General features: G+C 35.2%; 6 protein-coding genes and 1 non-coding gene across 10 annotated transcripts in view; 3 read left to right on the top strand and 4 right to left on the bottom strand.

Annotated features, from left to right (window-relative positions):
• The window catches only part of LOC120091430 (F-box protein SKIP22-like), a 2,209-nt gene extending 167 nt beyond the window's left edge, over nucleotides 1-2,042 (top strand). Inside the window, exon 1 of the mRNA XM_039049451.1 lies at nucleotides 1-2,042. This exon is cut by the window's left edge and continues 167 nt beyond it. Within this exon, the coding sequence (XP_038905379.1) occupies nucleotides 28-1,545 (1,518 nt within the window). The 5' untranslated portion in view covers nucleotides 1-27 and the 3' untranslated portion in view covers nucleotides 1,546-2,042.
• Nucleotides 2,043-5,825: 3,783 nt separating this feature from the next.
• On the top strand, nucleotides 5,826-8,438 carry LOC120090475 (tubulin alpha chain). Its single transcript, XM_039048170.1, has 4 exons — nucleotides 5,826-6,064; nucleotides 6,777-7,011; nucleotides 7,105-7,475; nucleotides 7,561-8,438. The coding sequence occupies exons 1-4, from the start codon at nucleotides 5,972-5,974 to the stop codon at nucleotides 8,212-8,214; spliced, it is 1,353 nt and encodes a 450-aa protein (XP_038904098.1). The 5' UTR covers nucleotides 5,826-5,971; the 3' UTR covers nucleotides 8,215-8,438.
• An 8,957-nt stretch (nucleotides 8,439-17,395) lies between these two features.
• Nucleotides 17,396-23,357, bottom strand: LOC120091218. Of its 2 annotated transcripts, XM_039049139.1 has the most exons (4): nucleotides 23,033-23,356; nucleotides 20,086-20,309; nucleotides 17,804-17,911; nucleotides 17,396-17,685 (listed from the first exon to the last, which is right to left on the bottom strand). In XM_039049139.1, the coding sequence occupies exons 1-4, from the start codon at nucleotides 23,244-23,246 to the stop codon at nucleotides 17,563-17,565; spliced, it is 669 nt and encodes a 222-aa protein (XP_038905067.1). In that variant the 5' UTR covers nucleotides 23,247-23,356; the 3' UTR covers nucleotides 17,396-17,562. The 2 variants fall into 2 exon arrangements, with proteins under 2 accessions (XP_038905067.1, XP_038905068.1); XM_039049140.1 differs by lacking the exon at nucleotides 17,804-17,911 and having other exon boundaries at nucleotides 23,033-23,357.
• Nucleotides 23,358-29,531: 6,174 nt separating this feature from the next.
• Nucleotides 29,532-29,637, bottom strand: LOC120092231. The gene has a single exon (XR_005485943.1). It is a non-coding gene; the product is annotated as a small nucleolar RNA R71 (small nucleolar RNA).
• Nucleotides 29,638-41,771: 12,134 nt separating this feature from the next.
• Nucleotides 41,772-46,181, bottom strand: LOC120091829 (plastidial pyruvate kinase 1, chloroplastic-like). Its single transcript, XM_039049971.1, has 7 exons — nucleotides 45,405-46,181; nucleotides 45,172-45,259; nucleotides 44,891-45,081; nucleotides 43,848-43,966; nucleotides 43,342-43,585; nucleotides 42,936-43,170; nucleotides 41,772-42,266 (listed from the first exon to the last, which is right to left on the bottom strand). Exons 1-7 carry the CDS (start codon nucleotides 45,942-45,944, stop codon nucleotides 41,938-41,940), a joined length of 1,746 nt encoding a protein of 581 aa, XP_038905899.1. The 5' UTR covers nucleotides 45,945-46,181; the 3' UTR covers nucleotides 41,772-41,937.
• A 4,644-nt stretch (nucleotides 46,182-50,825) lies between these two features.
• LOC120090026 lies at nucleotides 50,826-57,507 on the bottom strand. Of its 3 annotated transcripts, none has more exons than XR_005485369.1 (4): nucleotides 57,096-57,507; nucleotides 54,235-56,744; nucleotides 52,062-53,756; nucleotides 50,827-51,969 (listed from the first exon to the last, which is right to left on the bottom strand). XR_005485369.1 is itself a non-coding variant. In XM_039047512.1 (3 exons), the coding sequence occupies exons 1-3, from the start codon at nucleotides 57,280-57,282 to the stop codon at nucleotides 53,682-53,684; spliced, it is 2,772 nt and encodes a 923-aa protein (XP_038903440.1). In that variant the 5' UTR covers nucleotides 57,283-57,507; the 3' UTR covers nucleotides 50,826-53,681. The 3 variants fall into 3 exon arrangements, 1 of the variants encoding a protein (XP_038903440.1); XR_005485370.1 differs by having other exon boundaries at nucleotides 50,833-52,483; nucleotides 53,151-53,756; XM_039047512.1 differs by having other exon boundaries at nucleotides 50,826-53,756.
• Nucleotides 57,508-71,434: 13,927 nt separating this feature from the next.
• Nucleotides 71,435-71,737, top strand: LOC120090670. The gene has a single exon (XM_039048388.1). The coding sequence runs from the start codon at nucleotides 71,435-71,437 to the stop codon at nucleotides 71,735-71,737; it is 303 nt and encodes a 100-aa protein (XP_038904316.1).
• Nucleotides 71,738-71,908: the final 171 nt, after the last annotated feature.

The raw sequence follows: 71,908 nt of genomic DNA, 5'->3' as shown, positions 1-71,908 counted from the left end.
AAATTCCGGCTAAAGCCAAATTCAACCATGAAATTGAGGCTCAGATCCCTGGAATCCAAACAAACCCTCAGAATCGAAGTCCCCGATCCATGTACCCTCGACCACCTCAAACAGACGCTTCTCCAAACTCTCTCTTCTTCCTTTTCCGCCGATTCTCTTCACCTCTCTCTCAATCGGAAGGACGAGCTCCAAGGGTCTTCGCCGGAGGATTCGTTGCACTCCTTGGGTATTACTTCAGGTGACCTTGTTTTCTTCACTTTCAAGCCTTCCGAGTTTTCCTCTCTGGGAGGTACGTCAATTCAATCCTTTCAAGGTCTTCTTCCTTGTTCTTCTTCGCAAGTTTCGTCTTCGTCGCTACGGCTGGTTAAAGGAAAGCAAATCCAGGGTATCGATTGTGATTTGAAAAAACCTAGGTTGGAGGAGTCGGAGGCTAAATCCATGGGGCTCGAGTCCTTGGGTGTAGAAATGACTACATCTAGCATGATCGAGGAAGGGGAGAAGCCCGTGGAGTCGGATTGTGAAGAAATGGAGGTTGAAGAAGAGCCAACCGTAGTTGTGGAAAAGAAATTTTCGAGACCGATCTTTTTGAGGAGAGTTTTGAAGGAGGAGTTAGGCTATGATCGTAATGCGCACAAACTTTTGGTAACTGCCGTTCACGCAGTACTTTTGGAGTCTGGATTTGTGCTAATTAATCCTAATTTAGATTCTGAGGATAATCCTTTTCGTATGCCGGAAGATTGGCCTTCCCCATCGTTTTCGATGTCACTTTGGTACACTTTACCCGAACTTTTGACCAAGGGGGGAAAGAATTCTACCATGACTGAAGTAGTTTTATTGAAGTTTCAGAGTTTGGGGTACTTTGTTAATGTTTATGGGTCTCTTAACTGCAGTAGAGGATCTAGTGTGTATCGTGTATCTTTGGATGAGAGAAAATTTGCACCAAATCTTGATCTGATTTGGGTGGATTCAGTATCCAGTTACATAATGGATGAAAAAGAAGGGAACCCAGAGAAACAAGTTTTTGAATTGTGGAAGGTAGTGAAGGATGCTCTTGCATTGCCACTCTTGATTGATATCTGTGAAAAAACTGGTTTACCACCTCCTGCAAGCTTTATGCTACTTCCAGCTGATGTGAAGCTGAAGATTTTAGAGTCTCTTCCTGGTGTGGACATTGCAAGAGTTGAATGTGTGTGTACGGAATTGCGTTACTTGGCTTCCAGCAATGAGCTGTGGAAGATGAAGTTCAATCAAGCGTTTGGTTTAGAGGATGGTGTTTCAGGAAACAGACTTTGGAAGCCAAAATTTGTTGATTATTATGAGAAAGAAAAGCTGAGAAACAGGAGAAGTAGCAACATGAGGGATCTTGTTAGTTTTGGGCGGCGGCGTCGACCCCCTTACCCTTTCCCAGTTCCTCATATAATTGGCGGAGATTATGACATTGTGCCTGGTATCAGGCTCCCTCCATATGGAGTTCCTGCACAGTCGTTACCTCGGATTCCACGGCGACACGTTTTCATGCCACATTATGATTTGAGAGGACGATGAGTACTGAATCCGAATTCAATCTAGGCAGTTTTTGGTGTAGTTTTGGGTGTTTAACTGTGTTTTATGCCAGGGATAAGGTGTTAGGAATCTTGCCAGAATGGAGATATCAGGTTAGGCCACGAATCCTTTGTAAATAGAACTTGCCTGATTGCCTCAAAGCTCTTGTCTTTGCATAAATGGAGATACTGCTCTCTGAAGGTTTTTTCTTTTTTTTTGTTAGTCCTTCACTGTTGAAGGATATTAATAAGTTGAGCTCAACTGCGAACTGGAATATCATCAGTTTTCTGTTTGAGCTGAGAAGTTGATTATATGATTATGCTTGAATTAAATATGACCTTCGCTTTCTGAAAGTTTTATAATTGTCGATTGTCTTTCTATCCAATGATTTTAATAAGTTGGGTTCAATTGTAAAGTGGAATATTATGTAATTTTTGTTTGTAACTGAGAAGATGCTGCTGTGATTATGTTAAAATAATATGGCCTTGGAAGTTCCAAAACGGCTAGATGGATATGTGTACTGATCTGAATTGTAATTCCATTAAATGGGCTTGGAGGAGGGAATGTGTTTCATATTCATTCCTGCTATTAAATGGCTAGATTTTTTCCCCTCTTTTTTTCAGTATCTTGAAATTGAAATGGGAAATGATTTTCATCAATTTATTCCTCTTTCGTTTTGGTGGGTCTCGCTGTTTTCTTTAAGTCTCTTTTGATACATGTTTTGCAGGGCCCTCACGTTTAAAACTGTTTTCATTTTGAACATTCGATCAATAAATAGGGTAAAGTAAAGTGCAAAACTTTCCTACTATTATGTTATTTAGGCCAATTTGGTAACTATTTCGTTTTTCGTTTTTGGTTTTTGAAAATTAAGCCTATTTTTTCTTCATTTCTTTCAATGATTTGCATCTTGATTTGAGAACAATGATTGAATTCTTAGCTAAATTTAAATTCTCAAAGCTTTTCCTAATTTGTAAGAGAGTCCCTTAATGTATTGATATTCTAGTTTTTCAATTTAGGTGTTGGATTTTTATTTTTTATTTCCTTTTTTTCTGTTTGAGAATCTTGTAATAAAAGAAATTCAGTTTCATATCAATTTAAAAAGTCTCAATAGGTCTACAAATTGATTATGTAAGATACCTATATCCAAATTTTTTTAGATTTGATTAGTCTATTAGACATGAAGTTAATTATTGTGTCTAATATCTAATTTAAGATTGAAAGGTTAAAAGAGGAAATTTAATCTCAGATATTGAAGATCCCTCCCACTAAAAGTAAGGGAAGAAAACAGGGATGATAACATGGTGGGGTCCATAGCAAAGAAAATGAATTATTTCTCATATGTATCTCGAATAACTTCCCACATGGGAATGAGATATTTCTGAAATCTGATATATGGGATATTTCTATATACATATGGGATGTGAAGATACAATTTTTTCCATAATTTTGGAAGCAAAAGAGGTAGGTGACACTCCCAAATCATTGCCATTTGGCATTCATCGATATAACCTAAAAGGAGGAAGAAATGTCAAATATCTTCTAACCATCCGTTCATTTTTTTTTTTAAAGTTCAAGAATAGGAAGGAGTGGGAGATTTGAATCTTAACCAATTTCATGAAAAGTGGTCTTTTGTTTACGTCAGCACTCCATCTGTGCATTGTGCTTCATAGGTTTTCTTGATAATGCTTGATGCTTGACGCTCGACGCTCTATGTTATATGTTTTATGCTATATACTTACTACTCAATCCTTGATACTCGATGTTTAGTCTACGCTCTATGTTGTATGTTGTATGCTGATGTTTTACTTAAGAGTGTACATGGGTTGGGTTGAGTTGGGTTGCAAGCGTTTTTTGGACCAACCCAAGTCGGGTTGACAACTCAAATGACCTTAAATAAAAGTCTCAAACCCACCCCTGTTATTGGGTTATAAATTATTTTTTCTTTTTAATTAAAAATATATAAATGTATATACAACACGTAACTAATAACTAAAATCTTATAAAATTCAAATACTAAATACTAAATATCTATGATATTATTGTAAACTTTAAACAAATAAAAATATCATAACAATTTTAAAATAAAAATATTAACAATTCACAAATTATATATATATCGGGTTGGGCTTGGTCAACCCATTTTTTTTTTATCAACCCATGATCCGACCCAACCCAACAAAAATATAAAAAGTTTAACCTGACCCAACCTAATAACAAAATTAACCCAATCCAACTCTTACATTTTGGGTTAGGTAGTTCGAATTGTTGAGTTATTTGAACACCCTTTGTTTTAATGCTCTAACACAGGAAAAAAAAAAAAGAAAAGAAGAAGAAGAAGAAACACAGGGAAAATAAGAAGAAATGCAGAGAACGAAAGTAAAAAGAAAGGAAAAAAAACAAAAAAAGAAGAAATGTAGAAAAAAAAAGGAAAAATGAAGAGGAAGAAATCTGAAATTCATGAGAAAAAACAAAAGAAAAAAACTGCAAGACGAAGAAAACAGAAAAATGTATTTAGGGTTAAAGAAGTAATTTCACACCGCCATGACATAAGCAGAAGACTAAAATTCATTCAATTAAAAAAAAAAACTTTTCTATTTTTTCATTTGATCCGTATTGTAGGCAATGCCATTTTTCAAATCATTGTCACATCAGTTAATCAAAACTTAAAAAAAAAAAAACATAAAAATGAGAAAGAAAACATTAAATTTTAGTTCATATAAATTTAAATGATCAATTTTAGCATTTGTACGTTTAACAAAACTTAAATTCAAGCATGGTAAAAGGGAAAAAAATCTATGTTGACACTACTTTTACACACATATAGAGGATGCAAGAATAAGAACTACAAATATCTCATTGCTAACCTATATGTCAATTGAATTATGTTCATTTTCACTTCAAAAATAGATTCAAATTTATCTTTTGTAGCCGTGGATCCATTTTATTGAGTTAATGAAATACCTTTATAGAGAAAAAAGTGAACTTTCATTTATTTACACTACATTAAACTAATATTATATACTTAATCCATTGTATTATACTTTAGGGTTGAGTTACAAATTTAAAGCTGGTAAAATTATAGAGGCTAGACTGAAAATAACTCATCAAATTGGACTATTTAACCAAAAAGAAAAATACATGAGAAAATATCAAACTATATTAAAAAATTTAGAGTTTATATCAATTAACACTTTGAACTAGCCATTACAGTAGTATCAATTTAAAACATTAATTTTTGTAAGTATATCAATGGATACTCTCCGTTATCTTTTATTTGGAAAAACATCACGTGAGACTAGTTATATCAATTAAACTCGAGACTTATAGTTATATCAATTAAACTATTATACTTCCATAAACGAATGAGATTGAATTCTATATTTACTTGAGAATCGTCTATGCGTCAATCCCAATCATCCATTTTGTAAAATCAACACGAAAGATATCTACAACATGTGAGAGAGTTGATACGTAAATGCTTTTGAAGGGTCTAAATTATTTCGCTTACGAAAATTTGTCAAACAAAATATGGAGAAAGGTATGAGTTGATAAGACAAAAGTTTAGTATTTAAATGAATAAAATTATTAGTTTATTGTTTTAATTAACATAAGTTGTAAAGTTTAAGCATATAGTTGATATTTTTCAACCGAAAGAAAAATTAGAAATTAAATTATATAAAAAAAAATACCTTTGAACATTGCCCTTTCTTTAAAAAAATATTTATGTACTTTTAAAAGTTGCAATATTATATTTGAACTCTCATAAATGTTTCAAATATATCATTGGAGTAGTACTTATTTAGAATTTGGACAAAAATTGAGATATAAAATGTAGTAGGTGACATATAACAAAAATTTTAATCACTAGATTCTTGGCCATCACTATACATTTTTAGGTTCCGATTTTTGTTTGAAAATTTAAAAGATTTATACTCAAAAGGTTGTTTTGTAACGTTTCGAGTGATAATATTAGAAAAGTATTGTTATAATATAGAAAAAAAAAAAAAAAGTAAAAAGTGCCAACCGGGTCCAGCTGTAAGAACCGGATCCAAGCCCAAAGCCCAGCCCATTACCCGCCAATATCTCGAATTCAAAATTTGAAAAAAAAGAAACGGATGAGAAAAAAGCGAAACCCTAACCACGGTTAACTCTCAACCAACAATGGTAAACCAACTCAGGCTTAGCTGCCGTCCAATTCCCCCCAACGGTTAAAAAAAAAAACCATTCCTTAAATCCTTCTTACGCTCTCTCCGGCTCCCACTATAAATACGCCCTTCACTCTCGTCCCCTCCGTCTATCCCGTATCCATTACAAAAAAAGGGTTTCAAAGGGGAAGGCGTCTTCACAAACGTCTTTCTTCCTCTCGCGAGATTTTCTTCTTCCTCTCTCCATCCATTTCATTCTCAGATCTCTTCTTCTTTAGCCCAAAATGAGAGAGTGCATTTCAATCCACATCGGTCAGGCCGGTATCCAGGTCGGCAATGCCTGCTGGGAGCTCTACTGCCTCGAGCATGGTATTCAGGTATTCTATTCTCCTTTTTCTGCCTTTCATTTCCTCGATCTGTTCGCAGTTGTTGGAATTTTTGGATCTGGCGTTGTTTTGGCTTCAGATTTGTTGTTTTCGTTTTATATTCGCTCGATCTGTATGGATTTATTGTTTTGGCTTCATTTTTGTTTGATTCTTGTCTCTTGCATTTCTTTTACTAGATCTGTAAGGAATTATCGGCATTTCTGCATCTAGAGTTGTTTTGGACTGCGTTTTGTTGTTTAAAAGTTAGATTTATGCGTTTTTTCGCCCGCATCGAGTGGTTTGTGGATTTTTACGATTTGTTTGATTTACTTTGTGTTTTTATCCCCATTGTGTTATGTGTTCTTGAGATTATACGTCTTGTCTGCAGATCTTCGTTAATCTGTCTTTAATATTCGTAAATCTGATAAATCTGTGCCTTTTACAATCGTAACTCCATTTTGTCTTGGAGAAATGTAATATTTGTTGATCTGTACTTCGAGATCTTGGAATAGATAATGTTTCTTGCCGTAATTTGTTGTTGTGTACTTTCATGTTCTTGAATCCGTGACATGTGAAGTCACTGATAGACTGGTTTCGGATCTTTGAATTTTGTTGTTTATTTTGGATATATAACTATGGATGTCTGTTATACCGATTGAAGATTAGGAAGCTCTTCTTATGTTTTATCAATCGAATTCTCTAATTGGTTTGTTAATTGGTGCAGCCCGATGGCCAAATGCCAGGCGACACTACTCTCGGTGGAGGTGATGATGCTTTCAACACCTTTTTTAGTGAAACAGGTGCTGGAAAGCATGTTCCTCGTGCTGTTTTTGTTGATCTTGAGCCTACTGTCATCGATGAGGTGAGGACTGGAACTTACCGCCAGCTCTTCCACCCTGAACAGCTAATCAGTGGCAAGGAAGATGCTGCCAATAATTTTGCCCGTGGTCACTACACCGGTAATTTTCCCGATCTTGATTTAAAATCTTTGATGGAAGTTAATAGATAAAATTATCTCCGCATTCACTAATGCCTTCCATTTCTTGTTTCAGTTGGTAAGGAAATTGTTGATCTCTGCTTGGACCGAATCCGTAAGCTGGCTGATAACTGCACTGGTCTTCAAGGATTCCTTGTTTTCAACGCTGTTGGTGGTGGTACTGGTTCCGGTCTTGGCTCCCTCCTTTTGGAGCGTTTGTCTGTTGACTATGGAAAGAAATCCAAGCTTGGGTTCACTGTCTACCCCTCTCCACAAGTCTCAACTTCTGTTGTTGAGCCTTACAACAGTGTCCTCTCAACCCATTCTCTCTTGGAACACACTGATGTTGCTGTGCTCCTTGACAATGAGGCCATTTATGATATCTGCAGGCGCTCCCTTGACATTGAGCGACCCAACTACTCTAACCTCAACCGTCTTGTATCCCAGGTAAAGATTTTTCTAAATAACTTCTAATGTGGTACTATAAACAATAATTAGTTTTTGTCGACTTACATGTTCTATATCATTTCAGGTCATTTCATCTTTAACTGCCAGTTTGAGGTTCGATGGTGCATTGAACGTGGATGTGAACGAATTCCAGACTAACTTGGTCCCTTATCCCAGAATCCACTTCATGCTTTCCTCCTATGCACCAGTGATCTCAGCCGAGAAGGCTTACCATGAGCAACTCTCAGTGGCTGAAATCACCAACAGTGCCTTCGAGCCCTCATCCATGATGGTCAAGTGCGATCCCCGACATGGCAAGTACATGGCATGCTGCCTGATGTATCGTGGTGATGTTGTGCCCAAGGATGTGAATGCTGCTGTTGCCACCATCAAGACCAAGCGTACCATTCAGTTTGTTGATTGGTGCCCCACTGGATTCAAGTGTGGTATCAACTACCAACCACCTACTGTTGTCCCTGGAGGTGATCTTGCCCGGGTGCAGAGAGCTGTCTGCAAGATCTCAAACTCTACCAGTGTTGCCGAGGTCTTCTCTCGTATTGACCACAAGTTTGATCTCATGTATGCTAAGCGTGCTTTCGTGCACTGGTATGTTGGTGAGGGTATGGAGGAAGGAGAGTTCTCTGAAGCCCGAGAGGATCTTGCCGCCCTCGAGAAGGACTATGAGGAGGTCGGTGCTGAGTCGGCTGAGGGTGAGGACGATGAAGGAGAGGACTACTAAACATGTTGCCCGATCTCGGCTCATTGTTAGGAGTGTTGGTGTCTCTCTGTTGTTATGTCTTTGTTCTTTTCCTTCTTTACATGAAATGTTATGCTGTGATACTTCTTGTTTCCAAGGCTTTTGCGAACCATCTATGTTTTTAAATCAAATTGCCATTCTATAAAATGGCCTTTGTGTTATATTCTTTGGCATGGAATTTCAATGTTATTTTGTACTGCGCGTCACTGCCGTTGGTTCACGGGGTTGTGGTGGAGAAGATATTAAATATGGTTTCTTTATTTAGTATCAATAAAAAGCGAACAAAAATCTGATAATAAAATTGCCAATTAATTAAAAATATCAATTACTCTTATATGGCTGATGTATTATTTAGACCCATGAACAAGTGCAATACTATTATTATCAATTTTATTTATTTATTTTTTAAAATTACCTTTGCAAGTCTACATTTTTTAAAAACCTAAATAATGAATCAATTAATTTAGACTCTTGGTCGAATTTACAATACTCGTTGAAGGTGTGCAATTATTTAGGGTTTTATGCATCCCCTCTCATTAGTTATATAAAAAAATTAAACTATTTCTTTGGGCAGTTATCAATTTTTAGTTGATATAAAAATCGAAAAATTGAAAAATCAAACAACCACTGAAATTTTGATTGAAAAAATAAATTAAAATTGAAGCCAACCCAGGGAATATACTTAAAAATAAACTTTAACGTTAGGTTTCTTTTAGTCTATGTATATGGTGCATATATTTTTTGTTTAGAAAAAACACCAATTATTATCAATTAAGAAATGAACCTAATTTTAATTCTAAATTAGCCAAAAGGACCCATTCAAAATAAAGTTGGAAATAAAAAATTAAAATTTGAAAAAAAAGAGTCAAAAATTGAGAACCAAACCGATCATAAACCGAACCAAATAAAAGCCAATCCATTGTTTTTTTTTTGTTGGACATCAGTTTGAATCTCTTATTTATAAAACCGATTGGTTTGGATTGGTTCTTGGTTGATCCTCAAAACCAACAAAACCGAACCAACTATCACCCATGACAAATATAGCAGATCCAAGGTATTTACAAATTTAGATCTAGTCCTCGAAGTCTATCAATGATGTAAACTTAATCTACAACGGATAGATTTTGCTATGCTTATAATTTTTTAAAATGTTGCTATACACTTAATTATTACTCTTAAAAGTATTAACCGTTGTAAGTGTTGCCAAAGTATTCGCCCAAATTTCAAATTCAGCTGGAGGAAGTTATTTTTAAAATTCTTATTAGTATTATAATTTTTTTATTATACCATTTAGTTCAATTTAGTTTTGATATTTTAAATAAATTTTAAATTTAGTCCATAATGCTAGTTCCATTTTTATTTCCTCCAAAAACTTGTTAATGCTATTATAAATATTATGATAATAGATGTCCATTAAATGCTCATGCTTAGTGTCAATTAACCATGTGTCATACCCCAATTTTCCAAAATGTTGTCTGTGTCTCAACATTACACATTATTAGTGTCCATATAATCCATGATCTTTATCTTATTTACTTTTGTTATTTATTTATTTCATATATTTATAAATTAGATTTTATTTATTTATGTTCTCGTTGTGCTCCTCAAGTTTACAACACGTTATCAACACGAGCTTCCATTGTTTTTCTCGCTAAAGGTAAGTCTTAAAGGTATGTTGGGTTTTCTCTCTTCGTTATAATTAATAAATTAAATGTTGTTTTACATATTTGATATATATTAAATTTCTAATATAAGTATAATATTTTTGTAACAGTGTTACTATGAAAATATTATAAAATTAAAATTTGCATGTGATATTAATGGTAATAATTATTTGTCATTAGTGCTTGATGTCAAAATACACCTAGATGCCATAAAAATGTAAAATCATCAGAAAACAATTTTTCTTCATAAAATTCGTAGTAAATTGATGCACTTGAGACTTCAAAATTTTAAATCAATATATTAGAGAATACATTTTTCTATACTTCGGATATGATCACGCAGTAGCAATATCGAGATAAATGTTTTAAACAATGTTTTGAACCAATTTCATGTCTTTTTGTGGCTGAACAAAATAACGAGTTTTTGATAAAAAAATCATGAATCTTGACCAATGGAAAGAACACCATTCCTTGAAGTGAATGCTGTGAATGTTAATAATCGTAGTTGAGGTTGTGGTCACGGTTGAGATTGTGACCGTGGCAAAGGAATAACAAATTATTATTTTCATGGTGGTCATTCTAATAATTCAAATTTCAAAAGAACCACACAAGGAAAAACTCCACAAGATAAGAGTTCAAATAGTGTTGAAAATAAACGCTTCCGATGGGAAATGACTGGGTAGTGGTCACTTACATGTCGTACGTCAAAACACTTAGTTGATCTCTATCAAGCCTCCCTAAAGAAAAAAGGGAAAAATGTGGAAGCAAATTTTGTATACCAGATAATGAGATATTTTACCCATCTAATATAATAGATTTGGATATGACACATCTTTTCAAATCTTCTGAAGAGAAAATTGGCACAATTGATGGTATAACAAATGTTTCTTTTGATTTTGAGAATATTTAGTATTAATGTTGTCCATTTTTTTATTTTCATGTTTTTTTCCTTAGTTAATATTAAATTTTGTATATTCTAGTGTTGTTTTTCTTATTATAATTATTTTCTTTTAGTGAAAAAACCTGAATAATTTTCCTATGTTGGATGACTAAAAAATGAGTGAAAAAAATCTATGTCTGGTGTCACAATCGCTCTTTCGGAAGCTTCTCTTAGCGATTGTGCGGCACTTGTTCCCGCTCACGAACAAGCCAGCCAACTCGAATACGAACTGCCGATGGCACACCGAGTGCCTCTTGCAACCTCCACCCCCGTTTTAGGGAAAACGGTTTTAGAAAACGGGTTTAGAGAAAAGGTTTTCGTAAGAAGATTTGTGAGTGTGAATAAAGAAAGAAAGATTGTAGTAGACTAGAAACCAATAAGCAACAACAACGGCTTTATAGAGTACTACTCCGGGTATGAGGAAGTGATGGTTACTCTTATCCCCATATAGTGCATTCTGAACAAAAAGCCAACTGGCGCCCTTGCATATGCAAAAGGGCGAGTGGTCACTTACAATTAAAATGTAAAGAAAGCAAGCTAACTAAACTAATACAATACAGGATATGAAAGTATGCTAGAAGGGGGTTGGATTGGGCATGCGGCCATGGGCAACAGGCCCTGGACAAGCATGACCGTTACATCTGGCACACAGTGTAACTACACATACAATACTTACAAATAGAAAATATTTTTCCAAACTGACAATGCTGGAAGCAAAAGTCAATACGCTATCAGGTTCTGCAAACATGATTGAAGGTTTTGGAAAAGAAAATATTATTTTGCCTAGAGGAACAAAATTTACAATTGACAATATATTGTTTTCTAGTCAATCAAAGAGAAACCTACTTAGTTTTAAAGATATATGTTACAATGGTCATCATATTGAGATTGATAGAAAAAATAATATGGAGTATCTTTATATCATATGCACCGTCTCATATGAAAAATGTATATTGGAAGAGTTTTTTCTGTTTTATCTTCTAGATTATATGATACTTATATACGAGTAATTGAAACATATGCAACAATGAACCTGAAGTTCATAAATTCAGACATATTTACAATCTGGCATGACAGATTAGATCATCCAGGGTCTATAATGATGAGAAAAATTATTGAGAATTCAAATGGACACCCATTGAAGAGCTAGAAGATTCTTCAATCTAATGCATTATCATGTGATGCTTGCTCCAAAAGAAAATTGATAATTAGACCATCACCAACTAAAGTGGGAATTGAATCTCCTACATTTTTAGAACAAATTTATGGTGATATATGTGGACCTATTAACCCATATGAACCATTTAGATAATTTATGGTATTAATAGACGTATGTAGCTGATGGTCACACATGTGCTTATTATCAAGTCGAAATCTTACATTTGCAAGATTACTTGCTCAAATAATTAAGTTAAGAGCACACTTTCCTGATTATACAAACATCATTCGTTTTGATAATGTTGGTGAATTTACATTACAAACTTTTGATAATTATTGTATGTCAATTGGGATAAATATTGAACATCCTATAGCTCATGTTCATACACAAAATGATTTAATAGAATTATTCATAAAACATTTATTGTTAATTGCTAGACCATTGCTTATAAAAGTTAAGTTTCATACATCTGCATGACATGCTATTTTGCATGCGACATCACTTGTACGCATTAGGCCAATAGCTTATCATAAGTACTCACCATTATAATTAGCTTATGGCCATGAGCCAAATATTAGAAATATATGTTGGATATGATTACCCATAAAGTATTAAATATCTTGAATTCCTAACGGGTGATGTCTTTACTGCACAATTTGCTGATTGTCATTTTACTGAGACAAATTTTCTAATACTAGGGGGGGCGGAATTAAAAAGTTGGAAAAGAAATTACATGAAATGTATCGTTATTGTTCCATTTATATCTCCATACAGATCAATATGAACTTAAAGTTCAGAAGGTAATTCATTTGCAAAATATAGCAAATCTGTAATTAAGTCACATATACCAGCTATAAATGTTCCATCGAAAATTGATATCCCAAACACAGCAAGTTATCAATAATGAGTTTAGAACACGCCACAAATGTGGTAGACCAGTGGGTTCCAAAAATAAAAATTCTCGAAAAAAAAAAAAATAATAGTCAAGAAGATTTGGTTGAGGATATAAATACCCATGAGGAAATCCTTAACATGACTAGTGATGAAGGTGAAATACCTAAAGATAATAATAAGATTTCAATAAATTATGTCATGACAGAAAAAAGATGGAACCAAACTAATGTAGTTATTGACAACATTTTTTTGCGTATAATGTTGCTCTTGATATTATAAAAGTGAGGATCTTGAACCAAACTTTGTTGAAAAACGTCGACATAGAAAAAATTGGCTTCAGCGGAAAGAAGCAATCAAGGTAGAATTAAACTCACTTTCAAAAAGTTAGGTTTTTGGATCAGAAGTCTCAACACCAGAAGGTGTCAAACCTGTGGAATAGAAATGGATATTTATGAGAAAAGAGATGAAAATAACATGGTCACAAGATATAAAGCAAGACTAATTGCACAAAGTTTATCACAAAGAACTGGTATTGATTATGAGGAGACGTATTCTCCGGTGGTGGATTCAATTACATTAAGATATTTACTTGGTCTGATTGTGTATGAAAATCTGGACATGTATCTTATGGATATAGTCACAACATATTTATATGAATTTCTTGATAATGATATTTATATGAGAATCCCAGAAGAATTTAAGGTACTTGAAACATATAAATCAAATTCTTGAGAACCGTATTCAATAAAGTTACGGAGATAGCTATATGGATTGGAACAATAAAGAAGAATGTAGTACAGTCGTCTGAGTGGATATTTGTTGAAAGAAGGATATCAAAACAATCTAATATGAAGAACTTTCAAAGGCAATAGAATATCTCAAGAAAGAATTTGAGATGAAAGATCTCGGAAGAACAAAATTTTACCTTGGCTTGGAAATTGAGCATTTAGCAAATGAGATATTTGTTCACCAGTCAACAAAAGTTTTGAAAAGATTCTATATGGACAAAACACATCCATTGAATATTCCAATGGAAGTACGTTCACTAGATGTGAAGTAAGATATATTTCGACCTCGAGATGATAATGAAGAACTTCTTGGGCCTTAATACCATATCTTAGAGAAATTGGTGCACTAATATATCTTGCTAATAATACAAGACAAGATATTTCATTTCAGTAAATTTATTAGCAAGATATAGTTCTTCTCCAATAAAAAGACATGGGAATGAAATTAAGAATATAATTAATTATCTCCAAGGAATGATTGATATGAGTTTGTTTTATTCAAATAAATTGAATTTTGATCTAGTTGGTTATGCATATTTTGGATATTTATCTAATCTACACAAAACTAGATCTCAAACAAGTTATCTATTCACATGTGGAGGAACTGCTGTATCGTGGCGGTCAGTGAAACAAACCATAATGGCTACTTCCTCAAATCATGCTAAAATTCTTGGAATTCACGAGGCTAGTCGAGAATGTGTATGGTTAAGATCAATGACTCAGCACATTCCTGAAACATGAGTTTGTCTTCTAATAAAAATCTTCCAACAATATTATACGAAGACAACACAACATGCATATCCCAAATCAAATGAGGATATATTAAAGAAGATAGAACAAAACATATTTCACCAAAACTTTTCTACACTTATGATCTTGAAGAAAATGACGATATCACTGTACAACAAAGTTGTTCGAAAGATAACCTGACATACTCATTTACAAAGACATTACCTACCACAAACCTTAAAAACTAGTGCATAACATTGGAATGTGGCGATTTAGAAATCTCAAATGATGTTTTCATGATGGGGAGTGAATACATTTTTTTGGGAGTATAAATAATATTAAATATGTACTTTTTTCCATTCACTAGGATTTTTTCCTATTGGGATTTTTCTTAGTAAGGTTTTAACGAAATATATTTCATATATATAATGACCATCTAAGGGGAATATTATAAATATTATGATAATAGATGCCCATTATATGCTCATGATTAGTGTCCACTGACCATGTGTCATGTCCCCATTTACCAAAGTGTTGTCCATGTGTCTCAACATTACACATTATTAGTGTCCATGTATTTCACTTTCTACTTGCCAAATTGTCTATAAATAGTGGCATTTTGTGGGTTTTAGCAAATACACATACATTAGGCAAAAGCCAAAAAGATGGGAGAAAGTGGAGCAATCCATCTTTTTTATTTTATTTACTTTTATTATTTATTTATTTCAATATTTTATATATTATGTTCAATTTATTTTAATCTTTATTTATTTATTTTATTATATTTACTTTAATATTATATTTTATTGATATTCGTGTTTCCTACTCCTCAAGTTTACAACAAATGCTATTTTCTAAATTCAATATTTATTCGTGGCGTTTGGACTAAATTTGCTGAATAAATTCAAAGTGTAGGGGTATCAAAATGATTTTAACCTTATTATTATTTTTTTCAATGATAACTTGAGAAAAAAAAAAGAAAAAAAAGAAAAAAAAACAATTGGCGCACAACCCCACGATATAAAAGGATTCCTAAAAAGACGGCCCACAAGCATGCCTATAAAAAAGTATTATGTGATATATATCCATGTTTTTTTAGTATTATTTATTTTAATTTCATATATTTTATTGTTTATTTGGTTTACATACAAGTTATTTATGTATACACTTAGATAATCACTTATGACAATAATATATTCCCATGATGTTCTAATATATATGTCAATATAACTTGAAACATTGTCAATTTACCTTGGAGCATATACAAAATTAAGAGTAGATATTACAATATACAAGATTAGAAGTAGATATTACGATATATAACATTAAAAGTATATATTATTTAATCGAATTTTTTTAATCAATAATCTCACAGTATATAAATCACAATATTGACTTAATATTCAACATAAATCACATTATATATCAAATAAATAGAGGCATATACCACAGTATATAGTTCACATATATCAAATAAAGAAATGTATATTGACTTGGGGGTTTATAATATATATATTTAGAGTTTAAAAGAAAAAGAAAAGTTCTTCTTGATCTTGGTGCAACGGATCTATACAGGCGGTATGAACAAAGTCCATCTTCATCTCTTCATCTTCATATGGGGGTTTATAACGTATAACCCTCCATCTTCATCTCTTTTTCTTCTTCAGTCATAGTTGCCACTAATCTCTCTTCACATGTCGCCGACTAGATCTACTCGCCCGTTCGTCGTCGATAGGATTTTCTCGCCCCACCATGTTGTCGACCCAATTTGCTTGCCCCACGCCATCGATTCATCCCACTGTTCTTGCCGTCCTGTTGCGTCGTCAATTTGCCCCATGTCGGTCGTCTCTCGTCATCAGATCTGCTCGCATCATGCCGTCGTCTCCCTCTTATAACTCACACTGTCGAAATGAGAAAAGAGAGGGAGGGGAAAGGAGAAAAGAGAGAAGGGGAATGAGAAAAAAGAGGAAGGAGGAAGAAATGAGCGTAAATCATGGGAGAGAATATATGAAAATGTATAATTGGAGAGAGAGGATATATGCATGGAGAAAAGAAAATATATATGGAAAAGAGAGAATAGTATATATACATATATATTTGTGTGGAAGCCAAGACCTAAATTATAAATAGTTATTGACATTAGTAGAAAAATAAAATTCAATAGATTTTTATTATAAAAATCTTAAATGTTCCCAACATTAATGTAATATAACCATTATTTTACCTTTTGCGTAGAAACCATGAAAAGAAAAAGTTAGAGCGTAATTGTGAGGATTCAAGATTTGTCGACGTCCACAGTCCACACCTAAAATGTCTAGAACGTAACTTCAAAGTCGAGGAGTCTCCTTTTATTTATTTGTCTTGAAAGAAAATTATTCTTTATTCAGATACTTACAAATTGCATAAACCTATATTCTATAAACTAAATTTTACCAAATTCATACGAACTCAAATTTTTAAAATTCTATTATCCAGGGCCTTGTGATGGATAACTATTCAATTTTAAATTTTCTTGAAAACTAAGCTTATGAACACTATCCTATATATTTTTGTTCATAAAATAAATTTTAAAAATTTAGTTTTGTTTTTTTAAATCTGACTATGAATGCAAATATTTTTTTTGAAGTAAAGCTGCATATTTGAGAAAACAAACACAATTTGAATAACAATTTTGTTTTTAATCTTATGTTTTTGACTTTCATTGAAAGTATGGTTTATTATTTTTTTAAAAAGAAATTTAACTTAATTTTTGAAAGTATTGGTAGAAAATGTATAAAAAAAAGAAAATATAGGTGAAAATAGTATAAATAAGTTTAGCTTTAAAAAACGAAAAACTAAAAATCAAATGAAATAGATACCCAAATGAGTATCAAATGGAGCCTTTAGTCTTTGCAAAATAATTCAAATTTTAAAGCCTCCATTTGTTTAAAAATAAACTGAAGCTACAACTGCAAACTAAAAAGAATAAACTAAAGGCTTAAAGAAATAATTTAGGGCGGAAGACCAGGAGTCTGAAAAACGTAAACTAAAGAAGAAAATTCTAGCTAATAATCATTTACATATCATATCATATGAATCAATATTGGGAAAGGGAAAAGAAAGTAGCAGAAAAGCAAGCAATTTGGATTGTTTTTTTTTTTTTTTAAATGGGGCAAGTCAATTTACAGGAGGAGCTCTTTGTGAAATTCTCTCTTCTTCCAAAAGAGCATATGGATCAACGTACGATGGAGGAGATATTGCCGTTCTGCTGCCATCATGAACAAAAGATGCTCCAAAAAACTGCATTAAAATATTACACAACCAATTAGGGTTTTGTTTTGTAAGTCCACCTCCACCTCCACCTCCACCTCCACCTCCTCTCTAATATTAGTAGTAACTGAAAGGAAAGGAAACTTACAAAGTATAAAGCAAAAAAGAAGGAAACAGTAATGATGATCAACGGCCAGAATCCTAAGAAGAATGTTCCTCCTATTGTTAGCAACAGTTTAGCACGAGGGATCAACCCCTGAAAACCAAATATAATTAATTTAAACTACATCTACAATATATAAACTGAAATATGTAGTTGTTGTAATGATAGAGATGAAAGAGACCGAGATATAATTGTCGAGACTGTTAGAGCATTGATATAATTCTGTTTAAGTTTTTACAGAGGTAGAATTGCTTCTTCTTGGTGCTCACTCCAAAACTATTTTGCAAACTTTTCCATCCTAGATATTTGTCTAAATTGCGTTTTTTTTCACACCAGCTTAATTTTTAGCTTGGTTTTGTTTAGTTTCAGGTGTATTTAGCAAGCTTTATTTGTTTCTATATTTGTACTTTGAGCATTTATTGTTTTCATTTCAAGGAAAAACAATCTGTTTAAATTTTTGGGTTGATTGATGATCTAACATGGTATTAGAGAAAGGAGTCCTATCTTCGCACCTTTGTAATGTTATTTTCTTCTAAGTTAATATTGATTTCCAGGGCATTCTACAAATTTTTAAGCATACAAATGAGGGGGAGAGTGTTAGAGCATTCATATAATTAAGTTTACCATATCCCATCAACTAAAGCTTTTAAGTTGATGGGTGATTTTATATAGATCGAGACTAATTTCTCTTTTAAATGTGTAACCAACCATCGTTCTTTCCTATGCAATCTTATGACAATACCATAGATAATAATATTAAGAGCCAATTAATGGGTCGCTCATAAGACATAAATATGCGAATGTGCGATGAAGTTTATTGCGTTCGTTCCAGCACAAAATTAGAAATGAACTTTCCAGTTCTCCTTGGTTTTGTTTGGAAAATAGAATACAGTTCCAGTTTATGTAGGATGACTCAAATACTGCAAACTTCTACGTCAAACCTCACAATTCGATTTTCCTATTAAAAAAACCTAACTAGGATTTGTCGGTGTTTTCCACTGATTGGATACTGGATAACCGACTTTTGCTTGCTAAGATTTAACAGTTTTATTGGTTCCAATTATGAGGCTTTGGCGTGTCAAAGTTACACTTACACCTTTCAAAAAATTAATAGTGATTTTGTCTTTATTGGGAGAAAGGAATCTAGCACTTTCTTCTTTGATTATCTCCGCCTTCATGTTTGGTGGTGTTTTCCAATAGAAAGCAAGTCGTTCTAATTGAGCTTTATGGATGGAGGGAAGTTTGAGGTCGAGAAAGGCAACTTTGGTTCTGCTGAGTTACTCTGGGAGTTAGGAATTGTTGCTTAGTTGATAGATTGCTTTCCATCTTTGGCATTGGTTCGTAAAGGGTGCCTTTTTAAGAAGAGAATTCTTCTTCCCTTATTTTGACACTATATAGATAGTTTAACAGAAGAGGTTGGTTCAGCATGCCCTCTGTTGAGCCTTAGATGAATTCAGTTAATATCTCTACCCCAATTGACGGTATACTGCCTAAAATTTGGGACTAGAAGAGGTACTAAAAGAGGAAAACCACCTCTTGTTATGAAAGAAGCTCTCTCCGGAGGTGGCAGACTTAATCCAATCTAGTTGATTTTGAGCTTTATTAAAATCTTCAAAGCTCGAACCATTGTTCATTTAACTTATGAGATTTCGTTTTTTGGGACCTCATCTTAATGCTATGATCTAGGCACATCCAAAGAGCTTCAAAGCATGTTTGCTGGGAAGATTTGGAAGAAAAATTTCAGGCGCTTAGAGTATGCTTTGCATTTCTGATCATACACATAGTGATGGGTGGAGGAGATTAGTTTTCATCCTCCCTTTTGTAACAACAGGAAGGTTCTTTGACTGGAAAATTATTCTTTTGTTATTTGGAAAGAAATATGAAGACTTTTAAGTGGACAGAGTCACAGAGAGGTCATGGAAGGATGTGTGAAACTTGGCTCACTACAATGCTTCCGTTTAGGCTCTTGCTTCAGAGAGTTTTTGGCTTCCATTTGTTTTGGATGGTTTTCAACGTTTGGAACCAATCTTTGTAAATCTTTTCCATAGATCCCTTATTTGGGATCTTGGTTTTGCATGTCCGGCCAGTCTTTCAATATTCTTGGTGGAATAGTAATAATATTTTCATCAACTAATCACCAAATTCTGGTTATTTCGGTCAGAACTCGTTAAACAAGGGAACAGTAAAAACTAAAGATCAGATGAAATGAATTTATAAATTTGAATAGCATATTCACTAGTCTCCAATAAAAGCACAAGGAAATTAACCTCAAGGCCTTCACTGTTCAATTGCATGGAACGCTCCCTTTGATTGGATAGGCTCTTGTTAACTTCAGTTGAAACAGCACTTCTACGGGAGAAATCTCTGTTTTCTCCAGTCATCTCGCCACCAAGTCCAAAGTCACTGTTGTTAGTATCCTCAAGCAAGGAAGTGGGAGTTATACCTCTCTTCTTCAGCTCCTTCATGAATAATGATTCTGGAGGTTCTTCTCCTGAAGAAAGTAATGTAAAGCAACTTAAATTGACATAATTGGTCTCAAGCAAAAAACATTCTTCACTACATTCAACTCCAAGCCAGGTGCCCCGTGTATAGAGGAGCACATCGGAGCACATCTCCAACTCCCAGTTGTAATATACTACATGCGCACACATGGTTGTGATGGTTTCTGAAGGTGCTCCGTACCCATCACTACTCACAAACTAAATGAGAAAACTAATTACAATGGTTAGATTGACTACGAAGGATGTAAGCAGCAAATAATACAGTCATAGTATGGTTAGTCAACTTGATGACAAATAAGATCAACAGAAGATTTCAATCATACCAGGCATCTATAGAGATCATAGGTGTAGCCAAAGCAACCTTCTCTAACCTTGGAGAACACAGAGAGTCCTTCAAAATAATCATTCTCCATAGCCTTGTTTCTTGTTACGGAAAATGATTTAAGTTGCTTCACATTACTTTCTTCAACCTTGGAAAACACAAAAGAGATTTGAAGATGCTTATCTCGTGGATTCATTTGCTAATGCTTTTGAGACATTATTTAAGGAAGATGTCCAAGATAATTTGACTGTGGCTTCTCAACAACCTTAGTCGCCAGTTATAATTCCTTCCTCAGTTCCTTCAAAGTTAACATATTTAACTAAGGCTTGTGGTTAAATCAAAGAAATTCACTCTCTTTCCCCTCTCGTAAAGTTCTAAGGAGATAAGGCAGCTTATTTATCAATAAGAGTTGGATTTTTGCTTCAAATACTAGAGAGATCGTGGGTGTACTTTCTGTTGGGTTGCTTTATAAAGGGTGGCTGGTTTCTTGTACGCTTTATTTAAGTTTTTGTGGTGGTGGTTTAATATTACTTGTTGGGTTCTGTTTTGTTTTCCCGTTGGAACTTTTTAGAGCGTTAGGAACTTAGGAGAAGATTTCTTTTCAAGATTCTTGGTGCTAGTTCATCACAAACTTCTTTCATCGGATTTTTAGTTCATGCATCATTCAAGAGTTTCCAATTTGCTATTTGTTGGTTTTTGTTGATTGTTGGTCATTTTCTAGGTTTCTTTGGTAGTCTCGTAATTTGTATTAGTTTTTATTTTCTCAGCTGATGAAAGAGGCTTCAAAGTTGCTTCAAAAGTTTATCTTTTTTTGGTTGTATTTGCTGATCGTATCTTTTCTTTTTCTCTCCTTGTGAGAGTTTTAATCATTTTCATTACATCAATGAGAAGTTGTTTCTTGTTTTAGAAAAAAATCATTCTCCATGACCTACAAGAGGGTGATTAACTGGTCCCTAACTAGACAGTACAATCTTCTTGTGCACTACCTGTGGCATGGCAGACTCGATATATATGAAATACCTGAATGGAAACATATGACTTAGATCAAAAGGTATAGGAAAATAATCAATGAAAGAGAACCTTCAGGTTCCTAATGAGGAATGTGAAAATTTCTACCACTAAGATCTACTATTAGAGACATCACTACTGAGGCAGATACAAACTTGGTTGGAACATCTAATCAGGTGAACGCTAAAAGCTCTGCTCTAATATGTAAAAGTTCTTCTACAATGGACCAAGAAAGGAAAGGCCAGATGTGGACGTGCTAGGAAGATGGTATAAAGGGACTGGCTAGGTAAATTCATCGGAAATAGGCTTGAAAGCCTTCTGAGGCTCCATACAGAAGGGCCAAGCAAACCATGCCACTGTTACACAAGCTCAGAAAACTCAAACGTCCGAAATGGAAACACTTCTTAAAGGAGCAACTGGACCCATGGAAAGCTGTTCAAGCAATCTAAACAAGCATCGCCAGCTACCACTCCTAATACAAGTACGGGTACTACAACTATTGGCTTGGCACAGACTTATAGCTTCCTAAAAGCTTTGACTATAAAAATTGGACCAATGGAGACTTCAGATAATAGATTCAAGTGATGGTTAATACAGACATTGATAGGAATGAAGGTTTTATTTGTGTACCAAGTTTTCTCCGTCTTAGCTTTGCCCTCTCTAAAAGTTTTTTAATACATGTTGAGCGTAAAAAATTCTTAGCTTAAATTTTCATATTCCGGTTTAATTCATTTATGCAGTCGTGCCTATATTGATTCAAGAATAAACTTCTAAAGAGAATTGGAGTGCCAACCAAGCAATCATTATTCATAGCCCCCAAGCATCTTCCATTCCTCATTTACTCAAATAGCTTGATGGATACTTGCACGATTTTGCTACATGATTGTGCTACTGTCAACAGAACAAGATAATTCAAAAGCGACGGACTATCTGAACAGCAAACTACACCATGCAACTTCTAACTCATTGAATGTTAAGCTACTTACTGCCTCTCTGTCTCGCTCAAGTCAGTCATAATGAACGTGAATTCATGAAGAAGTCCGAGCGAGGCAAATGCATTGAAAGAGATAAGCCAGGAATAACAGATAAATATCCGGATGGATGCTCGCACGATTGTCTACAACGCAAGATAGTTCAGGACTGAGAATGACATGACATCCGAACAAAACCACATCAGTAACCATTGCCTCATCTAAGCTAGTTAATTAGATGCCTCTTAATCTCTCACTTTCAATATAAGCAAGACGACGTCTACGACAACGAACATTCAATCACCAAGAAAATACAAGTAAAAAGCAAATGCACTGAACAAGAAAAACACATAACAAAAAGAAGACCGCTAGAAGCAGAAGCAAAAGAAGAAGAAAAGCAGTTAAAACTTGCCATTGCTATCCTTATCAGCATCCTGAGCAGCGCAGCGGAAACTCAACCTTCTACAAACGCAGCCATATCGCAAACTCCTCCGACGTCCATGAAGCAGTACAAACCTCCTGGTGGAATCCAAGTCCGAGAAGAACCGGCTTGATTGAACGCCAAAATTCGGCTGAGAGATCGAAGGAGGAGAGACAGTTGATTTGAGAATTTGCAGAGCAGCCATAGGTTAGGAAGCTGGAGCTTTCTTCATCCCAGGGAATTCAATGCGAGAAACTACTAGTTTTTCATCTAATTTTTTCCAAAAAAGAAAAAAAGAAAAATGGAAAAAAAAAAGAAGGAAGCAAAAATGAAATACAAGCGGAGGAAACGATTAAAGCGTACACGCATCACCGGTGCGCATTTTAGCTAAATATTAGCTCAAATGCTAATTTGCTCATGTGGGCCCAAAATGAGAACTTGCTTTGTGGCTTGGATTTATTTTATTTTATTTATTATTGAAAAAGAGGTTGAAAGAGGAGTAAGAGAATAGAGGTGTGTGTGTGGGGATAACAATGATTGAATACACTTGGTGTAGAAAGTTCCACAAGGGGCATTTCATTTAACAGGATGTTTTGTTTTTTTAGAGGATGTATATATTTGTAGATGAACTTCATTTCCAAAAAGAAATAAACACATATTTGCATGTGCATCTTCATGTATGAGTGCATATGTAACACCTAGATCTTGACAATAATTCTTGAATTGTCAGGCAAATGTATACTTAGAGCCTAAAGGGGTAAATGTAACACCCGAGCTCTCACAAGATCTCCTCGAAGGAGAGAAGAGCTCGAAGTTCAAGTTTTGGAAGGGAAGAGTTTAACTAAGTACCTAGACTATGCCTTGGAGGAAGGAAAATTTCTAAGTGTTAGAGGCATAGTAGTTTGGAGTTAAAATTTTGGCTAAGTGTTCAACTATGCTATGAGAATAGAGTTGGATTCATAGCATAGGAGAGAATGGAGAATCTTGGATGAGGTTAACGCATGATGTAGTAGAAGAAGCATGTTGAACGCATCCCAAGGGGAGATTTTGAAAAACTATGGATGTCTAGGGATGTGGGAAACTATGCTATGAGATTATGTTGAGTCTAGAGGAAACCATGCATTGAACACTGGGATGGACGCATAGAGAACCATGATGGACGCATAAGGAAAGAATGATGAGTGCATAGGGTATTATGGGAGAGAAATTGGCTAAGTGTTGGACAACAAAAGACACCACAAGTGGAGGAAACTCTAAAAAGGGAAGGGTTGAATGCATAGATAAGGTGTTGGATGCATAAGTGGCCATGTGGGTGCATGCTTGAGAGAAAAGAGATACAAAGAGGAGACATGACTATGCCTTGAGTTGAAGGAGTAAACTATGCTTTAAGAAGAAGATAAAAATCAAGGGTGAAGGAAGTGGAAGAATGGTGCATAAGGTTGGAGTTGGGCGCATAGGAGGTCTAGTGAATTCCATTTTGGATCTATGAGGAGTAAGATGGATGCATAAGACAAACCCTTGAGAGAGAGTTATACCAAGGAAGCCTAAGAACCCTAGTTGGACGCATGATTCGGAGGGAGAATGTGAAATGGACGCATATCTTGCCATAGACCAAAGAGGAAACTATGTGGTGAATAGGAGACAAGTTGGTAACATAGTTAAGAAACCATGCATCCAAACCTAAGGGATCATGCATTGGAATCACTTCATGGGTGCATAAAGGATGGTTGGTGAAGTAACCATACGCCCAACATAAATTACCATGCGTTAGTTTGGAAACTTGGAGAACAAGGTTGGATTGACGGTAAAAAAAGGGTACGTGGCTCAACCAAATGAAGCCCTGATTGAGCCTAGTTTAAGTGTTGGTCTTTACAAAACCAACACTTAATCAACTGAGAAGATGAAAACGGTAAGTAGGATGAAATGAAAAGAGTCAAGCCACAGAGTACAATCTCTTATCCTCTTTGGCTCAATTCTAGTTCGTGTACAACCACTTGTAGAAGAATTGGAAGAAATGTCAGAAATGTCTCTCTTGAACTCAGCTTCCTCCACTCTTTGATCGGCGATGGTGGTGGTTCTCTTGCCTCTTGTTCTTCTCGTCACCATAGCACAGCTCTACGGTCTCAAAATTTCAGAATTATGCAATGAGCTAAAAGGTCCGTTCATCTGGTGGGATTTCTTCTATTTATAGGCGTTGGTCTTCTCCAACTTGATGATGGGCAGCATTAAATTCCATACCCTGGTCAGCTGCATGACACTCAGATGCTTTTTAGACACCGTCCGCTGCAGATGCCCATGCTTATAAGTAGTGATTTGACACAAACAGCCTCAATCAAGTTGGAGAAGATCGACGTCTATAAATAGAAGAAATCCCACCAGATGAACGGACCTTTTAGCTCATTGCATAATTCTGAAATTTTGAGACCGTAGAGCTGTGCTGTGGTGACGAGAAGAACAAGAAGGAAGAGAACCACCACCATCGCCGATCAAGGAGCGGAGGAAGATGAGCTCGAGAGAGACATTTCTTCCAATTCTTCCACAAGTGGTTGTACATGAATTAGAATTGAGCCAAAGAGAACAAGAGATTATACTCTGCGGCTTGACTCTTTTCATTTCATCCTACTTATTGTTTTCATCTTCTCAGTTGATTAAGTGTTGGTTTTGTAAAGACAATCAGTTTCTTTATAAATTCACATATTTGATTTATCATACTTCGCCACTGTTTATTTCTTATTTTATGTTGGATGTATCTATAACTTCATGCAAAATTCCATTTCGAAACGCTTAAACCAACTAAATCAATTGGTAAAAGCAGCTTTAGCTTAAATTATTCGAGAGAATAAGTAAGCCAGCATCAAGTGCTTAGTATATCTAGAGATAGACGCACTGGTGTTTTATTGCATCCTGTGATTGACGCATACATCCTAGAGATAGGTATTGTATGATATTCGCATTGAGAAGTGCCAAATAGAGTCTAACGCATAAACAGAGATAAACAAGTCATCTCATTCACATCATATGCTTGTTCGTGTACACGTAACTTAGATCGATGCATATCACTTGCATCAAACTCCATTTTTTCGCACGACCCCTTATCCTCTACTTGACCCTTTTGTATCTTCTTGCACACACACAACAGCTTAGTGTAAATAACTCATTTCTATATTCACTTAGGATACTTCTACAACAGTTACAACGCAAACCCCACACCAGATTACCCTCCTAACCTGGACGGAATGGTGACTGCAGCAGTTACCAACCCTTTTGCAGACACTTACTGCCTAACTTACCTTAAAATAATATTCAAACCCTGAATACATACATAATAACACCGAGCTTAACACATTTATATTACAGGGTTTCGCAGCATTGCTTTTACATAGATAATACAATCTAGTAAGCTCTATCAAGAATACTAGTCACTAGACAGACACATGTGTACTAATTAATACAGGTCTTCGAGTACGCTTCCTTCAACCTGTTTCTTTGAGTGGTAGAACAGCAGTAGAAAAGTCTTTTGGGAACTGACCGCTACCTGAAAGAAAACATTCGAAAACGTGAGCTAGAAGTCCAGTGAGTGACTTAATAAAATATAAATCTCATGCTCAAAATTGAAAGCTTGGAATCATAATACTGAAACTAAAGAATACCAAGGAAACGTGTACATAAAACCTTTAAAACTATTGCATTTGAAATCTGAATCTTAGTTGAGAAGGAACATTCATTGCTCTAATTCCCAATACCAAACCATGGCCGTATGAGACCTCTACTTCGACCTGTTCACATTAAACTATGGCTAAGAGATATCCCTACGTCGATTTCTTTTAATATATCGATGGGCATCTCAAGCAATGTCCTTAAAACACTAGCATTGATAACCACTCTTAAACACCATTAAAGATCATTATTCTCTAGTTGAGAACGAGCATACATCGCTCTAGCTCCCAACGTCTTTTATCGGCCAAGAGACCCATATTTCAGCCTCATTTTGCTGGTGTATGGCCTAGAAGATCCATACTTGGCCTCTCCTTCAAAACTACCCACGTGTACGTGGAGGTTTCTATGTACCATCAACCTTAGATACATTTATTCATATACCTTTCTTACCTTTAATACTCATCTTCATTGTGTTTAGGAATATCAACGCATGTAATTTAGTAATCTTAGGTATATAAACATAGCACACCAAGCTTAGTTTTAACCCTAACGCATGCTTCATACTCTATAAAATAAGTTGGCTTAAATCGTGTTGAATTATCCTGTAAAACTATTAATATGTGTTAGATATGGAAAACATACTTGGAAAACTCATATAGCATGTGTTAGATATGGAAAACATACTTGGAAAACTCATATATTAGTAACATCATGCGTTGATAAACATTCATAAGCATTAGCAATTCCAAACTATCATTCTAGTCTATGAGAAGATACGAGTGCCTTTATCCTTAGTTGAGAGTGAACTACTAAATCTAACCCTCAACGTCAACCTTAGTCGGGGAGAACTCTTTTGCTCAATCGCTCGACGTCGTATTACCCACGTGCATGTGGTTATAATGAAGTACTGTCGTACCTCATGTACCTGACTAGGATACTTTTTCATTGTCCTTCAATATCCTTAGGTTCTTGACTAGGATACCTTCTCATTGTCCTTCAGTATCCTTAGGTATTTCTGCTTAGATACCTTCTCAAACGTCCTTCAGTATCGAGCTGCTAAGATACCTTCTCAAATGTCCTTTGGTATCAAGTTGGTTCGGTACCTTCTCTATTGTCCTTCGGTACCAAGTTGGCCAGATACCTTCTCAAATGTCCTTCGGTATCTGGTTGGGTGGATACCTTCTCAAATGTCCTTTGGTATCGCGTTTTAAGTAAAACTAGTCATAAACATTTAGTTGAACATTAAGGCTTGGTGCTCAAATCATCATACTAGTTTATCATAAAAATGGAGTTACTTAAACATGCTGTAAGTATTTGGAAAAGATAACATATTTAAATCATATCAATTCCATGGAAGACATGCTTTACTTAGCATGAGAGACAGTTTCACAAATACGTTGATTGACACTTCATTTAAACACTTAGCATGAGAATAACTTCAAAGAAATCTTAGTTTCCAACACTTAGCATGAGAAATAACTTCAAAGAAATCATAGTTTCTAAATCATTAAAACATTAATTCATCATATAGTCACTCACAGTTCGTTGGCATCTTAACGGGTTATACGCCTCTCCTAGCTCTTCTTGGCCTGAAAGGATATAATTCTCGGTTAATTACTTAGAATTCTTAGCAAAATACCTCAAATAGTTCATTTACTAATGGAACTTTCATCATCAAAGACTGCCTTACTAGCGAGATCCCCATGAGCGACACTAGCGAGATCTCCATGAGAAACACCAGTGAGATCCCTTAGAGCGACACCAACGATACTCATTACCAGCGATGCCAGCGATACCAACCCAAATTCTAGCGAGATTTCCTTCATTAGCGAGATCCCCTTCACAAAATTAGTGAGATCTCCTTCATTAGCGAGATCCTCTTCACAAAATTAGCGAGATCTCATTCATTAACAAGATCCTCTTCACAAAATCTCGCTATAATCTCCACGGTGAGTTGTTTGTTTATTCTTCCCAAGCAGCTGTCTGCTTATGCACAGGTTCTCTGTTACAATTTTAAAAATTCATAACTCAAAATCCAGACCTCTTTAAAGAAACTTCCTTCTAAAAACATGTTTAGAATTGAGTTAACTTTCTTACCTCAAAATTTTAGCCACAAATTTTTTATAGTTTGGCCCAGAGCTCCCAATCTTCACCTCGGGCTCTTATTAACCCGAGATTTTGTCTCTTCTGTAATTTCATCACTTTCATTCTTCTTCTCCTGCCATCTTTCTCTGGCAAGACAACTTTGAAAACTAGATTCTCCTAACTTTCAAATGGCACTAAATTTGCTCATGTAGATTGCCAAAACCAAACTTTCGAAGTTCCTTTTCCCTTTTAATCTTCCTGCCGCCCCCCAAATTTAAGGATTAATCGCCACGTGTTAAACCAATAAGTGAGCTTCCTTATTTTGTGTTTTCCTTTTCCTTTCTCTGCAACTTCTTTAAATAATATGGATTTTCACTTACATGATATTTAATATATATTCCTTTAGCCAAACATGCTTATTTAGGACACTTTGAATTTGGGGTTTACACTTAGCTACACAAGAGCTTATTTCTCCTTGCTTCCAGCCTCTAACCCTCCTAAAATATGGCTTCATTTAACTCATTAGGAGACATCTCATTATTTACTCTTACTTAAAGTAATTAGGGTTCAGGCTTTACAGTGATTCTTGGAATCACTCTAAAAGTTATCAGGCTATCTTTATTCCCATATTCTCTGCGTGACGACGCAAAGCAATGGGTAAGTTCTTTGGAGCCTGGAGAGATCACGACCTGAGAAAAGTTGGTGGAGAAATTCATGCAGAAATACTTCCCACCCACCACGAACGCAAGGAGGCAGAGAGAGATCATGAACTTCGAGCAGGAAGAATCTGAAACATTGAATGCCGCATGGGAGCGCTTTAAAGGATTAGTCAAGAATTGCCCCAATCATGGATTACTCTTAACCATCCAGATGAAGACCTTCTATGGCGAATTAAACAGAGCGTCTCAAATGGCAGCTGACGCAGCTGCAACTGGCGATATCATGGACAAATCTTATACTGAAGCTAAGGAAATACTGGACCGCATAGCCAAGCATAATATGGAATGGGTGGATGACACTTACAACAAAAGAGCAGAAAGGAAGAGGCGATCTTAGAATGTGAATTCTATTGACTTTAACGCAATAGCCACGCTCTTTGCACAAGTGGCTACTATGACAAACCTTTTGCAGAATATGTCATTGGGGAATGCATCAAACTCGCAAAAGGTAAATCTGGTAGAAACATTCGTACAACCTATGGTTAGTTGTGTGGGCTGTGGAGATCCCCATTCCTACTCTGATTGCCCACAAAATCCGCAATCGGTATGTTTGATTAAAAATAACCCATTCTCAAACACCTATAATCTCAGATGAAGGAACCATCCAAATTTCTCTTGGGCAAGTAATCAACATAAGCCACACCACCCAAGGGTAAACCAGCAGCAAAGGCAAGGACCGCCGCCTGGATTCCACCCAACGCAGCAGCCGCGCCAACAATCCTTTAATAGAGGAGGTCATGCGTCGAGTTCAACACCTCTGCTTGAAAACCTCTTAAAGGAATATATCGCCTAGAACGACACATTGCTAAAAAGTCAGGTGTCTTCCATCAGAACTCTGGAGATACAGGTGGGGCAGATTGCGAGTGAGTTGAAGAGTTGGCAGGCAAGAGTCTTGCCCAGCAACACGGAAACCCCAGAGAATACCAACAGTGCAGTAGAGTTGACCCAAGAGGATGACACAAACACGTTCAAGGTAAATGGGCAAAGTGTGAAGGCCGACTTTGAAGATGGTGTAAAATGACAGAAGTCATCCCTCGTATTACGCAAAGCCAACTAAAGCTTGACATATATTCTAGGGACGCTTCTTTTACCTTCAATTATTTTGCATTATATATTTTATGACTGCGTTTGTGTTTACTCTGATTGTTTGCTTGTCTTTACGTTTCATTTTAAGTTGACTGATGATTGTTATTGCTTTCTTATTTAAGAGATTTATTTAATTTAAATAAAAAAAATTGTGTACAACCGAAAGAAGCTTAGGATGGGAATAAAACTGACGCGTTGGACTTAAGCCAATGCATGGCCCAAACCGAAAGGATGCATCTCGAAAACACAAAACACTCGATTTCCTAGAAACCTTAGGCACGTCCTTTCGTTTGTGTAAGAAATGAGGATGTCAGGCGCCGTCTGATGTCACCACATCCTCTCCCATAGACCTATAAAACACAAACCTTCAACAGTCTCTTCTTCTTCCACCTCCTTTAATCCTACTTCGCGAAAACCCTAGCTCCCGAAACTTTACTGCCCTTCGATCAAGTCTGCTACTCCAGTCAACCTTTAGCAATAATGTCTTCAGCATCCGACAACCAAAACCAGTCATTGAGCTACGGAGGTGGGTCGCCAGTAAGTTCCTTTTCATCTTCTTCCGCTTCAATGTTACCTCCTTCAAACCCTCACCGAGCCTCAAAAGCTCTCTTTCCGACCAAGCCTTCGCATGACCGACCTTCCTCTATATCCCAGTGATCATCTCGGTCGAAACCCATCGAAACCATAACAAATCCGAAATCCTCTAAAACCCACCAAAAACCCAAACCGCCGCCAAACCTAAACCCAAAACTCCTACCAAACCAAGGCGACAACGCCCTTCTTCCTCTGCAGCTGCCGAGAAACCTTACACACAGCCCACCCCACCACCGTTTATTCCAAATATTACACCGGTGGGTGCGACACATGACCCTATTCCCGCTCATCTCTACACCGCACCATCGCCTGCCGTGCGTTCACTTCCCTCATTATCCATTTAACCCTTAGCCACCATTTACCCTATTAAAGTAGAAGAAGCTAGCCAACCCCTTGAGGCGGGCAAACTCTTTTTGGAGCTGGCACGGGAAGCCAAAGCACATGAGGCGGGCAAACGCAAGGTAACTGACGCGTTACCTAAAAAAACCAAAGGGAGAAAGCGTCGGTTTAGTGACATCCTTGCCGAAAAGGGCTTCTTCCCCGAACGCAACCTATTGCCGCCATATATAACCGAAACTGTGGACGCAATGGGCTGGGGTCAACTATGCGTTAGGCACATGAGGATTTGGCCCAACCTTGTCCGCCAATTTTATAGCAGTGAGTTTGATATAGAGAAAAATATGGCATTCGTTGATGGAGTTTTGGTGTGCTTCTCAGTCGAAAAAATTAATGAAGTGTTCAATATTGCAAGTAACCTGGATGTAGAGGGAAATCGCATCTTGGAACATCCAACTCTAAGCCAGATAGAAGATGCATTAAGAGTAGTGGCCAAACCTGGAAGCACTTGGCAAACATCAAGAAATGGAGTAAAGATCTTAGCTTCCAGGAATCTAAAACCAAACGCAAACTTATGGTATTATTTGATTAAGAAAAGAATCATGCCTATAATGCATGATGAAACATTATCAAGAGAACGCATCTTGGCCACTTACTGCATCATGCAGCGCATTCCTCTAGACGTAGGGAGGATAATAAGGGACCAGATCAAAGCCATTAAAGCAAAACCACGAGGACAACTTTATTTCCCTTGGTTGATCTGTGCGTTGTGTGAACGTGGGGGCATCCATCTGAGGGATGATTATGAGGAAATCGATGGTCTGATGGATATCAAGTTAATAAGGTGTCTGCTTCGCGGTTCGCCGCACTAGCCTGCCCTACCTCACAAGGACACGACAGCTAGACCTCGACCCTCCCAACGCGCCCCCAAAAGAAGACGCGTCCAGGTGATTGAACACAACGATAGAGATTCGGAAAATGAAGATTACAAAATGGATCATGCATCGACTGATGAAGAAGCGCGACCAGACTTAAACATCCCTCTCCCAAACTCACCTTTGGCCCCGCAAGAAGGGATTCTTGATCCAATGCAGCACGAGACTACAAATTTAGATCAAGAAATCCCTAGTCCCATTCCTTCGCCCTTACCAGTTCCAATTCTAACTTTTGTACCTTCTCCAATTATTTTTGAACCAACTGGGTTAGGGTCAAGCAACGTAGGAAATCTTGAAGACCCAGTTGAAAGAGCCGAAGAGCCAACACCACCACAACCATGCATTGATCTTGACGAGTTGAAAATTTTCATTCGTAATCAATTCAGACCACTAGTTGCGTCCATTGAAACTTTTCAATAGCAAAATAGGGTTCTAAGGGATTACATGCAACAACAAACAAGAAGAATGCATGACTAGTTCGTCTATACAACGCAATATATTAATCAGGTCTTGGTTGGAATGTTTGCCTTGCCACCGCTACCTGCTCACCTAAGGAACCCTCTGCGCTTTATGGATGAAGACCCTGCAGAAGAACGCAGGAATGACGCGCCAACACAATAAATTTGGGGGTGTTGGCTACTTTGTTTTATTTATTAATCTTTTTTATTTGTTTGTTATGTTTGTTTATTCCATTACTGAGTTATCCAATGAAATGAATGAAATTTCTATCATTTTTCATCCTTGCGTTTGTCCTTAGCATACCTTTTTTGTTCTTTAGCTATTTTTTTTCTCGTCTTGTGTGTTGTTTTACCTCAATGATATTAGTAATACGAAATTTATAAGTACAGAGTAGGTTAGGAAAATCAACAAAGCCTGGACTTTTCTAAAAAATCTACATGTTTTCTTTCTAATGCATGCGAGCTTTAAATCAAAACTCCTTTCGAAACTCTCAAAGCCTTTTCAAAATTTTGTTTCTCTTTTAGCAATGAGGATTTAGTTGATCTCCAAAATTTGGGAGTGAGGGAAATCCAAGTTAAGACGCATTAATCGGGTACATAAAAAAGAAAGGAAACAAAATAGAAAGATGTTAAACGCAAACTCTTCTGTCATTACTCTAAAGAAAACCTCAAATTGGCATGAGTTAAAAAATTGGAACAGGTACTTAGCCGTAGTTGGATGCTCGCATGACACCCGTGGAGACAAGCCAAAACAAAGTTAAGTCTCCTAGACCAATGCGTCCCAAAACTCCGCTATCTAGTTTAAAGAAGCTGTATCTTGAAACGCATGTATGCTAGATATGAGTTTAGTTGTGAAGGGCTCTCACTCGTAGTTGGATGCTCGCATGACACTCGTGGGGGCAAGCCAAAGAGAAAGTAGGATACTTGGAACAATGCATGGGTAACCCAAAATTTATACTTTTTCTTTTAACCGGCATCTATTTTAAAAGCATCTAACACATTGCTGGTTTAGAAAAAACGAGAATGTTTTAAGAAACGAAAGGAGTTGTTGACAAAAAGCTTGCTGCACCTGAAATAAAACATTCTTCCTTTTAGAAAAGAATCAACCTGCGTTACATTTTCCAAACTCTAGTCTCAAGCTTATAAGTGAATATGATGAGAGGTGAACCCTGCACACTAAAGACAATGGAGATAACAAAGAATTATTTATAGAATGCTCGAGGACAAGCATTGTTCAAATTTGGGGGTGTGATAACTTGTAGAAATACAAGTTATTGTGGCTTAAAAGTTGGAACAATTAGGGCCTTTAATGATAAAATCTCATTATTTTTAGAGAAAACGCATGGAATTACTCGAACACTCTCAAACTCATGCAAAAGAATGTTTATTGCTAAAATACTGCGGCACTAACGCATGATATTGTAGGATCTCAACAAATATTCTAAGTGTTGTAGGTAAAGTCTAACGCATGGGGCATGCATCGGAGGAATTCAACGCGGGGAAGATTTATTGATTGAGGCTGTTTGTGTCAAATCACCACTTGCAAGCATGGGCATCTGCAGCGGGCGGCGTCTTAAAAGCATTTGAGTGTTAGGCAGCTGATCAGGGTATGGAATTTAATGTTGCCCATCATCAAGTTGGAGAAGACCGACGCCTATAAATAGAAGAAATCCCACCAGATGAACGGACCTTTTAGCTCATTGCATAATTTTGAAATTTTAAGACCGTAGAGCTGTGCTGTGGTGACGAGAAGAACAAGAGGGAAGAGAACCACCACCATCGCCGATCAAGGAGCGGAGGAAGCTGAGCTCGAGAGAGATATTTCTTCTAATTCTTCCATAAGTGGTTGAACACGAACTAGAATTGAGCCAAAGAGGACAAGAGATTGTACTCTGCGGCTTGACTCTTTTCATTTCGTTCTACTTACCGTTTTCATCTTCTCAGTTGATGAAGTGTTGGTTTTGTAAATATAATCAATTTCCTTATAAATTGACATATTTAGTCTATCATACTTTGCCATTCTTTATTTCTTATTTTATGTTGGATGCATCTATAACTTCATACAAAATTTCATTTTGAAACGCTTAAACCGACTAAATCAATTGGTAAAAGCAGCTTTAGCTTAAATTATTCGAGAGAATAAGTAAGCCAGCATCAAACGCTTAGTATATCTAGAGATAGATGCACTGGTGTTTTATTGCATCCTGTGATTGACACATACATCCTAGAGATAGGTATTGTATGATATTTGCATTGAGAAGTGTTGAATAGAGTCTAACGCATAAACAGAGTTAAACAAGTCATCTCATTCACATCATATTCTTGTTCATGTACACCTAACTTAGATCGACGCATATCACTTGCATCAAACTCCATTTTTTCGCACGACCCCTTATCCTTTACTTGACCCTTTTGTATCTTCTTGCACACACACCGTAGCTTAGTATAAATAACTCATTTCTACATTCACTTAGGATACTTCTACAATAGTTACAATGTAAGGTCTGCGTTAGCTTTAATCTGAATCCCTGAGTTCGACCCTGGACTTACTAGGAACCTGAGTTGGATTTATACTTGGATCTGATTCAGAAAAACTTGAACATCTATAGAGGAGTGTCATGCGTCCTGTTGCACATCACTAATGCATCAACGTGTCAGTAACGCATCATAAATGCATCAACGCATCATTTACATTTACACATTTTTTCAATTACTTTATACAATACACTCCTAAGCTCAAATCACGAAATCAACGAACATGTCCAGAGGTCTAGTTTCATACCAGTTAGAGTTGGCTCGGGATCCCAGAAGGAGACAGAAAACGAAAGAGGTTTGAGAAAGAAGGGGAAACACTGCTGGTAAACTGCAAGTGACATGTTTTTCAAAATGAATTAATGATTTCATGATGTAAGCTTATTACATGCTTTACTTAAGAGTTTTCCCGGGCATGCTATTCTTAAAATTTTAAACGAGTTTTAAGTATGCTCTTCTTATAAATTTCTTAAGCATACTTGAGTTTTAACGCTCAGAAACATATTTCATAAAGCATTCATTGAATTGAGTTATTCCTCAGTATTATATATATAAGATGTTTAAGCTACATGAATGCTTGATGCTTTAAGATTGAGTACTTAAATAAATTTGAGATTTGATGATGTTTTAATGAGGAAACCCGATACTGAAGAACTAGGAAAAGGTATCTGGGTTAGTTACTTAGGAATCTTGATACTGAAGAACTATGAGAAGGTATCTGAGTCCCCTAATACCTAAGGTATGACGGTATCTAGAACATAACTATGTGCACGTAGGTATTATTGACGTTGATTGTATTGAGATTATTCTACATCAGTTAAGGATTATTATTCGACGTTGGTTGTGTTAAGATTACTCCACACCAACTAAGGATTTCGATATTGAGCGATTGAGCAAAAGGGTTCTCCCTCAACTAAGGTTAGAGGATAATATTAATCATGTAACGACCCGACCCTCTAGGACTTAGGTAAGGTCGTTACTAAAATAAATGCGTGCAAAGAATTTAAAACGACGCTCAGTTATTTGAAATAAATGCTAATTAAAACAAGAGAAGTCAAAAGACATTTATTAAATGCAACAATAATAGGGTACCCATAAATCATAAAGGTTAATAAATACATATGAAAATCGATTCTTAATAATAAGTTTCAAACATCAAAACTAAACATTGAGAGAAACATGAAAAGAACTTTAAATCTCATGATGTAGAAGCGTAAAAAACTAGTCCCAGTGACACGATCACGAATTTCGCTGGGCCATCGCCGGTGCATCTCTACCCTTACCTGAAACATCAACATAAGAAAGAATGAGTATGAAATAGTCAGTAAGTAGCCCCACCACTGGGGTCAGGCTAGGTATCTATGTCCTCTAGATACCCGCATATGGCACATAAATACATGTAACAGATGAGAGACTGAGTCCTATCCTATCCTATTGTAGTTAAGTATGCTCATAAAACTGGTGAATCCCGAAGAAAACACAAAACTGATGAATCTCGGAGGAAACACAAAACTGGTGAATCCCGAAGGAAACACAAACTGGTGAATCCCGAAGGAAACACAAAACTGGTGAATCTCGAAGGAAACACAAATTGGTGAATCCCGAAAGAAACACAAATTGGTGAATCCCGAAAGAAACACAAACTGGTGAATCCCGAAGGAAACACAAAACTGGTGAATCTCGAAGGAAACACAAACTGGTGAATCCCGAAGGAAACACAAACTAGTGAGCATCTAACTAATCAATGAGGATATTCATACAGTCTTAACGTGCTATGATTCAACATTGTACAGTTCTAAAATATACATAAAAATCCTTGATACCATGGCTTCATCACATACACATCATTCTTAATAACATATTATACATCATCCATGTATAACTTATATCATAAATCCACAACATGCAAGTATGCCTCAACACTAGCAGATCAGACATCAACATATGAAAACACATACTATCACATACTAACGATCAAACACTTAGGTGTGTATGTAAACAAATCAGAATTTGTGCCAGAACATACTTTGATTCAGGTCATATTGTCAATCAACATGCTAACATTTATCATAACACACACTAATCATGCTAGCATACAACTAAAGCCTGGCCCATGGGTAGTTCCAGTGGTAAGATTACTTACCTCGAAGTCAAAAATTATGTCTAAGCGACAAGCAAATTAATCTTCCTCCTAACTTAGATGGATCTTGAATTAGGCTTAAACATAATCTAAATTTATAATTAATAAAAAGAGCTTAGTTCCAGCAACCAAATTAACCAAATAATTCCCAATAATCTTACTCAAAGGCTTGTCGAAACCACAACCAAAATCCTAACAGCACCCTTCTAACTTCAAAGCTTCTCCAAAACTTGATTTTTAAAACCCAAACAAATATGTGTCAATAGGTTGAAGCAGAACACCATTAGCCAATAAATCCAATTAAAAAAATAGCACAATCTTACTCCAAATCCATAAGTTTCGACGACCCTTACCGTTGGCAGTACAAACAACAAGAAATGACTGATCTGAAGCACCCTTGCGTGACTGTCAAACTCGAGATTCTGGGCATTGACCTGCAACCCACGGAAAGCAGTGCAGGTTGGCGAGCAATACCATCGGGATTCGACGATCAGAGGCGCGGCTGAGCGTGAATCAAGTGGCGGTGACTGCTTCGTGGTCCAGATGAGTGAAGGGGCGGTGCAGTCGGCGTTCAGATCTGGGCAGTGAAGGGAGGCGGCGGTCAGCAGAGGTTATAGGGGAGGGTTGCGCGGTGAGATTGACCGCGAGCGACCGAACTGAACGACCGACAAAGCTTGGGCGAGTGACTCTCGACGGATACGCAAGCGGACGCCTTTGGATCTGGGCTCTTAGCGGAACGCAGCGGAACAAGGCGTCTGCTCTGACCAATCGGCACGCTGAGGGGCTTCGAATTGCCGACTGCTCGTCGGTTCGATAAAAAACTGAGCTGTCGTCGACGGCTAGGTTTTCTCAAGGGAGGGGGGGGCGTGTGCGGTGAGGTTGAAGAAGAAGATTTTAAGGTTTTTTTTTAATAAAGAAAAATAATAATAAAATAAAAACTAAAAAGGAAATAAAATAAACTTTATTTTATTCATTTCCTTATTCCACTTTATACTATTAAATTCGTTTTCTTTCCAAAATGAAATTAATTCTTGTCGTTAATTTCCAAATTGAATAAATTTAACACCAAAAATTTAAATTCCGCAACTACACTTGACTTCCAAAATTTCAAAAATGCTCTCAATAATAAAAGAAAAGAGTGGTATCTCCTGTCCGCACGCCTCCTTCAGGGTTCGAAAAGTGAACTCGGGAGGGAGTTGATAACATATCTATATAGGCCTTGTTATATTGTAAATTTGTAATATAATATATATATATATATACACACACACACATACATATATACACATATACCATGTGAAAAATTTTAGTTGGATAGCTGGTAGGATTGCACAAAGATAGTTGTAGTCGCCTCGGCACCTAAGCTCCTGTTTGGAGCCATTTTGTTTTTTGTTTTGAAAGTTAAGCCTATAGACACTACTTCAACCTCTAAATTTCTTACTTTATTATCTAATTTTTACCAGTGGTTTAAAATACCAAGCCAAATTTTGGAAACTAAAAAAAGTAGCTTTTAAAAACTTGTTTATATTTTTGGAATTTGATTATGAATTCAACCATTGTACTTAAGAAAGATGAAAATCATGATAAGAAATGAAGAGAAATTAGACTTAATTTTCAATGTGCACATGTATTTGTGCGTGCTCATATCGTGTGTGACATTACGAATTTGAGGTAGAGGTTCAAATACCAAATCTCTTCTCAATTTAACTTGTGATGACTATACAAAATTGTTTTGTCAAAAATAAATAAAAGACAATAAAAATTGTTTTAGTCAATATTGACTTCTCTTGTTAAGGAGTTGAAAGGAACCGAAGTAACATTTGGATCTTGTAACTAACCTACTACTTGTAGCTTCAAACATTTGCATATTGATTTAGTAAATGAATAGAATACGTGTCTTTGTTAATTCTTTTAAAGATATTTTATGAAATGATTCAGGAAAAATACAAACTCACACTCCCAAATTTTGGAGTTTGTATCAATTTAAATTATAAACTGATCATAGTATCAATTTAAACTCTAAAATTTCATCAGTATATCAATTTATACTCCCAATTACGTTTTGTTTGAAAAAAAACATCATATATGAATTAAATCCCTAACTTTCATCAGCAATCAATTTAGACTCTCAATTAAGATTTCTTTTGAAAATTGTCCATACATCAATTCCAATAGTCCATTTTATTGGTCTGACATTTGAAGAAGTCAACAAATATGTAAAATTGAGTGCATGGATGATTTTTAAATGTAATATTAATAATAAAAAAAAGTCTAAATTAATTCACTTATTAGAATTTGGAAGTCTAATTGAAACAATTATATATTTTGCATGATATTTTTAAAGTTAAGTCGTGTTAATTGATACACTTATGAAAGTTTAAGGTTTAAATTAATACACTTATTAGTAGTGGTTTAAACTGATACAACCTCCAAACATTAGTGGTGTAATTGAAATTTTCCTAAACATTAATGACAACAAAATAGTTGTTGAGAATGAAATTAACACAAATCATAAAACCTTAAGGATAAAAAATGTAAGATATTCTAAATTAAATAAGTTTTTTTTTTTTTTTTTTTTTTTTTTTTTATACCATTCATATAAAGATTTAGTCTTTATGATTTAGACAAAGTTAGAATTTTGTCTCTATATTCTATAGTTCAATAGAATCTTCATAAATAGTCTTTATAGTTTAAAGACTATATATGAGGTCTTATCGAACCATAAGGACTACTAACAAAAATTCTAACTTTCTTAAGATCATATGTACTTGATTGAAACCTAAAATGTATTTATTATCCATTCCATCAAACTAAATCATCCTCTTGTAGCCAGATTTATTACTTTTCATTCACCTACATGGGATTAACTAAAGACAATATTAGGATTTGTTTGAAACCTTGAAAAAGAAAAGGCAGCGATGAAGCGTCATTCAATTTATTTAAATTAGAATGGACTATGTTTGCATTTTACAATAAAAATAGTTACACAATCAAATTCAAAATATTAACAAATATAATAAAATTTATAAATATAACAAATTTAGATAGTCTTTTGAAATCTATTAGGAATATACTATATCATTAATAGAAATCTATCCGTAATAAAGTATACATTTTGCTATATTTGCAATTTTTCAAAATGTTGTCATACAATTAATTATTAATCTTAAAAGTGCTACTCATTTCAATTATCCTAAAATTTATAATGCACTTAACAAGCTAAAACATGTTAATTGATATATCTACAAGCTACTCATTCTTTTCTCTTAACGTTTTTTAGGTAAAGGTAAAGATATACCGACAAATGATAAGAGGGATCCGTGACCCAGTCACTAGGACACGACGATGCTTCCACACTTACGGCTTATTTTATTCTATTTTTGGCATGATGAAGGTTAGGTGTCTGGCATTTAAAACTTTTGGTATTTTGTTTATTTGTTACCTAATTCATTGGTTTATTTAATTTGTTCTAAATCGGAGTCAGGGGTGTCCTGAACAATGTTTTATGATATTATTAAATTTTAAATAAAAGTCTCTTTCCTTTATTTACAATTTTTTTTCTTAAATATACATATTGCTAAGCTTATGCATGCATGTAGTAGTGTCCTGGTAGTATGGTAGAAAGTCGGGTCATTACGTTTGATGCTAAAATCTATATAGAAAAACACACATGACTTTCATGTGACACCAGTAGTGAATTTGTTTGAAAAGGAAAAGGACGGGGTCTGTAAAAGAGAAAACTTGCACAATGAGATGCTTGTAATACACACTTTAATGCCTAAATCAGAGAGTCAAAGAATGTGGAAGCTAGCAAGTTTAAAGGTAAAATTCAAGTTACCTCATATGAAGCTATAATGATATCTTTATGGAGGAGCTTGACCTAAGTCTTCTCGCGTTTGCTTTCGAAATTCGGTTGTCTACTAACCAGATTGAATTCTGTGTGGGAATCTTGTGCTCGAGTGTTGGGCATGTTCTATGTGAAAGTTGGGCTCCTCGACCTTGGAGGTCGACACTAAGGTTAAAGGAAGGTTGGGCTAAGGGCTCAACTTAGTTCCTCGGCCTCGAGAGTTGGGCCCAAAGGTCCAATTCTCATTCTTTGGGCCATCGTGACTGTCTTGGTCTTGATTTGATTTTGTTTCTTATTTATTATATTCTTTCTGGTCCGAAATCAAATTACCAAATATTAGCTAGTACAAAGCAACAAACAACCTATCCAAGCTTCAATAGTCTTTACAAGCCACAAATAATAAAGATATAATTCCACGTGTATTAATCACCACATATGATACATGCAGATGCAATCATAAAGTTTCACTTATAAAACTTGACCTGGATTCGGTTGGTTCTCTTTCTCCTACACGATGGTTTTCAGCTGGATTGATTGAGACGCCATTGATGCAGCTCGCGCTGGAGAGATCTCTGAGACCACCAACACAGAGTCCCCCTTTTTCACCAATCCCTTTGATTTCACAAGCTCGATCCCTCTTGAGATGTTTGCTTCAATGTCTTCTGAGAAGTCAATGCGCAGAGGAACCACTCCCCATTGTAGATTCAAAGCCATTCTTGTGCTATCATCATCGGTTAATGCAAATATTAGCGGGCTTGGGCGGTTGCGGGACAGGAGAGATGCCATATGCCCTTGATTTGTGAGCACAAATATGGCGTCTACTGAAAGTCTGTTCGCTGCCACAAAGAACATGGAGGTGTTTGTTTTGATGGAAACGTGGGCCAAATGCAATTATCAACACTCAAACAAACAGAGGTTTTTTTTTAAGGTAATTGATTACTTCTTCAAACCTAAGAATGCAAGAATCAATTCTACCACACCATGACACAACCAGCAACCGCTTTCTCCCGCGAAACTTCTATGTCGTTACTAAATGTGACTTCTAAGGTTAAATTATAAGAAAATATCCCCCAACTGACCATTTGTTTCAAAACTAGGTCTGTACCTGTGAAGATATTACTCTACTCTAACCTTTTATAAATGTTTTAAAACTACCTTTGGAAGTATAAATCTTTTAAAATTCGGATGATTTTTGAGACCTAGACAGTGTGGCGGTGACTTTGAACAAAAATGATTGGAGAAAGCCAATGGCCGAGATGTTTTTGGAGGATTTTGATGTATATACTTTTAAACTAGAAATACCACATTAAAACTAAGCGCATAAGAATGGACTAAAATGGCAAACTAATATTGTTCATACGATTTTTTTTATTTTTTTTGCGTGATTATGTAATAATGAAGCTAGAAGATAGACATGACATGGCCAGAAGGGAATTATGATGTTATTTTCAAGGTCCCACACGAAGGGCTTGCTTAAAAAGGAAGTGGAGAAAAGTGAGTTTTACCCAATTCAGCTGCAGAATTGCAAATTTCTTCTGCAATGCGATCATGCAGTGACACCCCAAGTTGATGCTGGGGAAGAAAATTTTTCCTATTTTCTTCACGACTCCATGACTCCATTCGGCTGCTGGCCATCTGTAGAACTGAAAGCGCTTTCTGTCCATATGATCCTATGGCAGACTCCCCAGATAGCATCAATGCATCAGCATACTGTCGGACAGCCTCGGAAACATCTGCAACCTATTGACACGAAGACTAATCATCATTATAGCTTTCTTTCAACACAATATGAAATCTCAGCCTTCCGGAGAACACAAGAAGAGCCTATATGTAAGGACTTAAAGACACTTTTTAAAATAAAGTCATTTTAAACCAGTCCACAATTAGAAATGAAAAATATGTAACTTGCACCTCTGCACGTGTTGGAGTAGGATATTCAACCATCGACTCTAGAAGTTGAGAAGCTATGATCACTGGTTTGTTCAGTTCCCTACAGACACTAGTTATTTCCTCTTGCACTGCTGGTATCTGCTCGAGCGGAATTTCGACCCCAAGATCCCCTCGAGCCACCATGATTCCATCAGAGGCCTCTATAATTTCTTCCAGATTTTGAAGGGACTCCAAGCTTTCAATCTTAGCCAATACCCTTACAGATCTGTGCATGAAAAGAGAGCTTCCTCTTCATCACTATAATGAAGTTTTGAAATTACCCAATCTGTTCCAGTTACCAAATTTTGCCAGAAAAATTTTTGGGGAAAAGAATGCCTCAATAAGATCAACATACGGGCATCCATCTTAAGTGCTGATGAAAATTTAATTGAAAAAGGACAAGGGAATATATAGTTCATGCATAGTAGTGATAGTGATATTTCAACCCAACTCATGATAAAATGTTGACTTCTTGAATCAATGCTTACTTTGCTGATTTTGTTAAAAGGTAGTTCTTTAGATGCTGGACAGGATCTGCACTGTTCACAAAGGAAAGGGCAATGAAGTCGACACCCTCCGAAATGCCAAATTTGATGTCCGACCAATCCTGTAAAACGGTAAACCAAATAACATAATACACCCTGAAAAAGCACAGGGTTTAAATGCAGAGAACCGCAACATTCGAAAAGACATGATTTATTGAACTCTATATCAACCTGAAATTATACTAATAGTTTAACACTCCCTTGCTTGTGAATTTTAAATTTGTAAAAAGTTCACAAGTGAAAATTGATATTAATTAGAGAGAAAATTATATTAATCAGATTCAAATACATGACTTCCTACTCAGATAGCATGTTAATCAATCAACCAAAAAAAATTAAGTTGATAGATTAGATAAATTTAATTATATAATACCTAGACCCTTTTACTCATGCATTAATATGAGAAAGTCAACCTGTCAAAGGAGAGAAACAATCGTCAAGAAAATTATCTTTACGTGCAGAAAAATGGATATATTTTCTTGTGGACAGAGATGATAATGTCCAGGGATAAAAACTTTTGATGCTGACAACCCAAAAAAGACAAAATTTTCAAAATGAACCTTAAAATTCGTCCACGGTACCGACGAGAACTAATAAAGTTGACAGCCACGATAAGAAACTCCTGAATAATGAACCTTAAATTTTTGTTCCCATTTTATATCCAGTAAAACCTCGCCATGTTGAGAACCCAGAGAGAGAAAAATTTTCAAACAGTGAACCTTACATTGTCCATAAGATAGTGGACCGGTAAAAACTTGTTCCCACAGAAAGAAACTTCATAAAGAATATTGGAACTAATATTTCCTCCATAATAATACCTAGAACGAACAACGCATCATCTCAGGTTCATTGATCTTGGAATACATCATATTTGAAAGTTTCAACATTATACTCAATCTAAAACTTAAAAGTGAGCACTTCCAGTTATATTTATCACAAATAAATTTCTCAGTATGAAAATTGATCTGCAGCAAAGACGTTCCTACCTTACTTGACAGCGTGGGAGACTCGTGATTTCTCACAACAAGCCTCCCATCTCTCCAAAAGCTGCACTTCGCTCGAGGAAGAAATAAACCAGGGTCTGTGCACCTGCAGCTCAAATCATTCCCAATCTTTTCTATAACTTCAAAGGTTGCCATTCCCCCATCAATTACAATTGAATCGCCCACTTGGATACCTGCCCAAATTCGTAAAAACAAGATCAACTGATAAAAGATTTCTTCTAGTCACAATTCTGAAAACGAAGAATACAAGATTCAAGACGCACCTTCAGAGAAACCTTCATAGCTCGCCTGCACAGTGAATGGACGAGAACCCTCGAATTTCTCAGCAGTAAACAACCAGATTGAACCATCCTGAACAATGATAACCAGAGAATTTAGACTACAGTGTTCTTAATTTACAGAGGAAAACAGTGAAAACGGTATCATATTTCACCACTCATTTGATTATAACTTCAGTTGTAGCAAAAAGAACAGAGCCATAACATTTACGATTTACCTCTACTTTTACAGAGGAAGGAGCTCCATGATCAACCACATGAATCTGACTTCCTTCTGTATCAATCATCACGGAAATACAAAATCCTTTCTTCTCATTTAACTTCTTGATCTTCCTAATCACATCGCAATGCCACTCTCTAGAGTTGTGACACATATTCAATCTCGCAATATTCATACCTTCCAACGCTAACTTCTCCAAATCCTCAATCGCATTACACGCTGGACCGATAGTACATACAAGCTTCGTCTTCCTCATACCCAAAAACCCTTTCTCCTTCAATTCCCTCTCCGCTACAACATCAAGCCCTAATGTCGCCTCTAAACCCTCCAATCTTTTCAACCTCTCCTCGTCCTCCAAATCCACCTGCATTGTCGCCTTCACTCCATTTCCAACTCCCCCCCTCGTCCTCCTCCGATTGCACCAAACTGTTCGACCGATAACCGGCATGCCAAAACCCGAACGCTTCACATCTAACACGGGGCTTTTCGCAATAAAATCGAAACGAGAACGAATCATGATAGCATTGACCTCCGCCATTGATGGAAAAACAACAAAGAAGAAACAAAACCTCTGCAGCTACCTTCGGCCTTCTTCTGCAAAAGGCCTTGGGTAGGTTTGGATAGTAATGTCCGCCGAGTTCGGAACAGGAACAATGGTTGATTTAACAAGAAAGAAGAAGAAGAAGAATATTCGATGAGAAGAAGAATTATTGGGCAAAACCCTAGTTGTCTGTGAATGGGAAGACTTTTGTCGTAGTGTTTTAGGTGTTTAAGCAAAATATAAATTAATTTGAACTTACCGGTCAACTAACTTTCCCGGCGTTGGCTTGTGGTTCTGGTTTAGGTTCGACCTGTAACTGTCACGTGGTGGCCACTGTTTCCGACAGTCCGGTCTCACGCCAAAAACACTTTTTGCCTTTTCTTTTTTTTTTTTTTGGAATTTACGAAAATGTTTAACCACTTTTCATTATAATTCAAACAACTCGAATTATCCAATCTAAAATATATTGACTCAACTAGCTCAATTATATTCATATATTTCTCTTTGTTTAAAGTTTGATTGATTTATGAATTTTTAATAATTTTCTTTTAAAATTATTATGATATTTGTCTTTATGTTAAAGTTTGTAATAAGTATCATAGATATTTGGTATTTCACATTTGAATTTTATGAGATTTTAGTTATTAGTAATATGGTTATAGATAAATTTACATATTTTACTTAAAAGGAAAAAAATAAGTTACAACCCGACAACCTAACCCAACCCAACTTGAATTTTAAGAGTTAAGTTGGGTTGGGTTAGGTTGGAAACTTTATTAGGTCTTTTGGGTTGTCAACTCAACCAACCCGATTTCGAGTTGGTCCAGAAAATACCCTCAATCCGACCCAACCAAATCCATGTACATCTTTATCCCTCTTTATGTTAAATTACCAATTTAATAATTTTAAGTATTTAATTTTTATTTTTATTTATTTAAAATAATTAGTTTATTGGCACGACTTGTGCTTATGAGTTTTTTAGACTCTATTTGATAATCATTTGGATCCCTCTTAGTAACTATTTCATTTATGATTTTTTTGAAATTAAGTCTATTTTCTCCTAATATCTTACAATAGTTTTTATATTTCTTAACTAAAATAGTTGAATTCTTAGCTAGATTTTGAAAACAAAAATAAGTTTTTAAATTCTTTTTTAGCTTTCAAAAACTATTGTATTTTTAAAAACATTTGGTTAAAAGCAGACAACAAAGTAAGAAATTTAAAGATAGAAATGATGTTTATAGCCTTAGTTTTCAATAACTAAAAACCAACTTTCTGTTTGGTAATGATAACCACTTGTTTTCGACTTCTTGTTTTTAAAAATTAAATTTATAGACACTACTTCCACCTCCAAATTTCTTCATTTGTTATATATTTTTTATTAATGATTTTAAAAAACCAACCAAAATTTAAAAACTAAAAAAAGTATATTTTAAAAACTTGTTTTTATTTTTGGAATTTGGCTAGTAATTCAACTATTGTATTTAAGAAAAATGCAAAATATTGTAAGAAACTGTGAGGAAATAAGTTTAATTTTTCAAAAACTAAAAACCAAAAATGAATTAATTACCAAACGAGACCAAAATGGTTACTAAACGAGACATCGGTTTTTTATTTTTAGTTTTAGAAAATTAAGTCTATAAAAACTTCTTTCACCACTAAATATCTTTCTTTGTTATCTATTTTTGTTATTAATGTTTTAGAAAATCATGCTAAAGGTTGAAAAATAAAAATAGTATTTAGTTTATTTTTTTTAATTTGGTTAACAATTCAACTCTTTTACTAAAAAAAATACAAATTATTGTAATAAACTGGAAGAAAATAGACCCAAAAAATAAAAGAACGAAATGGTGATCAATAGAGCCTTAGTTACGTAATCTTATAAGTTTTGAAACCTAAAAAAAATAGTTTTTAAAAAGTATTTATTTATTTTGAAATTTAGCTATTTGTTTATAAAGTATGAAAACCATTACGTAGATTTGATGTGAAACAATAACAAATTTCATAAACCAAAAACATAATTCATTTTTTTTCTAAAGTTAACAAATAAAAAGTAGTAAAAAAAATGTAAAAATCTACCTAAATTCATTAATTTCACTACAACAAAGTTTTGCATGACAAAAGTTTGACCAATGAAATGACTATCAAATATATTTTATCAAGATAAATTTTCATGAATAGAAAAAATGTCAAACTATTTATAAAAATGGAAAAAAAACATAGATAGATATTGATAGACTTCTATCTGTTTCTAGTATTGATAAACACTAATAAACTTCTATCAACCTCTATTAGTTTCTATAAAAAAAAGATTAAAATTTTGTTATTTTTTACAAGTAATTTTCCTTATTTTTATATTTTTGAAAAATCACCTTTTATTAATTTCATATCGTATATCTATCATAATTCTATAAACCCACATGAGACAACTTTTTTTAAGATAGTTGGAGAGGGATAACTTTCAGAGAGGGTTAAAATTGCCACACTTTTTAAAATTGAATGTCAAAATTTGAAAATTTGTTTAAATTGGGATACAATTCGATAAAGTTGAAATTTTATAGTTAAAATTAATATAACTTGAATAAATTTATCGTTCAAAAGTATTTTTTTTCTTAAATAAATTAAGAAAACAACACAACTTTTAACCATCACTTTTTTCCTTAAAATAAAAAAGCAAATGTTTCTTTAACAAGGATTGAAATACCATCGTTGATGTCCATGTCAGAATTTTCAATTTGATAATATAACGATATCGACATATATTATTTCTATGAATAAAAAATATAACATGTATTTAAAATTCATAATTAAATTGTTTTACTTCCAAACTAGTCTATATATTCTTGTTATTAGTGTATATTTTAATATTGATTTATTTTAATTTACTACAAATGTTTATAATAGATATTTGAGACATCTATCAGTTCTCATAACTAAAATTAAACTTATACTTATATAAAATGGGCCATGAAGGAGAAGCTTAACATACCTATTTCCCCTACTTTTTTAGTTAATGCCTATTTTGCCTTATTGTTGATTAGACGTGACTGTTTGAATGTATATGGTCTCTTAAGCTATTTGTCATTCATTGATAGGACACGATTATTCAAATTTAGGTGTCTTTTAAGTCCAATAGATACAATTGAAGCTGATGAGACGTGCTTGTTAGGAGGAGGTAGTTATACATCGAATAGTTGCATCCGTTCACATAAGGGTTTGATCAATGTATAAAAAAAAGTAATATATACATGATACCATCTACAAAATTGTAAACATACAGGAACTTTAAAAACTATATAATGTTTATCTTTTAAGTTATTTTGTCCTTCATTGACAGGACGTGACTGTTCGAATGTATGAGGTTTTTTAAGTTCAATTAGTGCAATTGATGCTAGCGAGACTCGCTTATTTGAGAAGAGTTGGTTATATTATAATCATATAACGAGTCATTCTCATTGTGTTAAACGATTTTATATTATGCAAGGAAATGTAGAAGCAAAAACGTAATTGATAATTTGATAGAGCCAATGATGAAAAGATCTGTTGATATGTTGATGTATCTACCACAAATCTAAGGGTTCAATATCGGTATTAAAAATCATTACATCTTTTTTTAATACCTGTAAAATATAAATAAAAATGTCTTCTATTTAAAATCTAATATGAACAAGAGAATACTAATAACAATATCCATAACTTAGTTTGAGAGAAAAAAACAAATTTAACTTAATTGAAAGAAATTTTATAAAATTAGTGCAATATTTTGTTGATAAATTCATAAAATTAAAATGTACGTTGATATTTTAATCTTTAGATAGGACAATGGTGTACGGAAGGCGGACGCAATATAATACCCACCAAAATGTACGGACCCTGCAACGGTAGATAAGGGCTTTCTGGATCTGCCCGGCTGTTGGATGACAGTTGGTGGTGTCTCTACTACTTTCAAACCTAACGAAAGTTGCTTCAATTTTTATTTAGTCTTATTTTTGTTTTTGGGTACAAAATTTATTATTATTAGTATTCGCTGTTCTATCCGTTTACAATTACACTTGACATTTTTTTTTATATAAATTCTAACATTATTGGTACTTGGATCTTGTTTATGTTGGACTTTGTTGTGAAGCTCTTGTAGGCTTGACCTCCAGCATGCTTCTCCTTGGTATGGTCTTAAAATACTTCGAACTAATATGCTTAAGAGATCCTCAGACATGTGTAGTGTCAACCTTTAATGACTCTAATGCCTAAATTAGTACAAGAAGTGTTTAATTCAACCAAACTAAAAAAAAGTAAGGTTGGATCTCTTCTTTGGAGATTATTTACCCTGATCCTTTAGGGTGGTTGAGTGAGACTATTTATAAGCCTTGATGATACATGCCTCTAGTTAGTGCAACACTAACAATGTTAGGGATGTTTCTGACACTCAAGGTTGCACGGTGCCAGTTAGGATTCGACTCAATCATTTTGGGGAGCATGCTCTCCAGTGCATCCTCCCAATTCTATGGGACTTGAGCCCATTCGTGGATTTTGGACCTTGCCACCGACAACACTCAACATTCTACATGTGTAAACATTCATTACCAACTATCAATTTTTTATTTTTTTTTTTAAAAAAACCGAATATCATCTTAAAAATTTTATTTTTGGCTTAACAAATTCAATATATTTTCAAAACTATTGCAAAGCTCTTTGGGATAACAAATTTATGATCTATAAAATCGGATTTTCTAAAACCACGACAACAAACATTGACTTTCTATTGTATTTTCAATAGGTTGTCGTAGGAATATTATTGAAAATCATAACGCTACGAACGCTGTAAAAAGTTCATTTTTATAACACAATTTTAATGCTATGAAACGTCTCCCAGCGTTTTCATAGTAATGAAAAAAACTAACACGACCAAGAACAATCCTCCTAGAAAAAGGAACATCAACAAACCTTGGTAGAGAGAATCACCCTTGCCATGACCTGCATAAGTGAAACAAAAAATGGGAACTATCAAGGAGTTACCTATTTAGATCGATGGTGGTTCCATCTTCGATGTTTAATTCAACAACTGGGTTTCAAGAAGGAAAAAAATGAACTGCGGTGAAAAAGGGGAGGACACGTTGCGAGTTTGCCAAAGAAAAAAAAACATATACAATCAATTAAATGAAAACCTAAAGTCCAAGATTAGAGAGAAGATTTTCACACCTAAAGATACCACAAATGCACATGTTACTACAAAGTACAAAATGAAAAATTTTAATTGTTTACTTGCGTCAAGAGAGTGCCCAAAGTAGTATAGGAAGCACCATCTTTGATAGAACAAGCCCAAAATTCTAAAGCAACATAATCAACAAAAGCAAAACTCATATGCAATTGAATTACTATCCTACCCACAACTCTCCTAGAGAAAAATTCCTATGAAGCATAATCAAGTAATGTTTATTTTCTTCTTCTTCTTCATCATCTAACAATAATTTTCTAATTTAATGAAAATTAAGGTAATGTACCATTTACAAGTTCAAAATAATCCACTCATGAAAGCAAAGTCTCCCAGAAGTATACAACATCAAGCTTGTTATCAAAATAAGAAAAGACAATCCAAATTAGAGTTCTAGGTTAATGACACACTATCAAATGAAGTATAATTCATAAAATTGTCCCCATATATCTTCTTCTATGACATATAATTGCCAAATCATAAAACAAAAAGAGTTTAGAATTCAAAATTTAGTGATTAATAGAAAAAGACAAATACAGAACCTTTTACAGCTAGTTAGTCCAATGTATACAAAAATGATGATGATCTACACTAGCTTTGTCTCACTTCCAATTCTACATTAAGAACGATTTGACCTTTGACCAGCAACATTGATTTCTAATTTGGTTTCAAAAGAGAAAGGTCAGACAACAAATTAGCATATGTAAGCTTAGATTTTGAGATGTGGGAAGGAAATAGATTACCTTTCAATTGTCACACATTTAATTTATGGAATCGGCAACAAGAGGCCCCCCCTTCCCTTTTGTAATTATACTGAAAGGCAAAAAATTATAGTGGCTCAAAAGAAAGCAAGAGACAGGACGACCACGAGGGCTACAAACATGGTACTTTTTTTGCTTTCATACCTTTCGAAAATTCGCTCATGGTGTAAAAACTTCACGATCGCTTAACGTTGAGACGAGCCTATCCGATAGCGTCCATCATCCTAAACGATCGCACAACCACGCACGCGATTCCAAAACGATCGCTCACCTTTTCTAAATGATCGCTTAGCGCGCCGAGCAAACCTAAACGATCTCGTTTAATATTTGCTAGACGATCGCTTAGTAAAACCTACACAATTGTGTACCTTTCTCTAAACAACAAACATCCGACTATACGATAGTCATCTACTATCTCCCACTTGCTTGTTTGTTCCGTGGTGACAAAAAATCATACCTCCAAGACAGTCCACAGGTCCTCCACCGGGCACTATACACACTAGAGTTCCACTGAGCTCGAGCTCAGCCAAAAGTTCTAAAAACCTTCTCGGCGCAAAATCTTTGTCCTGTCCTAAAAAGATGGGCACGAAGAGGAAATGAGAATAACGAGCGTGTGTGAATTGGGGGGCGAGCTTGAAGCAGGGAGTCAATTAACAAAACAACGAGGCCATAGAGTTTACTAATAAAGAACTATTGCGACTAATATAGCTACCCAGCCACAAACAACCTTTTCATTAAGCCACAATAATTATAAGTTCAACAAACCATGATACTATATAAAATATCAGTAATGCAGCAACGTCTATCAATTATGAATTAGAAAAGCATCTATAATGAATTTCGGAGAGGATCGGCAAAGTTTTCCATTGTTTCTAATTAACAAAGGTTTTTGATCATGTCAAATATCACCAGTCTTTAATTCAAATCCATCAGTTGCCACAAAAAAAGAAAAAGTTGATTCAGTCTGGTTGACTACACTATGTATGTCTTAAGGGAAAAAAAAAACAAATAGAAGAAAAGAAAAGGCATATTCTTTCAACCATGGAGTGTCTAATTGACAAAGCAAGAACTGAACTTAAAGAACCTTGCCCAAATTGAAGAAGTATCAAAACTATAGATTCCAAATTAGCTACAGAAAGAGATGAAAAAGGTAAACTCTTAAAAAAAAAAAAAAAAGCAAGAAAATTCATCAAATAGAATAAGACAAACAAGGATGAGATCGAATAAGATCACCTGGTTGACTTTCATAAATCTGTTGTCCCAAGTTGTTCAGGTTGTTGTTCGTCGATGGAGCTAGTAAGAACATTCCAATTTATAGGAGTCAACGTGATTGTTGCACTAGATAACCTTGGACAGAATATTTCTATTACCAGGGAAGGGATCCCACTATCATCCTATTTGTGTGCTGAAACCTTTAAGAAGTTGTGGGCACACTATGATGAAGGAGTTCAACAAAGAACAATGAAAGCAAAAGAAGGAAGGTGAAAAAGATTTTCGAATAAATCTTTGTTCTCATGTTTTTTTGTCATTAGAGTGTATCTAAAAATTTTTGTGGAGTTTGTTAGAATGAAAATAGATAATGGAAAGTGCAATATATGCACAAAATACTCTCCAAGTCCAACAAAGAGACAGTCAAAACACATGAATAGCAACTATGGTTGCCTTGCTCTCTAGCTCTATTATTCTAAATAGCACTGAACTCGATTAATTACATGCACCAAATATTCTAAATTTCAACAAATAAGCACATTCACTTCACATAATTCAACTATTGTTGTGTTGCTTTCTAATTCTAGTAGAGCGTCTGACTGGAGTCACAATCTCGTCATCCCCTTTTCCCTATGAAATAAAAAGATAAACAACAAACGGTCATGCATAAGAGAACAAAAATATTTGTCTCAAAATTATTTTTTTTTATTAGTTGATTCAACTTCAACAACTAGTAAATACTTTCTATTTTAAATAAACAAAGAAAAACATTTTTAGTATGCTTATTATTTAGGGAAAAAATAATACATTATAAAAAAAAAGTGAAAACAACCAAATATCATCTTCAAAATTTGTTTTTTGAGTCAGAATTGAAAACTATAAAAATTTATAATCTTTAAAATTGGATTTTTTAAAACAGTACTTTAAAATTGTTTTAAAAATTAGATTTTCTAAAATAAATTTACGTACTTCCTAAACAAAGAAAGAAAAACTTTCTAAGTAAGCTCATTTCTTTTTTCTTTTCTTTTCTTTCTTTCTTTCTTTCTTTTTTTTTAAAACTGCTATCATTATAATTATTTAAAAAAACAAACAAATTTGAGATACATACATGCTTGATTGGGATCTTCTCATAGGTTGTGAAACTCCCATAAGATGGAGAAGCCGAAGTGGACACTGAATATTCATCTAGAGAAGAAGAAGCCATTGATTCTCTTCTTGAATTCTTCCTCATCTTCTTCCTCCCATGGCTATGGCTTTGAACTTCACTCGATCTCTTCCCTGCTTTTGTATCTTCTTCTCTCATGCTGCTGTATTGGAAACTACTCGTTTCAGAAGAGCAAAATTCTCCACCCATATCATCTTCTTCTTCATGTCCTTCTTCTTCTACTACTTCTTCTTCTTCCACCAGACTCTGATTCATCTTCTCCTCTTTCACCAATGGCTGCTTCTCCTCTTCCTCTTCAGCAATGGCCGCCATGGATGATGATGGTTTTGAGCCTGATTGTCTGGCATAAATCAGTCCTATAATAAGAGTACCCAGCAGAATAGCTGATATTATAATAGCTGTGTTCTGTGTGAAATCCTGAGAGATTCCGTTTTTTGTTCTGATGAGATCGATGATTTTGCCACCATTTTTTTCTTCAAAATCAGATTGATGTTCAGCAGCTGGAGGAGAAACTGGAGGTAACTGGTACTGAAATTCTGTGTTCTTTTCTTCCTCTGTTTCCCCTGTTGCTGCTGCTGCTGCTTGTTCTATTTGATCATGAAATTTCAAATCAGACAACGAAGAAAATTTGAAATTCTCCTCAGGTTTCTCTTGGACATATTCTTCTTCAGTTAGTTTATCAGAAGCTGAATTTTCTGACTCTTCAATGGTTTCTTGTAATGATTCTTGAAAAGCCTCATCATTCTCTTCTTCATTGGCATTGGCTTCTGTTTCTTGAAATGATACGTCTTCTAGCTCTTCTTCATTTTGAGATTCTCTTTCAACATTTTCCACGAAAATTTCTCTCATCTTGATGGCTTCAATCTCTTGCAACACATCTTCTTGTTCCTGTTCTTGTTCTTCTCTCACCTTCATGGCTTCAATCTCTTGAAACAATTCTTCTTCTTCTACGATCTCAGATTCTCTTTCATCAGTTTCAATGCCAATTTCTCGTGGTAATTCTTCTGCTTCTTGTTCTTCTTCTTTATTCTGACATTCTTTCTCAATAGGTTCTTCAAAAATGTCAATTTCTCTATCCTTCATTGCTTCAATTACATTCAAATTGTTTTCTTCTTCCCACACAGTCTGATGAGATAATACAAGACACTGCTCATTCATGTTGAAATATTCATTGAAGAACTCAGTCTGGTTCTCATAATGAATTAATGGCAGCCCTCCTCTGAAATTGAAAACCACATCAGAAATAAAAGAGATGGATTTCACATGCCAAACCTCAAGTTTCCCAACCAACACATTGAAATTTGTTTTTGCAAACCCGAAAATTTCAGATTCATCCTCCATTGTTAACGAGCTTGGTCTTTGGAAGATATTTGGATCATGGACATTCACTACACAAATTGAAAAGCAAGCAGTAAACAGAATCAAAAGCAAAGAACTGGTCTTGAATATACTTGAAAAGTGCAGCTTCGATGACTGTTTCATTTCTGTGGGGCTTTGTTCAGACACATTAATCTCCTCCTCTTCCTGTTCTTCTTCTTCCATCTCCGATTCATTGGAAGAAGCTTCATCAGATTCCTTTGGTGAATCTTCAGAGTCAGTTTCCTCCATGGACTCGGACTGGGAAACATTGGCAAAGGAAAAGAGCTTTTCCTCAAGTCTGCCTTCTGGTTCGTATCGATTGATTCTTCGGTTTGGTCGGTAATGGAGGAACTGCGGCCTTGGAGATAGATAATTAGTTTTTGGATCATAAGGAGGGATTGATGGATCATCATCGAGAGGTGCTATCATTGGAGAAGAAATTGGACTGATCTTAAAACTTGGGTCAAGATTAACACAATCCACATCTTCAATTAAATTACTCCTAGCTGGAGGAGAGTCTAAATCCTTGTTCGAGATCGAGATTACCTCAAAATCAGAATTAGATGATTCAAGAGGTGCTACTGCAGAGGCAGATTTTGAAACCGGGGCCATTTCGGACTTCATATCGGCTTCGACCGCCATTGTTGCCACCACCTCCGGGTTCAAGTCATATCGGTAAGTGGTTTCTGAATCGTCATGCGAATCAGAAATGACCTCAAAACCACCAAATCTCACTGTTTTTGTTGATTTAGAACTTGAAACAGGAGGAATTTGAGGGTTGGTATCGGATTCAAGTGTCTTTGATGATTGGGAACTTTGATTCACTGAGTTGAGTGAAGAGCTCTTCATGCCGGAAAATGAATTAGAGGACCGTACTGGCTCATTCTGATCGCCCAGAATCTTTTTCTTTGGAGATGCAGCAATCTTGGAGGCAGCGGAAATTGTAGGAGACATGAAATGCTTCGATGATTTTCCGACCATCGGCGAACGAACTCGGACGGGTTTCGGACTCTGATCCTTTTCATTTTCTTTCTCCTGGATGTTGCGAGAAGTAAATGAATTTTCTCTGCTCACAGAGTTCCTTCTTGGATAATCTGACATATTTTATTCAAAGAAACAAATAAAAACACATATAGCAGAAGTTTCAGGGAAAGAAAGAAAGAACAGAAACACATATAGCAGAAGTTTCAGGGAAAGAAAGAAAGAACAGAATAAGCCCTAACAACCTTTCTCTTCCACTTTATATAGGCAAACAAACAAATTTGAACCAAGCAAAAATCTAACGGAAGAAACAAAGCAGGAAAAGAGCAAGATCATAACAAGATGCCAATGAGCAGATATTCTTTAGAAACCCTAAACTCTAATATTTTCTCATTAACCGAACAGATTTAAACCACTCTAAGACCCCTAGAAAGAAATTAAGCATGGAGAATACTGAAACAAACCAGAGGGACTATTCGCCGGAGTGATAGGGTTTAAGCCCCTCGGATTGGCAACGATCGATGGCTTTGAAAAGGGGTTACCAGAGAAGCTCCGGCGGACGGGGTTGCTGATTTCAGAATTTCTAGAATTAGGGCTTGTTCTTCCGGAGAGCATGGCCGGAGAAGACGACCTGTTGGACGGCAGCGCCATGGAAATGGAATTGGGTGAAGAATTCAGATGCAGAGGGAGAGAAATTTGAGAGATCCAAGTGTGTATCAGAAATGGAAAGTCGGCGAAAATATTTAAGGGGAGAGAGGGGTTTTGGTGGAGATGATGATTCTTTAGCTTCTCGGTTAGTAACGGCTAGTTTTCAGAGTAATGGAGGGAGCTTTAAGGAAATTTAAAATGGATGGTTTTGGATTGGACCGTTGGAGTTCCGAAGAATATGTAAGGGTAAGAAAGCGTGCGAAAGTGGAAGGAGGAGAAAAATAGCCGTTACTTTTTTGAATTTATCAATTTCCAAATCACCAACCCTAATTCCCTGAAACTATCCCAATGGAACAAAGGAAAAGAATTCAACGAACAGAAATCATCTAAGCAAGCATTTTTCTTTTAAATAGAGAATTTAAGAATTAGGGTAATGGCATAGAATTTTGCTAAGTTCAAGTTGATTCACAGACGACGTAGTAGGATCGCTTTTGTTTATTTTCTTAGGTCGAGGTGCATTTTGAGGTGGTATCGAAGAAGAACCGACAAGAGAGAGTGGTGCACGATGACGCATTAGAGAACAAGGAACGACACACTCTAGTCCGCCAATCCACATGGGTGCCTAATTCATCCTAGAAAAATTGTCAAATCATCCTTTCAAGAACCGAGATTAAAATGAACATTTTTAAAAGGTTTTTGGACTAAAATAGTCATTTTAAAAGTTTAGAGACTAAAATATAACCAATTTTAAATTTCAGGGACAAAAATAGTATTTAAACCTAGATTTTATGTGGAGGACTTCACGCAATAAAAATATTATTTTGTCTCTCATTCAAGTGCTTTCAATTTTACATTTTTTATCTCACAAGTTTTCGTACCCAACTTCATTTTTCTATTTTGTTTGTATCAATGTTTTTGATAAGTTTCAACCAATATTTATAGTACATTTGTTGGTATTATTATTATGGAAAAACAATTTCATTGGGATTTTTTGTAATCGAAAATTTTTTATTTTAAAGAAAACTCTAATGTGAAATTTCCTTGTAAGTTGGAAAATGAAAAATTTTTCGTGAATTTCAACTGTTATTGAAAATTTAGGAGAGTTTTTTCTTCTACTCAAAACTAAGAATGATAAATAAAAATTACTCTTTTTTTCAAAAAAGACTTAAAATATTCCCTTACGAAAATTTTGTCGGTTTAATTGGAATTGGAATTGAAATTGATTTGAAAAATTAAACTAAAACTTATGAGAGTTGGAATTGGTTAGCTTAAACTAAGTTTATGTTAAAAATAAATAAACTGATTTAAGTTTAAAAAAAAATTGCTATAAAAAAAAAAAAAAACTAGCTTAAACTTACAAGAAAAAAAAATTGGAATTGAAATTGGGTATTAAGAACAAATTAACTTAAGTTTTTTTCTTAAAAAACAAAACCACTGAGGGCTCGTTTGATAAGGTTCTCGTTTCCCGTTTCTCATTTCCTATTTCTTGTTTCTTGTTTCTTATTTCTTGTATTTTAAGAATTAAAAACGGAAATATATTTGATAACTATTTTAATTTCTCATTTATTGGAAAAAAAGAAACAGAACCAGAAAGTTGTTTGATAACTATTTATTATTTCTTGTTTCTTCTTTTTTGTAATAATATAATATAAAAAATAATATATATCGTACATAACACATTGTTGAATGAAAATTTTTTGGACCAATCACGAATTGTCACATCATTTTTCAAATTAATGATGAAATTACAAATAGTTAAATTTAGGACCAATTAAAGGGTGACATTGAAGGAACTCTAATGAGAGAGAACCTTCAGTAGAAATCGACCAAATTCCATTTTCATTAAATACAAAGTTTACAGTAAACAATTAAACAAGATATGCATTTGTTTCTAAATTACAACATACTTTAGAAAGGGTTTCAAGAAACCTCACCTTTGAAGACCTTTTTTCACGGTTTTCCCTCGAACAAATCACAAACTTCTTGAAGACCTTCTTCAAGATTAATCTCGAACAAAATCAGACACTACCACAAAAATTATCTTGGTATTCTCAGGGTGAGAACCCAAGAGTGGTGGGCTTTGACTATTTTGGTTAAGAGGGAAAACTTAATGTAGAGGAGGAAGATTGAGAACTCTAAAAAACCCAAGACAAAACACACACCACTTCTGAATTTTTCTTTCTCAATTGTCCAACCAAGAGCTAAAAAGAAGAAGAAAATCTTTTTTCTTTTTATTCTCCTTACCATAAATAACCACCATCCAGTTACATGGGTGGAGAGAAAAGAATGAAGAGGAAGGGAGTTGTAACTCCTTTCCTTATTATTAAAATAATAATAATAATATAAATATAAATATGATAACTAATTTATCATATTATATTTATATTAAATTATATGTTATATCAAATATAACATATAACCTATAGTTTTAATATTGTATCACATACAATATAAACTATAGTTTCTTTTCTCTGTTATATGACATTTAATATAAATCATATTTATATTAAATTTAACAACTATGAATCCAATTCATAGAAACTATATTTGAATCTCATTCAAATACTCATTTCCTTCTATTAAGCTATAATGTATCAAATACATTAAATTAAAACAACTTAATTATATCATATATAATTAAATCCTTCTATTAATTTGAACAATTCAAATTAATCCAAAAACTGATTCTCAACGAAATCCTATTGAGATACCAAGAGGACCTCATGGACCTGTAGCTTGAAGCTCCAACGGTACATGAATAATTAATTAAACTCTTTAATTATATTATTCACCATTCGTTAACTGTCGGGCACTCCACTAAAGACCGACAGCTGCACTCTTCGCACTACAAATATATTTCTGTGTTCATTGGATATAACCAATCAACAGTACGATGACCTTGTTGGGATTGATGCCCTAAATCTCGTAGGGTCCTGTAGTTTGTAAACACGTGTATGAACAAACATTTGTGATATAATAATATGATATATTTTATTCACTATTGTCTATGAAATATGAGATATTTTAGTTGCATTAACCACAAACCAATAAACTAAGATCCCTGGTTACCATTGTAACTTAAGCATGTATGTGGAGACATACAAGTGGATCGTGCCTTAAGTGATAACCTAAATGGTCTGTAGTTTATGGATAAAGGAGAGAAACCTTATCCTGGTAACACTACAGATATGACCCGCTTTGTAGATGTTACAAGTGTTGTAAAGTGCTACAAATAGTCTGATCCTGATCATTCATGTGGAGACATGCGAGCGGGAGTATCCTATACAAAGGAATTTGTATAAGACCGGATCACGAAATTGTTGGGTTTTATGTTCTAAAACTCGCAATTTGTAAAATGATAAATATTTTCTATAATCAATAAACTTATTATTGATTTTATAAATTGTACATATGAAAGTCTAAATCCAATAAACTAAGACCCATGACTATTACATGAGTATTTGAACTTTATGTGGAGACATAAGAGTGGATCAGGTTCGAGTAAATAGTCAAATGATCTATAGTACATGAATAAGGTTGGACACTTTATTCTGGTAACACTATTGGATGCGGCTACTCTGTAGTTGTTACAAAGAGTTGTAAAGTGCTACATATGATGTAATCCTAATTCGTACATGATATGACATGAGGAGTAGAGGCGTCCTATGCAATGAGTTTGCATAAGATCGGACCAAGAAATAAATCACTCTTACTTTATAATGCTGTTTACTGTATAAGACTGACTATTTCAATTAGATGACATAGGTAACTCGATCTTAATCCTGAGCTAACTATGAACTCCTGTTTATTCGGGATTATCCTTAGATTTGCATAGGTGAGGGTTGGCTCAATAGCACCGGCTCAATAAGCCTCCCATTTTAGGGGTAAGACCTAATAAATAGCTGGGGACATAGTGTGCAAGTCGGAGTTCACGCCTACCCGATTTAGGGATAGGAGAAAGGTTGTTCTCTCAAGTACTGAATACATGTCTTGAACAAGGGGCCTCACCCTCTCCCTGGGTTGAGAGAGTTTGGTTTAGTGATTGGATCACAAACCAGTTGTTCATTAGAAGATTAGTGGGAACTTGAGGAATAAGACATAATCTCGGGGATAAAACTGATATTTAACCCAACCGTTATTACGAACAACCTGTGAAAGTTTGACTTGCTGATTATGGTTAAATCATATGGATATAATATATCTACAGTGAGGGGAGTGCAACTATGGCTTTTAGTGGAGTGACCCATTAGTTAACGAATGTGGGTTAATTTGGTCTAATGAATTTAGCCAATTAATCTCAAATCGTTAGAGCCCATGATCTGTACGTCTGCGAGGTCCCCCTACTATCTCGTAAATGGATTAGCTCTAGAGTAGCGTGATAAGTTAATTTAAAACGTTCAAATTAGAATTAAGGGAATTAGCAATTATATGAGATATAATTACTTATTTAATTTGAGAATTAAACAGAATAGGAGAATTTATATTTAAATATGATTTAAAATATATAAAGATGGATATGTGTCAAAATTAATTTAATATTTGATATTAAATTAATTAGTTTTATTTAAAAATCGATTTTATAAAATTAATAAAATTTTCAGTTTTAAAATCAAAATTGATTTTGATGGAAATTGAAAAATTGGCATTATGCACAAATGGAAAATTAAGTTTTTCCATTATCCATCTTCTACTTGCTCACACAAGTTCTATCACCATTGCCTTTAATAATTACTCCAAGTATGAGCTGCAACTCATGCAACTCTCTTTCTTGCATGATGATCTGTAATATATTGAAGAGATTGGAGTGAATTTGTGGCATGCAATCAAGAGAATTTTAGTTGAAAATTCGTGGTGAAGAAAGTGTTCTTCAACAAGATTGCTGTTGTGAGCAATTCTCCATAACCCCTTGATTCAAGCTTGTTTTGAATCCCACAACTCAATCTAAAGTACTAAGAGAATAGTGTGGAAGATCTTGAGGTGGTCTGCAATGAGATTCGGAGAAGCTTGCAGTTGGAGATCGAGCTTTGAAGAAATTTTATAAAGGTATGTCATGAAACTCACTTATTTCTGCAAGAACATGCTTTATTTTTTGCCAAAATTAATGAATTAGAGTGCTTAAATGATCCTTGTTGCTTTCGCTATGGCTGATATAATCCTACAGAAATGTTTAGTCTCATTATATAACGTCGTTCATGACAGAGACTTTCATTTCACTGGGATGACCATAGGTAACATGACCTTAATCCTGAGTGAGTTGGGAACTCCTGCCTATGAGGGTGATCCTTTGATTTCCATGGGTACAAGTGGCTAGATGGCTGGGGGATTCGTTTGATTAGGGAGCTGGGAACTCAACTACATAAGACGGAATTCACTCCTTCCCTGAAGCAAGGGTAAGTAGATAGATTACTCCCTTAAGGGCTGATTTCGGGGCTTAAACAATGTGGCGCCACACCTTCTCATAGCCTGAGAAGTATTCACTCATAGTAGGACTATGATGTATTGTTCATTAGAGGATTCAGTGGTATTTAAGGAGTTAGATGTAACTACAGAGGAAAAACGATAAATTGGCCCAGCTATACTTCCGAGCGATTTGTGAAGGGTCATAGTACTGTTGATTGGTTATATCCAATGGACACAACAATATATCTGTAGTGCGAAAAGTGCAACTATCGATTTTTAGTGGAGTGCCCGGTAGTTAACGGATGGTGGATATCGTGGTTAAAAAGTTTAGTTAGTTATTCATGTACCGTTGGAGCTTCAAGCTATAGGTCCATAAGGTCCTCTTAGTAGCTCAATGGATTCAAGTTGAGAATTAGTTTTTGGGTTAGTTTGAAGTGTTCAAATTAACAAGACAAATTTGATTATATATGATATAATTAAATTGATTCAATTATATGTGATATAATTGATTTGATGTATTAGATACATTAAATGGATAAATTAATATAAATATGATTTATATTAAATGTCATAAAGGAGAAAAGAACTATGGTTTAAATATTACATATGATATGATATTTAAACTATAGATTATAAATATAATATGATAAATTAGTTATTATATTTATTTATAATAAAACAATTATAAGATAATTGTTTGGTTGGTTATTATTTTCTCCTTTAACCGTGTTTGAGTGGGAAGTTACTGTCAGTTTTAATAACTGATGAATAAAAGTGAAAAGGTTTCATTTTTTCATGATCGCATCACATAACGATCGAGTGAAAGAAAAAGCTATACAATAGCCTTTGTGAGAGTGAACGACAAGGCATCGAGTTTACCAGACGACAGCTTCTCGTTACTAAACGATCGAGTACCCAGTCTATACAATAGACTTAGACATTTGCCCACTTACTTGATCATTGAGTTTCTCCTTCCCTCTACCAAATCTACACCGAGCCCACACCTCCTGGATTCTCACACCGAGAATACCAAGGCAACCAAGTGGTAGTGTCGAGTGTTTCTGTTTGAGGGTCGAGGATCGAGTCTTACACAATTGGGTTTGAGGATATGATAGTTCTTGAGTTGCACTGATTTTTCATTGTGTTCGTGCTCGTGATCGAGTTTGCTTGGACACTGAACTGGTGTTGATCGAGGGAATATGCAAAGAAGAGTTCTTCAAAGGCATGTCACTTGATTCTAGTTAGTTTTAAGAAGAAAGCATGCTATAATTTACTCGATGATGCATAACTGTTCTTGTTTGTTTGTAAATGTGTCGTTCTTTCACAATGGGTTTGGAACGATCTTGCTTCCGCTCACTGGCTCTCTTGTTCAAGAGTTCCTTTAGACCCTTCACAAATTGCTCGTAAGTACAGCTAGGCCAAATTACTATTTTGCCCTTGTAGTTACATCTAACTCCTAAAATACCACTAACCCTTTTAATGAACAATAGATCATAGTCCAACTATGACTAAACCCCTCTCGGACCAAGAGATGGTGTGGTGCCACATTGTTCAAGACTCAGAATCAGCCCTTAAGGGAGCAATTTATCTACTTACCTCTACCTCGGGGAAGGAGTGAATTCCATCTTGTGTAGCTATGTTCCCAACTCCGCAATCAAACGAATCCCCAAAATGGTAGGCTTGTTGAGTTGGCGATTTGGCCACTCTCACCCATACAAATCAAAGGATCGCCCTCATAGGCAGGAGTTCACAACTCACTCAAGATTCAGGTCATGTTACCTATGGTCATCCTGGTGAAATATAAGTCTCTATTATGAACGACGTTATATAATGAGACTAAACATTTCGTGGTCTGGTCTTATACAAACTCCTTTGTATAGAATATCCCCTTGCATGTCTATACATGAATGATCAAGATCAGATCATTTGTAGCACTTTACAAAAATTGTAACATCTACAAAGCGTGCCATACTCGTAGTGTCACCAGGATAAGGTACCTAGTCTTATCCATCTACTACAGACCATTTAGGTTATCACTTAAACATGATCCACTAGTATGTCTCTACATACATGTTTACGTTACAAAGATAACCTCGAATGTTAGTTTATTAGTTTGTGGTTAATGCAACTAAAATATCATATATTTTATAGATAATGAATAAAATATCATATATTTTATTAAATACATTATGAGTTTATTTAACAATGTTTACAAACTATAGGACCCTACGAGATTTAGGGCATCAACCCTAACATAAATTGATATTTTATCAAAGACATGTGTCCCAAATTGAAATATCATATATTTTATTAAAGACATGTGTCCCAAATTGAAATTGAAAACATAAATTGACAAATTTCGATGACGCCACGTGTTTTCATCATGACCATTTGATTGAAAAAAATTAATTTGGTCAAATTTGATATTATAATTTGAGCTAAAGTCTAGTTGAGCATAAAAAAAATAGGCCTAACTTGGCCCAAATGCCAAATTAGGCCCAATTCTAATTAATTGGACCTAGAGGCCAAGTCCATGGACCAACCAAGCCCAAGCCCACAAAGTTTAACTGAGAACTCTATAAATAAAGGATTGTCTTCATTGGTAGGACAAAAATCTTACAATCTAGAGAGCCTAGAGAGAATTTTTTACATTCAGAAGACTCATTGACTCCTGAAGACTGAACCACTCCTTGAAGCTCAAGTTCTAAAGATACAAGAATTCTTTCGACTACAACTTTAAGAACATCATGCACTCCACTTTCTTAAGTTAAGTGTATGCATTCAACTGAGAGAGAATTAGAAGATCAAGTACTAGAGATCGAACCGCATCGCATCACATCAACATCAACACAAGTTCAACTCCACAAAACAAGTTTCTCCAGAAACCTCGAGTGAACAAATTGGCACGTCCAGTGAGACGTCTCTACCTCTCACCTCTCACTCCTCATCTAAATCACTAGAGCAATAAATGGTACCAAAGAAAGCCACATCCAAAGAATCATCTACAAGCAACTCTTACATGAGACCTGTTACCTCTAGTCGTTTGAAAGAGACCCTAAGAACAAGGGCAAGGTTCCATCATCGTACATAGCATCATGAAAAAATTAACTAAATCTCCAAGAGACGGGATCATCATCAAGGAAAATCCTTTATGTTGAAAACTCTGCTTCTGCGTCTGACCAAAGAAAGAAAGAATCATACTCGAATGTAATATCTGTTATGATGGCAGATGTAACAATCGATGCAACCATGGCAAAGATGGAGAGGAAAATAAATGTCCTGATGAAAGCTATTGAGGAGCGAGATCATGAAATCGCTGTCCTAGGAGATTAAATACATGCTCGTGAAATGTTTGAGTCGAGCCAAACTTCTACTGTCAAAACCAATGACAAAGGAGAAATTGTGTTGCAGGAAAATTTGCTGCAACAATAAACTTTTTGCCTCATTGTCGTTCTAACAACTACAGGATATGATCACCAACTTCAGCATAGCTCAGTATGGAGGCCTGTCTCAGACTTCTTTTATGTACTCTAAGTCGTACATTAAGAGAATTGATAACTTGAGGATGTTTCCTGGGTATTAACCCCTGAAGTTTCAGCAATTCGATGGAAAGGGCAACCCAAAGCAACACATTGCCCACTTTTTTGAAACATGTGAGAATGCAGGAACCAGAGAAGATTTGCTAGTCAAGCAGTTTGTCCGAACTCTAAAAGGAAACGCTTTTGACTAGTACAGTGATCTAGAGTCTGAGGTGATCGATAGCTAGGAGCAATTTAAAGGAGAGTTTCCAAACCGCTTTTATAGCACCAGATGTACTGTTAGAATGATGGAGCTGACAAACACCAAGTAGTAAAAGGGAGAGTCGATCATCGACTACATCAACCGATAGAGAGCTTTGAGTATTGACAACAAAGATAGACTCACTGAACTGTCTGCTGTGGAGATGTGCATCCAATGAATGCATTGGGGACTTCTTTATATTCTACAAGGGATAACACTCCGAACATTTGAAGAGTTAGCGACTCGCGCCCATGATATGGAGTAAGCATCGCCAATAGGGTAACTAAAGATTTCTTAGTCCTTAAAGTGAAAAAAGATAGAAGGAAGTAAAATGCACCAAAAAGATTGCAAAAAGTGCCATAAAGGAATCAATGGTCGTTAATACTACCCCACTAAAATTTTCTTCCAAAGGAAAAAAGAAAAAAATTGAGAAGAAGGACGATGAAGGCAAAAGGCGTCGCCTAAGTTTGAAAGAAAGGCAGAAGAAGGTTTATTTGTTTCCTGATTCTGATGTTGCAAATATGCTCGAGAAATTGCTGGAAAAGCAACTTATTTAGCTACCAGAATACAAACGACCGGAACAAGTAGGAAAAGTGGATGATCATAACTACTATAAGTATCACAAGATCGTTAGCCACCTAGTTGAGAATTTTTTTGTGCTAAAGGAGCTGATTTTAAGGTTGGCTCGTGAGAAGAAGATTGAGCTAGATCTGGATGAAGTAGCTCAAACAAATCACGTTGCAGTCACAGTGACTTTAAGTGTTCCAACATCAACTACGTTTTATGATGAAAGAGAAAGCTTGGTCCAATTTGGGACCCTCGAACCTATAGTTGTTCAATTTCAACAAACGATTCCGATGATAGATTCTAACAACAAAGATGAGCATGTTGATAATGAGGGATGGAACCTTATGACTTATCGAAAGAAAAGAAAGTCGAGTTCTGCCCAAAAAGAGTCCTGCTCCCATCGAAGTATAGAAGAAGGTACAAGACTTAAAAAAAGAAGGCTTGGAAGCCTAAGCTCGTGCAAAAGGAAGACGAGGATGTTTCTTGACCTTGACATTAGTAACTTTGGCAGAATTTCTCCCAAGAAACTTCTACGATACTTGTTCAAATGAAGTACTAGAAGTTGTTGCATGTCATGTTGTCAGCATAGTAGAAAACAAGAATACTCCTTTAAGTTCATCGAAAATGGTGGAAGAATCAAAAGAATTACTATCATTCAGCATAGATGACTTGTTGTCATTCTCTCAGGAAACTAAGACGGCTCTCATCGATGCATTGTTAGACTCAAATGCGTCTAGTGCTCCGATCTCTATGATGCGCACATGTGCCTCTTGCTATGCATCCATAAGTTTCTCAGACGAAGATCTACTATTGGGATCAAAGCTTCATAATAGGCCTTTGTACGTCTCAGGATACGTTCGATAATAGAAGGTTGATCGAATTCTCATTGATAATGGATCAACTGTCAATATAATGCCTAAGTCAACTATGAAACAATTAGGCATCTTAATGGAAGAGTTGTCAAACAAAAATTAGTAATTCAAGGCTTTAACTAAGGCAGCTTGATAACTTGTAGAAATACAAGTTATTTTACCTCTTTTATCTGAAACAATTAGGAAAAAGCTTAAAAAATGTGATAGCTTGATGAGGAATTCATGAAATTAATTATATCATACAATCACACACGCACAAAGTCCCTCTATTTACAAAATTTATAAAAATTGTTCTTTTTGGGCACATGAGATCTTCTTATGCAATTGCAAGAAATTCTCAATGCTAATATAATCACATAGTTGGTAGCCTTATGCGATGGGGAATGACATGACACTTAGGAGGTGGAAGTCAAATCAAAGGCCAAGTTGATGGCTGACAAGAAAGCTTCATGACAGAGCCAATAAACTTCTGATGCGGAGCAAACGACGCACCGAGGTATGGATTTTAATGCACCTTATCGGCATAATAATTAGTAAGAGAAGAAAAGTTGCCCTTGGTGCCTATAAATACCCTGCGAGACTTCCATGCAAAGTAGAACGAAGACATTGGGAAAAATTTTGTCCAGATTCTCACTTCAAAAAGCATTTTATCTTCAAGCCCTCGTGAAATCTTAAGTGAAAACTTAGGATTTCTCCCTGGAAGCAAAAAAGGAACTTCACCTCCAACACTCTTTGAAAGCAGTCATCTAAAAAGATGGAAGGAGCAAGGAATTGCATACCACAATCTGATTCTTTATCTCTCTCTTTTCTTCCATAGTTGCATCTATATTGGGTAAACATCGAAAGACTTCTTTTTCTCAATATGAGTGCATCTTCAATCTATCTTTTATCCATCTTCTCCACTTTTATTATGAGCAACTAATTTCTTTATGGGTTGAGAAACATTACAGCTAACATGAACTAAGTAAAGCTTAATTATGCATTCAATCTGTTTTATGCGTGCTTTATAAAGCACTTGAATGAGTCAAGAGATTGTTCTAAGTAGATTGAAATCCAGGTTTGAAAAAGCCAAAGATTTAGACCTCATAAAACAAGAAAATAAAATCTTTAGAAATAAAGAAATATCTTATGTATCAAATACTCATTGCATGCATCCGAGAGATAGGATATTGTGGCTAAGTACACCGAGAAGTCTAGGTTGTAATTTGAGTAAGTTGCTTGAACACATGATTTATGTATTTACTTAGGAATGTTAGTGAATATTTTTCTCAAACCTATTTTTATTCATTTGAATTTCGCACTACTTGCATAGACTGTTTTGTTCAAGGGTGTAATCTCCATTGCATATATCACCTTCTTTTAGTATTAGATTAAGAAAAGAAAACCATCACATATTTAGTAACAACTCACGTCAAGATCGAAACAATATTTGCCAACGCATATATAGAACACAATCCTTGAGTTTGACCTGGATTCACCGGGACTCTAGTTAGACTTATATTTGAGTTAAACTAGGTAAAACAATGCATTAACAAGATTTTACATAACACTCGCTTCATTGCATAATTAAAATGCATAAAGTTTTTGGTATCGTTGCTGGGGATTGAGGTAACTAAGTGCACTAAGATTATTGTTTTTTATTTTCACAGGTCGTGGTTTTTAGCGTATTGTACCTTTATGTGCGAAAAAGATGCAATCATTTTATGAGCGAAGGATCTACACCTGAGTTTGTGTACGACCCAACGATCAAGAGGACCTTTTGCAGAAGAAGAATAGCAAATAAAAAAAAGGAGACAAAGGAATAGAGCTTAGAGGATGGCAGATCAACTAGATAATCTAGAAGAGCCACATGCAATAATCAATAATAATATAGATGCGCTCGCCAACCTATTCTTCTAGCTACTGATCGCAACAGACCTATCAGGGACTATGTTTCGCCAATCCTATATGATTTCTCACCTAGGATAATGCGACCAGCATTAGATGGTTCAAGGTTTAAAATAAAACCTATGAGGCTCCACATGATTTAGACAGCTGGTCAATTTGGAGAAAGACGAGGCAAAGATCCTCATGCTCATTTGAGAAGTTTCATTGAAATCTACAACACATTTGTATTTCCCAACATCACTCCAAAAGAAGTTAGACACCTTATTTCCATTTTCATTATGTGACGATGCCAGAAAGTGGGCATATTCACTTAAACCTGGTGAAATTACATCACGGGAACAAGTCGTGGAAAATTTTGTGAAGAAATACTTTCCACCTATCGAAAACGCAAGAAGAAGAAGGGCAATCACAAATTTTCAGCAGGAAAAAAATGAAACACTAAGCGATGCATGAGGAAGGTTTCAAAAGACTAGTAAGACATTGCCCGCATAATGGACTCCCTGATTGTTTACAAATGGAGATTTTCTATTATGGCATGAATTCAGCATCTTAAACGACTGTAAACACTGCCACCACAAGCGTTTTGTTGGACAAAACCTATATTAAAGCTAAAGACATCCTTGATCGCATCTCAATGAACCATGAAGATTAGAAGGAAAATGAATATGGTTCAAGATCAAACGACAAAGGACAGAGTAATGATGCCATCGCATCACTTCAGACGCAGGTGAACGCGATGACTAGTCTATTGCAAGCGATGACCATGACAAAAACCAACGTAAAAAATGGGCAAGTGAATGCAGTCACCCAGATGACCAACGGGAATTTGCACTCTTTGTGAATAACCTCATGCATTCAAGGTATGCCCACGTAACCCACAATCGGTTTGCTTTGTTAAAATAATCCATTTTCAAATACCTACTACCTTGGTTGGCGAAACCACCCAAATTTTTCATGGGGAGGAAATCAGTAGGGGCAAGCCAACCATCACAATGCTCCTAGAGATGGACCACCTGAGTTTCTTCAATGAAAAAATGGGCACCAACAAGCATCAAGTTCATCGCAACAACCAACAACTTCACCTTTAGAAAATTTGTTAAAAGAATACATACAGAAAAATGAAGCAATTTTGTAAAATCAAGCGACATCCATTCAAAACATGGAAATTCAAATGGGTAGATTGTTGGAGAATTGAAAAATAGACCACCAGGTTCATTACCAAGCAACATCGAAGTTCCTCACAATGCGGGAAGTTCAGGCAAGGAACAATGTCATCAGTGACATTGAGAAGTGGTTGCATCATGAAAGAAGATCCGAAAGAAAAATCAAGCGAGCTTACTGATGAGGCACATAAGTATTCTTTTGATAAACACACTGACACACAACCAATGTAGGAACCACAAATACCATCGCATGAAAACCAAGAAAAACACAGACTTATTGGTGATAACTTCTACTTTAAGGGCATCACATGAGGTGCAATTACTTCTATACCTACAGAGATTGAGAAAGAAGAATGATGAGGCCAATTCTAACACTTCCTCAGAGTGTTAAAATAGTTTCATATTAACATTCCACTCATTGAGGTGTTGGAGCATATGCCATCTTATGCCAAATTCTTAAAAGATATCATATCAAAGAAAAGGACAATGGGGAATTACGAGATTGTCGCACTGACACAAGATTATAGCACCATTATTCTACCAAAAATGCGAGATCCAGGGAGTTTCACCATTCCCTGTTCCATTAGAGGAGTTTATATAGGACAAGCCTTTTGCGACCTTGGAGCCAACATTAATCTCATGCCACTTTCAATCTTTAAGCAACTGAGAATAGGAAAACTTGCACCCACCATGGTTACGTTGCAACTGGCAGACCGTTCCTTGGTACCCCCAGAGGGAAAAATTAGAAGATGTGCTTGTAAAAGTGGACAAATTCATTTGATCAGCTGACTTAATTATATTAGACTACAAAACAGACAAAGATGTACCCATCACTTTGTGAAAACCCTTCTTATCCACAGAAGAACCCAAATTGATGTACATAAAGGAGAAATCACCATGCAAGTTAATGGCAAGAAGATGAAGTTTAACATTCTTAAGGAAATGGAATATCCTGGTGAG

The sequence above is a fragment of the Benincasa hispida genome, chromosome 11 (genome assembly GCF_009727055.1).
Source record: "Benincasa hispida cultivar B227 chromosome 11, ASM972705v1, whole genome shotgun sequence".
Taxonomy (NCBI): Eukaryota; Viridiplantae; Streptophyta; class Magnoliopsida; order Cucurbitales; family Cucurbitaceae; genus Benincasa; species Benincasa hispida.
The sequence above is the reverse complement of the archived record's forward strand: the minus strand, read 5'-3'. Positions and strand labels throughout refer to the sequence as shown.

Coding starts and splice junctions, on each gene's coding strand:
- LOC120090475 (XM_039048170.1), top strand. CDS start 5,972: ATGAGAGAGTGCATTTCAATCCACATCGGTCAGGCCGGTATCCAGGTC. Junction 7,012..7,104: donor TGCCCGTGGTCACTACACCG/GTAATTTTCCCG, acceptor TTCTTGTTTCAG/TTGGTAAGGAAATTGTTGAT. Junction 7,476..7,560: donor TCAACCGTCTTGTATCCCAG/GTAAAGATTTTT, acceptor ATATCATTTCAG/GTCATTTCATCTTTAACTGC.
- LOC120091218 (XM_039049139.1), bottom strand. CDS start 23,246: ATGGCTGCTCTGCAAATTCTCAAATCAACTGTCTCTCCTCCTTCGATC. Junction 20,310..23,032: donor TGCTGATAAGGATAGCAATG/GCAAGTTTTAAC, acceptor TACTTTCTTCAG/GAGAAGAACCTCCAGAATCA. Junction 17,686..17,803: donor TCTTTTTTGCTTTATACTTT/GTAAGTTTCCTT, acceptor ATTTTAATGCAG/TTTTTTGGAGCATCTTTTGT.
- LOC120091829 (XM_039049971.1), bottom strand. CDS start 45,944: ATGGCGGAGGTCAATGCTATCATGATTCGTTCTCGTTTCGATTTTATT. Junction 45,082..45,171: donor CTATGAAGGTTTCTCTGAAG/GTGCGTCTTGAA, acceptor GAATTTGGGCAG/GTATCCAAGTGGGCGATTCA. Junction 42,267..42,935: donor CAATTCTGCAGCTGAATTGG/GTAAAACTCACT, acceptor TCTTTGTGGCAG/CGAACAGACTTTCAGTAGAC.
- LOC120090026 (XM_039047512.1), bottom strand. CDS start 57,282: ATGGCGCTGCCGTCCAACAGGTCGTCTTCTCCGGCCATGCTCTCCGGA. Junction 56,745..57,095: donor TCCGGCGAATAGTCCCTCTG/GTTTGTTTCAGT, acceptor AAAATATGTCAG/ATTATCCAAGAAGGAACTCT. Junction 53,757..54,234: donor AGAAGATCCCAATCAAGCAT/GTATGTATCTCA, acceptor TTTATTTCATAG/GGAAAAGGGGATGACGAGAT.
- LOC120090670 (XM_039048388.1), top strand. CDS start 71,435: ATGGGGAATTACGAGATTGTCGCACTGACACAAGATTATAGCACCATT.